At 36.6% G+C, this 72,089-nt stretch overlaps 1 long non-coding RNA gene across 1 annotated transcript; it reads left to right on the top strand.

Annotated features, from left to right (window-relative positions):
* The first annotated feature begins 29,907 nt into the window (after window positions 1-29,907).
* On the top strand, window positions 29,908-53,641 carry LOC120632352. The gene is made up of 3 exons (XR_005659081.1): window positions 29,908-30,077; window positions 46,796-46,926; window positions 53,488-53,641. It is a non-coding gene; the product is annotated as an uncharacterized LOC120632352 (long non-coding RNA).
* Window positions 53,642-72,089: the final 18,448 nt, after the last annotated feature.

The raw sequence follows: 72,089 nt of genomic DNA, 5'->3' as shown, positions 1-72,089 counted from the left end.
AAGACATGTTAATCTTCAAGTCGTTTTACATTAATTTGTTTATTTATTAGAAAAAATATTATAGTATGTGTTTGCAGCCAAATTGAATTAAGGGAGTGTGCCAATTCTAACGGAGCTAAAATAATTCTTGTTCAAGTACAGATTGATACTGTATACCTACATATAGGGCATCTAAATATTACCTTGAATAATTTTGACTCTAGTTTTAGATTAGGTTAGGGTAATTTATTACTTGTCTACGATATAATTCGGAAGTGTAGATTCGTACTGCTTCGACTATCAAGAGTGACTAGATTATTACTTTTGTAGTATTTGAAGAGACTAAATAGTCTAAATAGTGAAGTCTAAGTGTATAGACTAAATAGTCTATACACTTTTCGAGAGAAGAGGAAGGTCAGTGAAGGACAGCTTAAAAAAAATTACAGGAACTATTTGCTATGGACTCTTTCACTGACTGACTTGTTTGTTAAGTTTGTTTTATCCTTTATCAGTATAATAATCATAAGGTTATTTAAGTTATTATTATAGGTCTTTTTTATTATTTGAATTTGTTTTAATTATACGCATTTAAACTGCGCGCTATTTATTAATTTTAGCTGAATCTAAACATAGCAATAAATAAAGAATAAAACGATTCTTGCATGCGTGTTTGTGCATAAACGCTCATTACTTACCATTCTTTCCATAAACTGCGAGAAGGGGTTAAGGCCGTAGTCCACCATGCTGGTCCAGTGTGGATTGGTGGACTATACACACCTTTGAAAATATTATAATGAACTCTCATGACATGAAGGTAGTGACATTTTCATTGCTTAAATACTTACAATAAACAAACTGTGAAACATTAATGTTCGTAACCCAAACATTCGCCAGTTGTGGGAATCGAACCCACATCCTTTAATATTGGATAGAAGCAGGCGTTACTTTGCGGAAATCCATGATATATTATGAAAATAAAGCTTAATTTGCTATACTCCGCAAAAAGCAGGAGAATCTCGATGGTGTAATTTATAATTTCTTTAATCCTTATACTCCATACCAAACAGATCTTCGGCAATAGGGTACATTGCCGAAGATCTGTTTGGTATTAAGTATAAGGGTTTAAGTAAATACGCACGTTTCGCTCCTAAACCGGAGCAGATGTTGACTTTACAATGATTCCTTGTAAAGTCAACATCTCCTGAGGATTGTAGAAATTTTAAATTACAGCATACAGATACTACTGCTTTTCGCGGAGTATAGCAAATTAAGCTTTATTTTCATGACACATTCTTGGACTCAGAAAGCAGGGTCGCTGCCCGCTGCGCCAATTGGTCATCAAACGTAACGTATGTGAAAGTTTAAAGTTTCAGGTGCCCAAGTCGTAAAGGGTCTGGCGGGATCAAAGCGGGCTCGCCCACCTTGGGTTCAGGTAATGAAATCCCAATGGTAGGCATATCGACAGTATAATAGCAAAAGTTTCACGGTTAAATACCTCTGGCTCATAGTAGTTTGGGAATTGAATGCGCCATAACTCTTCGGTTAGCTCTGTAGTAATTACTTTTGTTGTATCAGAGCTGGCGATTCTGACATTGCTCTAGTATCATTGTTAACTGTACTCATTTTAGTTTTTGATGTGAAACATCTATAGGCGAGGGTGAAACTGATTGTTGGCGTGGAGATACAGGCCGTGGCGAATATTTTTGTAGCGACGATAGCCCAGCGAGCAGGACTTGGACTCCACTTTCGGGGGGTCGAGTTCGAATCCCAGCACGCACCTCTTACTTGTCTAAGCTGTGTGCTTTAATCAATCAAAATATCATTGGCAACTGTGAAGGAAAACTTCATCATCAAGGTTTTAAAAACGGTGGACAAAGGCGCGGTTGCATGAAAATTAATGAATTAATTATAAATTTCCAAAGAATTTTCATACATGTTACTTACATGTGATATCATAACCCCACAGAACAACTTGCACATTGGAATTTATTTATTTGTTAGGAAGCCAACGTGCATACAACCTATCTCAATATATGAACACATTTAACAATTACTTTATAATGTTGTATACTCCACGACCACTGTCGTTAACTCAGCATGTACACTTTGGCGTAACAAGATTTATCTTTCGCCTTATTCTGCGTTTGTAGAAAAAACTATTCTAACAATAGAAAAAGTTATTTAATACATTGAAAGATTTATTATAACGCATTATCTAGTTATCTCATTATCGGAAAACCAAGTTTCATCATTAAAATTTGAGATTTTTGTTTGTACAATTAAATCAATTAAATTATCGGAATGAGCCCGCAGACTTTGACAATTCAAAGTGTACAGTGTCAAACCTTTTATTGAAAAACAAAATTGTTGACTATAGTAGCTAAATACAGGGTGTCGGTTTTTCGTGACGGTGTGCGCGCGCATCGTAAAAATTTACTCTCGTAATTTTTCCATATCGCGCAAAATGAAGTATATCTTCAAAAAAAAACTATAATAGGCACTTAGGCACAACACACAAAGAAAAAATAAAATAACTAAGAAAAATGACTAACTATCATGCAGAAATTTTAAAAGTTTTTTGACTTCTAAAATCTTAAATACTGTAAATAATTAAAATCCGAAACTCTTTATCGGCGGCCAGCGCCTTACGTTACAAAGCGTTTTAATTTGTCGGAACAATTTCTTTTTGTCGTGAAATTTTGTAGTAACACTGCGCTCGCAACAATAGGATGAATAATGACTTTAAAACAAAGTTGGAATTTTCGAGAAACTTCCGCGTCTCACTACTGTGGGCGCTTTAATCTCGTGATTTGTGAGATAAAATTCATAATTCAATAACAGAGCGGCTGTTTAGCGTTTCGCCGGCTAACATTAATTACTGTGAGACTGAGAACATTTGATTAATTTTTGTTGCCTTCCGTTTCTAGCGCTCGCAATCAACTCTTCAAAGCCGTTTTCAAGTCACCGACATTTATTTAGGATGCTAAAGCTCAGAGTATTTAGCTTAAGGAGTAATAAAGCTTTTGACGTGACAACGTCTTATAATTCGATGGAAAACTGCACGTCATGTTTTTTCGTCCGGCTGCACGCAAACATGACGTATGCGGCGTTCCATTCAAGGCTTGAAGTGCAAGCGAGAGCGCGGAACGAGCGACAAAGAGGCACAGTCGGCCTCCGCGTTCGACATCTGTCTCTCTCCTACTTGAGTGAGCGATGCGTCCGCGTGGACAGCTACTATACAATAATACATTTACATGTTTTCGGCAAGGATGAAGTGCAGTGAAAAGTGAATGTGGTGTCAATTGTTTATAGCAACGATAATATCTATCAAACAAATAAAATTAAAATTTTCTTTTGAAAAATGCAACCATTCCATCAGTATTTTCTTACGACGTTGTCACGTTCAACTATCCTCAGTAAGCCGACTTTACAGAGAACCAATTTTTGCGATAAAGCTCATCCGGGGAAGTATACCTTCATGTTTATTTCTGCCATGACGCAGCTTTGTTGCAATGCTGTGTTCCGGTTTTAAGAGCATACACTGCCTGCCTGTGTAACTCCAGGCATACGAGGCTCAACACCTGCGCCTCGGTTTGATGGTGTAGGATCTGCTGATAGCGTCCCTTAGTCACTGGCTCGGCAATGCTCACGACCAACTGTCACACGTCTACTCTCGCCTGCGGCTCGGGTAACACTGACGTAGTAACATTGCTCAGGAACACACGAGACAGTGTAATCACATACACTACATCTGGACACAGGGCAGCACGTCGCAGGGCGTGTTCCTGGCATGCCCTGTGAAATGTTGTTCTATTTATAGGCGGTGAATTTCTACTTACCATCGGGTGGGCTATCTGCTCTTCCTCGAATAAACCTCCCACAAAAAAGCTCTTTAACCACTATTAAAATAGGTAAGCTGAAATGCCTGTGGGTGGGGCACAAAACTCGGAGGAACGATGCACGTTGGGGTCAAGGTGTTCGAGTGATGACCCCACTACTGACCACACCACAAGCTTGGTGGACCCAAAAGGTGGACAGATACCTAAAGGAGTCAGTGACTAAAGTTTTAGGAATGGTATATAACGTATATTAAACCCCTCTTTAAACGAACTTGTACGTACGGGGAAAGAAACTAGCGCGAGCCCCATCTACTTCCAGCCACGTTGCAAAGTGCGAGACCGAAAACAAGTGGTCAATCAACCCAGGTACTGGTCTAACAAGAAAACTGTTAATAATACCTACTTGGTTAGATTTCGCTCTGTGATGTTTCTGTTCTTAAATATATTCGAACTAAAAAAAAGCTTTACAGTCTTAATAGGTTGGTAAGTTTATAAACCTTTGGTCGTGGTTTGGTGGTATCTGGTGTTTTGAATATTGGATAACAATTATTCATTCTGAGGATGCTCCGGTTTCGGAGCGAAACGTGCGTAGAGGGTACATTGCCGAAGATCTGTTTGGTGTGGAGTATAAGGATTGAAGAAATTTTAAATTACACCATACAGATTCTGCTGCTTTTCGCGGACTATAGGAAATTGAGCTTAGTTTTCATATTACATCTGGTGTTTTGATCTCTTTTGAGAGTTCAGTTATCAAAATAGCGAAAGCGAACCCTTATCGTGCGACTCTGTCCGTGTTAGTAAAAGATAACGCTTTTTCAGTTTTGTAGCAAATAAAAAAAAACATAGCATTAAGGGTATTGCTCTGTGAAATTTTAAAAATAAGTTGTTAATATATAGAAATGATATAATATAGTACTGATACAATTTATCCCAAACTTAAAATATGGTTACAAGATAAGAACATTTACACTGTTAATATTTTTTTGACCTATTACTTTTGATATTAATGATTCAATTCTTGTTTCCTGATATATTCTTTAAATGATGCTTAGATTTTGCAAAAATATATAACAGCATAAAAAACGTGTATTTAGGAAATAAAGATATTCTATTATATTCTATACTATGCAACAGGTCACATGGCAATCGGGATCGGCTATTCTAATCTTAGTGCTGCATGTTTATCACGTTTAATCTTTATTGCTTATTGCTTTTGTTTTTAGCAAAATTATACTAATTATTGTGCATGCAAAATCTACTTGTCGTGGAAGTATTCTAAAATAGGTTTATAATTAAATAAATATACTCCGACAATAGACACATCGCCATCTAGCCCCAAAGTAAGCGTTCCTTGTGTTCCTTGTATGGTACTAAGATGACTGACGAATATTTTAATGAATATTATACATAAATACTTGTTAAAGATAATTTTTTGTCTGAATATTCGGAACTTTAATATGCCTATTCCTTTCTGTTTTGTTTGGGGTTTGACAATATTGTATATATGTTGGAGTATTTCCTTTATCGGGTGGCGACATGATAATCCAATGGTCTTGAGTAATCAATAAAACCACAAATAATAACTCAGAGCGTTTATTACGCAGGAGCGTTCCGACAACTACGGCGACTCGCTCGCTTCTGAGCTGAGGAGGGTACAACACACTGTTTTATGTTCCAACCGGTGATGGTGGGGGATGCGTCACGCGCTGTTTTTGTTGTTGTAATTACTCAGCACTGCACGTGCGTTTGTTGACTCATGGTGTTCGACGACAGGTGTTGTTATTGTTGTTGCAATTACACAGCACTGCACGTGTGATCGTCAATTCATAAATTGCGCCGACATATATTTATGTATTATTGATATTAATTCTATAGGTATATATTAATTATCAGTATCTATATATTATATTGTTAGTTTATTATATGTATGTATTATATATAGGAATATATGCAAATATATGTTTATTTATATGCACCACCTACCTCTCATCTTGGGCTGTGTTCAACGCCTTTGGTTGCCTGAGATCGCCAAAAGACTTTTTGTTAAATTTTTATTTATAATTTTACTATATGTTTAAGTGGAGTACAATAAAAGTGCATTCATTCATTCATTCATTCATTCATACTTATAATATACATATAAACCCCAGCCACTGAAAAACATTCATGTTCATCACACGAACATGTTCCAGTTGTGGGATCGAACCCAGAAAGCAGGGTCGCTGCCCACTGCGGCAATCAGCCGTCTAATTATTTTTTTAAAGCCATACGATTCTAACTTATATGTTTATTTCAATGTACGGAACTCTTGTTATGCGAGTCTGATTCGGACTTGTCGGTTTATAAATAGTTCACACATACAAAGTTGAGTGCATAGCTAAGTAAATAAATCAGTACGTAGGTAGGTACTGGCTCTCAGTTTATGATCACCAACAATAACTACAAGAGCGGAGCTTGCATTAGAAATGCGAAAGGCCGTCACTAAAAGGGGTCGAGTCAAAGACGCGGAAATATTACCCCTCCTACCATTGATATACAGTTCTTGCAATTTGTTTATAAGAATATTATATGTATGTTCGTTGCTGTGACACATTTCTGACATCAATTTGGTAATTATTATATTATATTAGTATAAGTTATATTGCTATTATTTTCGCGGGGAACTAAATTCAAACGTTTCATACGTTTGAATTGATATTTAATAATATTAAAAGGTTAATTTGAAAAACGATTATTCTTTACTCCATAATTGATTAGCTTATATGGCTTATTGGTTGTTGGATTAAAAGGGAATGACTTTAATGCAAGACACAAACATCATACAGTGAAATATTTAAGCACAGTCTACCGAGTGTTGCTTACAATATCAGTATATACGCTATTATCTTAATTTTTAGCCTATATACCACAATCACAAGCAGGTTGGGCTTCTATGGAAGCCTTACGTGCTTGTGCCTATTCATGAGGCCTTAGACGACTAGACGCTAATTTAATAACGGTTGGTGGGACCATGCTCGTAAATATAACTGGGAACGTAACTTCCAAAGCATCGGGATGGACAGCGCTGATTTCGTATACAACCTAAAAACAATACTTATACGCTGACCAACGCTTAGGAGCCTAACCTGTTTGTACCTGTGGGATATAGGCTAAAAATTAAGATAATAGCGAAAATACGTGTGCGTATAATATAATGATTATTCATATTTTTTTAAATTTTAATTTATATGCTACGACAACGCACACATCGCCATCTAGCCCCAAAGTAAGCGTAGCTCGTTTTAAACACTGGTATACTTGTGTTAACTGATGAATATTTTTATGAATAATATACATAAATACTTATAATATACATATAAACACCCAGACCCTGAAAAACGTTCATGCTCATTACACAAACATTTTCCAGTTGTGGGAATCGAACACACGGCCTTGGACTCAGAAAGCAGGGTCGCTGCAAACTGCGCCAATTGTCCTTCCGATTCAATGTTAGTACAAGTCTCCGAAAGCTTCGAATATAACGTAATCTAACTGCAAGACCAACGAAGCGGTTTAACTGTGTGTGTATCTTTAAATATTGGATCAACAACGTTCCTGCATACTTCAGCGAGCTGGAAGCGCCCGCACAATGCCCAGACGTACGAGCGTCTTGACGCCAGATTAAGATAACACCTCGCACTGGAGCGAATGTCTCTTCGGCGAAAGGCTGCATTTCAAAGGGGGCATCAGTCTTGACTTTTGAAACGCGGCGGCGCATGAAATTCTTTCTGATGCCCGCCCTGCGCTTCTGTGTAAATTGAAACACGTTCAGTCGCGCTATTCTCTGATTTTTAAGCGTTGTACTCGTCGTTGAGTTCGCCGTTGTAACATCGAAGTGGAAAACCAGCACCTAACACAACCATCAACCTCATGTGCCATTACTTGCAATGCTGTGCTGCTAAGCGGCAGAAATAGGCATGGCGGTAGTACTTCCCCGAACGTCATCTAAAGCGGGTAAACTATAACATTTGACGACCTCTCTGGCGCAATGGTGAGCGCTGAGAATTTAAGTAGGAGGCCCCGGGTTCAATTCCTAGCAGGGGAAATTTAGGAATTTATATTTTCTGAATTTTCTCTGGTCTGGTCTGGAGGCTTTGGCCGTGGCTAGTTACCATCTATCGATGGCGATTTTGTGTTCCGGTGCGACGTCGCGTACAAACCGTTTTGGGATATGACTACCATGCTCCCTAACAGGTTAGCCTGCTAACATCTTAGATTGCATCATCACTAACCACCAGGTGTGATTGCAGCCCTAACTTTAAAAAAAAATTTAAGTTCGGTCAGGCTGGATTGAATCAGTGGTTACTAAGACGTAAGGGATTCCTCATAGATTCTTGATGATATATTAAGTTAACATCTCACAGCGAAGCGAATGCCTTATCGGCAACTACCTGCTGTATTTTAATGGGGACATCAGTCTTGACTTTTGAAACGCGGCGGCTTATGAAATTCTTTCTGATACCCGTACTACACTACTGTGTAAATTGATACACGTTTTGTCGTGCAATTCTCTAAGATGCAAGCGTTCTCGTCGTTGAGTTCGCCGTTGTATCATATCGGTTATAAATAATCATTTGAAATTAATTAATATTACTATACGTAAAATAGGTTAACCTTCTTCAAAGACGAGAGGAATAGAGTTTAGACTCAACAAGATGTTTCAATTCATGTTGGCAGGTCAGTATGCAAATACAGTATACAGACACAGTAAGGTTCAGCCATCATCATCATATCGACCGGATCCCTACGGGTCTCCTCCCACAATAAGAAGAGTTTATGCCGTAGACCACCACGCGGGCCTAGTGCGGATTGGTGGAATAGGTCCAGACATTCTAGTTTTGTTGTAATTGTTGCTCACAATGTTCAGGTTGCTGTCGAAATAAACCAACGTAAAAAATCTTTAATATTTCAGTGTATTTTTCCTGTAACGTTTATATCCTGACGTTTATACCTTCGAGGCAAGAGAGGAGTAATATAGGGCTTTTAAATACATCGTTGCGTCAGCGTTGTACACATTTAAAGAATAGTACCGCAGCAATATTTGTGCGATTCACGTTGCTCGCAGCGAACCAGTATCAAGTCGGAAGCGACTTTGTTAAATTGTGAAGCATTCCTCATACGAGCGAGCTCTATAAGAGGTTCCGTATACAACGTCATATTTCCCGCCGCTTAAAGAGAATATACTTTAAGTAATGATCTTGTCGTGAGGAGAGGTTCTCTTTACTTATTTACTGCGCTATGGCTGCAGTGTAGCTGAAGAGTTATTATTTGACTAAGTTATCCCGATGACGGATCGCGAAGCTTAAGTCGGATTGGGGGGGGGTTCGCAACTAGAAAACTGAAACTAGCTATTTCATGCCCGTTTTCACTAACGACAGACAAGGTAATTTTGGACCTACCAATGCATAAGTTTAAAGAATGTGTTAAAACACATTTATTACAGCGAGGCTATTATTCAATTGATGAATTTCTTAATGACAAGGTTGCTTGGAAGCATCCGGCTCCGCTTTCATCTCTCACAAGATAGTTAAATTAGATATTGGAATAGAGCAACTGCTGAGTTTCTTGCCGGCTTCTTCTCGGTAAAATCTGCTTTCCGAACCGGTCGTAGAGTCACTACAAACAGACATACTTGACGTTTCAAAAGTGCTTATATTAGGCTTACTTGAAATAAATGAATTTTGAATTTTTGGAATTTCTTAAATAACGCTGAATCTAAGGAGATTCCTAGGCATACATAAACCGTTCACCGATAGTTCGATAGCCATCACCTAAGAGTTGGTGTAACGTTTTTTTTCAATAGACATAGCCTGAATCATTAGGCATTCAAATTAGGTAAAGCCTAGTGTTAATGCAAACGGGCATTAGTTAGCAGCATTTCATTGTTCGCTGGCAAATACTGAGTGCAGACTTTGATTGATGATATGTCACATAGCAAGTTTGATCACCATATGATTACGATAGAGAGAATGGATGTGTCAATTTATTTCGCTTCATTGATAATAGATGTTTCTCTTGTTTACGGGACAGCGGAAGCGGTGATAGGCCACTGGAGTTAGGCCTTCGCTAAGACAAATAGGAGCACCAATTGAGAATGTGTCAAAATCGGGGTTTTTTTTCTTTCGAGAGCTTGCGATGCGAAGTTGAAGCTCTTTAAAAGTTCTTAAAAAGTCCACGACAGCATGGCTATCTTTTAAGGTTGACTTATACTCGTACGAAGTCGCGAGGCCCGTTAGTATTATATAAAGCTTAACAGCAAGTATTACCTAAAGAAGACATCGGGTGACTACAATAACATTGTCATCTCTATGTATTAAATAAATAATACTACGGCAATACACATATCACCATCTAGCCCCAACGTAAGCGGCTTGTGTTATGGGTACTAAGATAGCTGATGAATATTTTTATGAACATAATACCCATAAATACTTATAATATATAGATAAACACCCAGACACTGAAAAACATTCTGGAAAATCTTTGTGTGATGGGAGCGCGAGGCGCGCGCACCACTCTACGTCGCGTCCCACCTAGCGACATTTTTTTGCCGTTGAGAAGGCACGATGCAATTAACCACACGATAAAAATGCTTGGGTGTAAATCATTGCTCTAACCAGGTTGCTTCTTTAATCAGTTTTTAAAGGACAATGTGAGATGGTGATAACAAAAAAAAACCGGCTAAGTTTGTTGTGGGCTTCTTCTTAGACCAAGGCGCGTTTGGAACCCTCGTAGCTTTAGTTTTAAGTTGACGAATTTATTAATCGCCATCAACTCACTCCTATGTCATATTTTACATGTAATGTACGCATCAAAAGTGCCATCTATGTGCCTATTTGAATAAAGAAATATTTGACTTTGACTTTGACACTCACCGGTTAAAATGCCGAATGCCTAATTGGTTAGTTTTAAGATATTTTTGTATAAATAGGGTAAGAAGGTTGGGAACATAGCTCGGAGAACCAATGGACGTTGGGGTCCAAGGTTTTAGAAAGGCACCGGTAAACGCAGCGATGTCGCTCCCCAACCAGGTGGACATACGACATTAAACGAGTCACGCCCAGGCCAAGGATAATGGATTTTGGAACGACCTAAAAAAACCTATGTCCAGCAGGGGACGTCAATTGGTTTAAGTGATGGTGATGATGAAAAGAATAATGTGAGTTGAGCATGAAAAGTCATCCGATTTTCTAAAGAGAGCAAGCAATGTAGCTTCAAAACGCTTCCTTTTACTGTCATGGAGAACAGTTGTAAGGAAGTAGAAAGAGCATTCTTTCTCGTAAAAAACACTAGACTAGACTTTTGAAATGTATCAGAGCGTAAAATTCTTTGTAACATCCACTTCCGCTTACGAGCGAGTGAATATTAAAGACGTTTCTGGAATTGTGTGTTATTTCCATGAAGGACATGCTCGAACTTCGTTTAGAAATCATCTTACGTTTCGGTACTGACCAGCGTTCTTTCTTCTTTGATCTGACAAAACAACTTTCGATAACTTTGTAAGGATGCAATCTAACAAGTGTAATGAATGAATGAGTGAATTAATGAATTACTATAAATGGTTACACTTTTTACTATTAAATGGAGAATCTAAAAATACTAATAAATGGAGAATCACTAAAAATGGAAGATTTCACAGTTTTTCTGGGCATGACCTTAGATTGTAAGCTTCAGTGGGGTACCCATATAGATACAGTAGCAGGTAAACTAAGCTCGGCTGCCTACGCCGTCAGGAAAATTAGACAGATTACTGACGTAGAAACAGCAAGACTTGTTTACTTTGCGTACTTTCATAGTGTGTTGTCTTACGGGATCTTATTATGGGGCAAAGCTGCTGATATTGAAACTATATTCATATTGCAGAAAAAAGCTGTAAGGTCAATTATATATTAACTTAAATCACGTGAATCCCTCCGTGAAAAATTTAAAGAAATAAGTATCCTTACGGTAGCCTCACAATATATTTGTAAGACAACATATTAGTCTTTATAAACAAAAAGTGGATATAAACAGTCGACTTACAAGAAATGGTCATAAATTAGTGTTTCAGATGATATGATCTGCGAAAGGTACAGAAGTCATTTGTGGGATTGAGTGTACGCTTTTATAATATGATGCCTAAGGTGATTTTGGACCTGCCAATGCAAAGTTTAAGGAATTTGGTAAAACACATTTTACAGCGAGGTTACTATAAAATTGATGAATTTCTTAATGACAAGGTTGCTTGGAAGCATCCGGCTCCGCTTTCATCTCTCACAAGATAGAAAACGAATGTTAAAATGTAAAATGTAAATTTTTGATGTTGGAAAAGAGCAACTGCTGTGTTTCTTGCCGGCTTCTTCTCGGTAGAATCTGCCTTCCGAACCGGTGGTAGAGTCACTACACACAGACAGACTTGACGTTTCAAAAGTGCTTATATTAGGCCTACTTGAAATAAATGAATTTTGAATTTTGAATTTTTTGAATTTTACTTTTTTTTTTTTGACAATAGGACACACAACGCCATCAAAGCCCCAAAGTAATCGTAGCTTGTGTTATGGGTAGGTACTAATAGAAATCTGATGAATATTTGTATGAATAAAAACACATCAATACTTATAATATACAGATTAACACCCAGACGCTGAAAACATTCATGTTCATCACACAAACATTTTCCAGCTGTGGGAATCGAACCCACGGCTTCGGACTCAGAAATCACTGCCCACTTCGCCAAGCGGTTAAAAAAATAAAAATGAAAATAAGAACACATAGAGCCATTTAGATAAAGGGTACCTACCAACCTTATTTGCCTGCTAACGTAAATCTGTTTCTTGTGTAATAAACATCAATTAATATTAAGAAATATTTATAATATAAGTTTATATATAATATGTTCCTAATGATAAAATATGAAAATTCCTAAGTTAATGTGTGCCGATCTAATATGGTATATCAACTCTCAAATCGTTGGCGGAAATAAAAGTGCAATAATAAACGGGCGTAAACTTCTCCTACTCCCCGGTGGACAAGTAAGTTTAAATATAATCCGGGGATATAATATCTATCTCCTGCCTACGCTAGCTGTCCACATCGCATAGATTAAAGGAAGTGTCGATGTTCTACGATATCCCAGCTTATATTTTCCAACGTGCAGTTCCTTTAAGTGCACGCTCATTTACAAATTAAAAGTGAACTTTCGCAGGGACACCGGCGCAGTTTGCAGCTCAAACAATATAGTTGCTTGCCAGCGCAGCATCGCGTTTGCATTCAGCGTCTGCTTTTAGTTTGGGAACTGGCTCCTTCGCTGGAACTAGGCGGGGACTGTTTGTTCTGCTAACACTAATATTAAACTAGAGACGTATTAGGTAGCTGCATTATTTACATGTACGACTCAGGAATTTGCATTACCTATCCTCAAGCAATTAAATTAAATATTTTACCAAAGCCTTTTCACTGTACTGCTTTTTATATGGTGGGAGTATTCGTGTCGCCAAGCGATTTAGCGTTCCAGTACGATGCTGCGTAGAAGCTGACTAGGAATATGGGTTAAATTAAATTGCCATACTCCCTAACAGGTTAGTCCATTACCATCTTAGACTTCAACATCACTTACTACCAAGTCTACTGGAAAATGTTTGTGTGATGAACATGATTGTTTTTCAGTGTCTGGGTATTTATTGTATATTATAAGTATTTATATGTATTATATTCATAAAAATATTCAATAGCTATCTTAGTACCCATAACACAAGCTACGCTTCCTTTGGGGCTAGATGATGATGTGTGTATTGTCGTAGTATAAAAAAAAAAAAGTCAGAGTGCAATAAAAATTCAGAATTCAAAATTCATTTATTTCACGTTGGCGTACTTTTGAAACGTCACGTATGCATGTTTATAGTGACTCTACCACCGGTTCGGAAAGCAGATTCTACCGAGAAGAGCCGGTAAAAAACTCAGTAGTTGCTCTTCAAGTCAAGGGCACTGGGCAATAGAGTAAAGCAAAAAATAAACCAAAGCAACGCCCTAATAAAACGCCGTTATATTCGTTTTTATTTTATTGGTCGACATATTGCCCTTGTCCGATCTTACCTTAGTAATAATTAGTTAGTAATTAGTAATTAGTTAGTTAGTAAGTAATTAGTTAGTTGTAATGATGCAATTTAAGTGGTTAGTGGCAATCGGTTAGGGTATGTCAGTTAAATTAAACAGATACCCCAATTATTACCTACGCGACACAATCGAGCACAACGGCAGAGTGTCTTTGGCGGTAGTGATAACTACTATTAGTAATAATACAGTAATATTTTTTACATTACTGGAATTAAAAAATATATATCCTAAATTACTTGTCACCCCAGAGACGTCTCACTTATAGCACCATAGCGCTTACCTCCTCCTCTGACTATGAGGATACAAATGCTACGAATGGAAAGAGCATTTATGATTCAAATTTTTTGTAAATGGAATCAAACTGAAACATCTGTTTTAGTTTTATTTTATTTACTAAAATTAGCCCCTGTATTTTAACTATTATTTGTTAAAACTAACTATGTTCAAAATAGCTTTATTAAATTAATCAAGTTGGTATCTATAAAAGTTTTGAGCCCTTATATATATATAAATAGCAAAGATCTTTTATTTTACAAAAAGGCTTAGTAGGCGGCCATCGTCGTTATATCGATTATGCCAACAATTATTACCGTGTAAAACTACAACCGTCAATTGAGTTTATTAAAATATTTAGTCACCGACTATGTCTATTTTTAATATAAGACCTCTGTTATTTCGAGTTAAAAACTACTTTAGTATATTGGATAGAAGCAGGAAATCCATAACATATTATGAAAATTAAGCTTAATTTGCTATGGAGTATAGCGAACTTGACTTGACTTTACAATGAACAATTGTTCATTGTAAAGTCAACGTCTCCTGAGGATGCTCCGGTTTCGGAGCGAAACTTGCGTAGAGGGTACATTGCCGAGGATCTGTTTGGTGTGGAGTATACGGATTGAAGTAATTATAAATTGCACCATACAGATTCTCCTGCTGTTCGAGGAGTATAGCAAATTAAGCTTAATTTTAATAATTACTTTAGTAAATGTATTGGTGGTAATTTGCCAGCATTATAGACCGAAAGCTAAAAGCAAGTCTCTAGGGAATAACGAAAAATTCACAAAATCAACGTAAGTTATTCAGAACGTGCGAAAAGTCACCACGGTATAATTAATGTAACCGCTACACTTCCTAAACAATAGAGGGGAAACTTCTCCCGTTTTTATTACACAAGATTACAACGCCGCTTAATTTATTCGCGAAATTTGTCCCATCGTGAAAAATCCCCCGTCACAATCGCTAACAAAAGAATGACAAATGGCTTCGAGACACAAACTTACTGAACGCACAAACCGTAGACGCTTTCAAGGGCGTGAAATATTATGCCAGAATTTCCTTAACGATTAGAACTCCAAAAAATACTTCATGAATAATTCATTCATAAAGTTTTACTCTCTTAATTTTATAAGGGAATTATCATAATTATTACTTATGAAAAAAATATTTTCAGTAGTATCGTTCTTTTGTCACCTATAGTCACCTGTTCAGTTTAGTTAGAAGTAGAAGTACTTGTAAGTACTTTTGATAAAATAAGCATCAAAAATAATATTTAATATTAGGTAGTAGAGGAATGAAAAACTCTGAATTTCCTGTGTTGGTTGGTTATATAAAAAAAAGTGTATTAATTTATATTACTTTTTTAGATAGGTCCATCTATTAAATTAAATTATTTTAATATTTAGATGCATCTATTAAAAAAACAAAGGCAAATAAGAGAGGAAAGCCAAAGATTCAAACTTAAAATAATATGTTAACAAAAATCAGTCGGTGACACAAAACACGAGATTGTAGCCGATCGAAATCGGAAACGTATGAGACGGAATGAAAACCGAAATAATAATCAACAGGCTTTAGAGGTACATTATGTAGTCAGAGACTCATCTCTGAAACTGAAAATCTTATAGTTTTTGAGTAAACCACTGCCCAAGTTGATACTAAAGGAAGACAGATACAGCCCTAACATCACATGCTAAATTAAAACCATGTGACTCCTGCCACTTTATAAGGTACGCGTAGCGTAGCGTCGGTACTGTGCGCGTGTCAGTCTTATCTTCAACAGGGTTGTCATAAATTAACACTTCGAATGTTTTAAATTAGTTTGTGTGGAAAAATAAATGTGTTTTTTTTGATTTAATATTTTTACAGGGCGATTCCTTATGAAGTATAATTATGCATCCTTCAACATTATTTCGTAATTCGGTAACACGTTGTATACAATGTATTACTGTATATAGCATAGCGTATGCATGTGTACAGGCCGCTATACAACATCTCTCTATATCTGGCGCAATATGTCATGAGCATGTCGAGGTCACTGGTGACGTGAATTCATGTTTTTCTTCAACTAAAAATCGCTTAACGTGGCTGAAAAGTTTTCACTTCAATAACCTTAGGTGAACCGATTTTTGCAAACTAGTGTTTCAACTGGGGTCCCCCAGAAGAACTCTTTCAAAAACATATTAAGGTTTCTTAAAACGTTTTTGAATTACTATTTTCTAAAAGGCTTCAAAGTTGGGCGCAACCGGGTTTAAGTTTAGTAGCTTTATCTTGTTATTTTTTCTTAAGTCTTAAATAGAACGCGAGCTCGAAATATTGTCTCAGCCAAGTTAAAGCTTTGAGATAATTCAATTTTGTGATTAAAGTACCACTCAGACTTTACTCAGCTAATTCACGGAGACCAAGTGAAAATACCAGTCCACTGTTTATAGGAATGGAAACAAAATTGTAGATCTAACTTTGTGGATAAGCCAGTGTCAATTACGTATTGAGAAGGGTCCACGCTTGGGTTGCGACAAATTGAATGGCCTAACAACTGGTGTACCCACGTTTCAGAAAACCTTTTCTGCCGTGTTATAATTAATATTTTAATAGGCAAAGTTTGGTAAAGCGAAGCGAAGTTTACCTACGTCTTGGTCACGGGGCATTCCCACTGCGCTGTAGTGTCTATGGTAAAGCGTAAGCATAAGTTCTACAACAAATATATAAATAAATAAATATACTACGACAATACATACACCGCCATCTAGTCCCAAAGTAAACGTAGCTTGTGTTATGGGTACTAAGAAAACTGATGAATATTTTTATGAATAATATACATTAATACTTATAATATCCATATAAACACCCAGAAACTGAAAAACATTCATGTTCTTACACAAACATTTTCCAGTTGTGGGAATCGAACCCACGGCCTTGGACTTAGAAAGCACCTACCGTTACCTGTAGCTTTTTTTTTCGATTGAGGAGCAAAAAAATCCCTTTGAAGATAGGATAGATATAAAAACTTTGTAACGACACGAATCTTGCCGTGGAGGTGACGTCACTCTGGGTTAAGAACGCGAACTTCGATTGGATGTTCCACCGATGTAAAACGGACAGGTTTCTACTCTTACAATGTTAGCAACAAGCAGATACTTACCGGTCCTACCAAGGCGATCGAGACCGAGATCTGCATGGTCGTATTTCAATTGTATGGGAGACAAGGCAGGATGTAGCAATGCTGCCTAGAGAATCTGATGATTTGGATCCACACTCATCAGATTCTCCAGGCAGCATTGCACAACAACTTCACAGGGGGGAATGAACTTGAATTATGTTGTCTACCACGATAGCGGGAATAATAGATCAAATTCTAGACATTTTTGAATTAGCAGCGTGGTTTTGCTATGTTCGCGTCGGTAGAAACTTTGCAACTTATTTCGGCTGGGGCCAATGAGCATTCGTGCACAACCGTAGGCTCGGGAAGCGAGCTCTGCCATTGGCTAGACCAGATTGGAATGAGAACGATATCATACGATTAGAGTGAAATTAATTTGATTGATAAAAGTTGAATATATACGCGGAGCGTACAAACTCTTTGCAAAATGTGTTGCAAAGAACCAAACGCTACATTGTGTTACAATGCATGGTTTTAATCTAGTTTTAGACTGTGCGAGCCAAATGTGAGGTTTGGCACTGCTATTATGCGAATATTTAATAAAGATGGCCGAATAAAAAATAATAACAGTCTACATTTAAAGTTATAATTATCATTAACAGGATGTTCGAGAACAAACTTCCTGGCTCAGTGGGAGCTGTCGTATAAGTCTCACCAGGTCCGATCGCTGGATTTTTAACTTGTGAATATTTTTGTTCTGGTGGGAGGCTTCGTCCGTGACAAGTTACCAAACTATAAAAAGGCAAAAGGCGTTAACTGTTTTAATACTATGCCGGAAATGAGATAAATAAAACCAGTTAGCCCGCTACCACCTGAGGTACACTGTATCATCACCACCAGCTGAGATTAACTTTTTTATGTGTCTGATGTCAACATAGGTTCGAGGAAGTATAGTATATGTTTAGTCAGTGGCGTGCACAGGGTATGCATGCAGTAGGAAAATTGCATGAAACGCCAAAAATTCCCCTCTAATACGACTTATGTAAAGGTATGCAGTGCTCTTGTGCATGTATGAAGTGCACGCCACTGCGTGTAGTTCCCGTGTATTTTTCAATGAATTTGTCTTGTGTTACGCCGAATACTGTGGTAAATACCTACCCACGTCTTTCTTCACTTGGTCGCCGCGTGTCGTACGAGGCGACTAAGAGAAATGTATAAATATATTCTCCTCCCTGGTGCAACGGTGATCGCTGTGAATTTAAGTAGGAGGGCCCGGGTTCGATTCCCAGCAGATGCAATTTGGGAATTTTCTCTGGTCTGGTCTGCTTTGGCCGATTTGGTTGTTACCACCCTACCGACGAAGACGTGTCACTAAGCGATTTAGTGTTCGAGTGCGATGTCACGTACAAACCGATTAGGGGTATTACTACCATACTCTCCAACAGGTTAGCCCGCTACTATCTAAGACTGCATCATCACTTACAACCAGGTGAGATTGCAGGGCTATCTATCTTGTAATGAGGCCCGCTTCAGCGGATGCACTTCGACCCTCCAGGATCTTTTGTGCTCAAGAAGACAGGGCTAACTTTTAGTGGAATAAAACAATATAAATAATGGAAGCTTTTACAACCGTACACTACGATCACCGACCAGTCTCCTCAGCGTGATGATCATGAGAAAATTCTCTCGTTGGGAAAGGCCTTTGGTCCAACAGTGTCATAGCCTGTTGATAATTGGATCTCTTACTGGAACATTCTTGGATGACTTACCAATGTATGTAAAATATCTAGAACTCGAGCGTGGATACCGCAAATTAATTTACTAAATTGTACGCCACGCGATACGCTAAGGCGGTAATCAACAAACATCCATAGTGACGCCCCCACATGATGTTATCGATGACCTCAAACGTTTATGAGGAATTCGTGCCGGAGTTAATCTTCCCCACTTCCGTTATCGATAAACCGAAATTTCACGTTGAATATTTTGCTCGAAGCCGCGCTTTTTAACTCCGAACATTAAATACTTTAAAACTTTTATATATATTAATAACTAGCTGACCAACTAGCGCAACTTCGTCTGCATCAAATCGGTTATTATCTGTTTTAATATCTTAAAAAACTAAGGACATTTATTATCGGGATAAAAAGTACCCTATCTATATATCTTGACCCAGAATATCAGCTACCTAGCTAGCTGGTCAAAAACCCTTCCTTCTATTTGCATACCTTTGACCAGGGTATACAAATAGAAGGAAGATGGCATGAAATGGAGAAAGTCATCTCCTTTACGAGACATACAAATCCGTTCAATAGTTTTCACGTGATGCCCGGACAGACAGACAAACAAAAATTTAATAAAAATCTGTTTTGGACTCAGTATCGATTATAAAGCATCCACCGGTCAATATGTTCAAAATATATTAAATGTACAGAAATCTTCCAGTTACAGTTTAATTATAAGTATAGATTAATAATTGACGGACTATGATATAGTGTATGTGTGTTCTTTTGTATGTTAATATATATATATATATATGTATATGTATATTATAATTACATGTATTTAACTTAATTGTATCACTTGTTGCACTATCCCGTTTTCCCTAACCTAATTCTCTACCATAAAGGGTTGTATGGAGGAGATCGCTTAAAGAGATAAGACCGCCTTTGCGCATCTTATATGTATATTTTTAATCCTTTTTTTATTTCTTGTTTTCGCTTTTAATTTGTGCAATAAAGAATTTTTCTATCTATCTATCTATATATCTTTTTATAACTCTTACAACGCCTTTCCTTACGTTTCTTATTATTATTAAACTCTTTATTTGTATACCACAACATTTAAAATATAACAAAAACAGAAACAGCGAAAGAAGTAGTAATACAAAAGGCGGCCTTATCGCTTAATAGCGATCTCTGCCAGGCAACCTTAGAATTAGGAAAAAAAAGAAGAGGAGAATAGGCTGCTGGTGGTACAAATATTAAAATACATACATGCAAATAACTACATGCTAATACATAAACTAGTGTGCACAAATAGATAAAAAGTAAATAATATAATAAATAAATAAATATAAAAATAAACTAATATATATAATAACAACACTTACATAATTAAATTCTTATATCTCGTACTGGCGATTTTCATCATTTTATATTATCTGTATACCTTTTGCATACCCTCTATTCACGACTCTGGGCCTCTTAAGTCTGCAACGCCACCGGCAACCCGGTCACTGAAACACAGTTATGTAGTAAACATGTTGGCATAATTAGACTATTCTCATTTAACCGTTAGAGAACTCAACACACCTTTGAAAGTTTCCTTTGTTAAAGTGCACTATATATTATCTCAAATTGAATCAATGTTTGAGAAGACACCGGCCCCTAAGATACGGGAAGAATCCTAGTTTAGGGGTCAGGATTCAGGAGATTTATTGTACTGAGATTTTCTAATAAATATTTTCTATTTCTATAAGTAAGCATAATAGTACTTGCACTTACGAGTTCTATTGCAAAAAGCTTAACAACCTACCTAAAACTATATTGACACTGTGGCGATTGGCGCAGTGGTCGCTGCCCATTGCGCCAATCGCCATGCTTTCTGAGTCCAAGGCTGTTCGATTCCTACAACTGGAAAATTTTTCCCAAATTTCTGTGTGTCTTATATTCATGTGTATTATATTCATAAAAATGTTCATCAGCTATGTTAGTACCAATAACAAAAGCTACGCTTACGTGTGTATTGTTGTAGTATATGTTTATATTATTCATAGAAAAAAAGAACTTTTATCCTATCCTTTTATTTGACGGCCGGTTGGCGCAGTGGGCAGCGACCCTGCTTTCTCAGCCAAGGCCGTGGGTTCGATTCCCACAACTGGACAATGTTTGTGTGATGAACATGAATGTTTTTCAGTGTCTGGATGTTTATCGATATATTATAAGTATTTATGTATATTATTAATGTAATTATTCATCAGTAATCGGCAAATAATTCGGCATCAACTCCTTCTCATTGTTGGAGGAGATTTGCCCTGTAGTGGGCCGGTAATCATTGGCGTGCACTGGGTTTCTCACCAGGGTATGCATACAGCAGGAAAATTGCATAAAACTGCTAAACTTCTCCTCTTATACGAGTTATATATCAATTTTAGGGAAGGCAGTGCTTTTGTGCATGTATGAAGTACACGCCACTGCTGGTAATGGGTTGATATGATGATAATGAGGTTTTCAATCAACTCAAGTTATAATAGCCGAATAAGTTAAGTGCTCACTAGTTAGGATATAAGCTTTTCCGAATCCGGGGCATTAGTGTTAAGGAGTTCTCCGGGTACTTCACCGTCAGCTCATTTAATGTGACGAGCATAAATTACTTACCATAATCGAAACGCAACCAGCGTAATACTTATCATTGCGTAATTCCAGTGTCCATCCGTGGTCTTCATTGCACGTTTCACTTGACCAAATGGTGCTTTTTGAAGAGTTCCCTCAATTTGTACAGGATCCCTTCAACCGATACTCATACAAAAAAAAATCTATATCGGTTTATAAATGCCAGAGTTTAGAGCTAAAATACATTAAAAAAAATCAACCGAATTGAGAACCCTCCTCCTTTCGGTCGTGTAAAAAATGCATTGTTTACATTGTCACGTAATACACGTATAATAATAATCACGTGTACACATACTTTGGGTTGTAGCTTAGAACAAAACTTGTTATTACTTATATTTAGATCTACTTTTAGTTATTACCTATTTTGTGTACCTAATAACAATAAACAATAAACAATATTGAAGTCTGAAATAAAAAAATACGACATTACGCGTGTACATTCGAAGATGATGATGTTGGTAATCCCAATTTTACCACCCCTGAACAGTGGGACTTTTGACCTGTAGGGATTTATTAATAAACCGGAAATTCGCGATGAATATTTTGCTGAAAGCCGCGAGTTTCGGTCGAAAATCGTTTTGACTTGGAATATTCCAATGATTTATTATTGGGTTGAAAATTTACACGTGCTACGGTCGGAATTATGTACATACGACTGGAGTATCTACGTGATCGCAATGATTACTTTTTTTTTTTCACTACAAATGAGGCTTTGACTGCAATCTCACCTGGTTATAAGTGACGATGCAGTCTAATACGATAGCGGGCTAACATGTTTGGGAGTATAGCAGTTATATTAAAAACATACCCCTAATCAGTTTAAACGCGACATCCTACCCGTTCGCTTAGCGGCACGTCTAAATGGGTGGTAACTAGCCACGGCTGAAGCTTCCCACCAGAGAAAGTAAATCTATCTCGTCAATATCAATCAATTTCCGGCCTAGTATGCGAAGGGCTTAAGGGCGTAGTCCACTGCACTTTCGAAGTTCGGATTGGTAGAGTTCAAACGCCCTTTAGAACATTGTAAAGGTCGCGATTTTACCTTCACAGATAACGCATGTGATATTTATTGTTTAAAATGCACATAACTTCAAAAGATAGAAGTGAGTTCCGGAGTCTGAACTCCTCCCACCGTAAGGGAAGCCGAAGCTCTGATCACTAGGCTATTTACCACAAGGCTAGATCTATCTCAAGTATGTCAATTGCTGAATATCAATATTTTGTAAGGATTTTGATATTCTGCGATCTTGTGTCTGTTTTTATCTTTTAACCTAATATATTTCTATATTTTTCTATTTTCATATAGTTCTTTTAATAGTAACAAGTTAGTAATAAAATAAGAAGCGAATAATAAGAAAATTTGTGTGTGAGCACACGTAAGAAGTAGAACTTCTTTATGATAGTATTTTTTTAAATTTTATTACTACAATTAGTTGATGTTTACAAGATTAACAGTCTTATTAATTAATAATTGCTAGTTTTAGTAAAATTATTTACATTCACTGATATTGACAATCAAAAACTGAGGTTAACCTGCAATAACTTTAAAAAACACAATAATCACAACCACGTGCTGAATGTTTTAGAAAATAATATGGCGCGTAACCGAAAAATGTGACTTAGAAATGAAGGTAGCGCGTTAGAGAAACAAAAATACATTGCCATAAAATTTGGGAATACGTCGATAAAGAAGTTTCACTTAAAAAAGGACTCACAAGGCAATATTCTCGCACTCATCCCTCAAAGTAATTAAATAAGTATACATAGCAAATGCCCTTCGAATGAATACATAAAATGTATAGGTTTATTTAGATACGATACTCTATAGCCCGATCCCTTTCACAAGATCTGAACCTATAAAGGTAGCGTCCCTTTCATAAACGTGCTTCGTCTTAGAAACATCATTGCTTTCCACTTAGTTTAATTCCAAGGGAGCATTCAAATAATCGAACGCGTCAGTGCGAGTGGATTGAGCACGGAGAGAATACACTCTTACGAGTCTCATCTGATTGAGGCCAATTAATATAGCGGTGAGAGCCCAGTAGTTAAGAATGCGGCTTTACTTTTAGGGGGCCGAGTTCGAATCCCAGCTAACACCTCTTACTTTTCTAATTTTTGTGCGTTTTAAGTATTCGAAAATATCACGTGCTTCTACGGTAAAGACAACATCGTGAGGATATGTGAGTGCCTTAGAGTTCTCCATAATGTTCTTAAAGGCGTGTGAAGTCCACCAATCCGCACTGGGTCAGCGTGGTGGACTACGGCCTGAACCCTTCTCACTGTGGGAGGAGATCCGTATAGTGGGCCGGTAATGGGTTATCATTTCTTACCACCTGGTGAGACAGGCTAACTTATAGTGAAAAAAAAACCCCCATTGTGGCGATGTAGAAAGTCAGGTCATTAAATCTCTTTCGGCTATAAAAGAGGACGACCGATTGGCGCAGTGGGCAGCGACCTTGCTTTCTGAGTCCCAAGGCAAAGAGTTCGATTCCCACAACTTTTTGAGTGATGAAAATGAATGATTTCAGTGTCTCGGTAATAAGTTTATAAGTAATAAGTTTATTTCAATTAACAGTTACACAGCAAACTAAAAATAGTACAAAATAAGGCAAACATAAGGTAATGTGTATCATGAAACCCAAATTCGATAATACTGCTATAGTGCAAGACTGAGTCGCAGTTATTATCGCCCGTCTCTCGGTGTTTATATGTTTATTATAAGTATTTGTAAGGTTTCCGCACCCAACTGCGCAGAATGTGGTATGGTGGAGGACGTATTCCATATCATGATGGAATGTGTTCGGAATGTATCATAAAATTTAATGGATTTAGGTATATAATGTTGCGGTTAGTTAAGTCTCATTTTGTGGCTTTTACAGAGTGGAATAGTTGCAGTGGCGGCCTTTTAAATAAAGATTTAAAAAATAAAACGTGTGTTGTAATTATGAACACGCGTTAGAAGTTATACTTCTTTGGCGTAGCAAGATAAAATTCTTATCAAAAATTTTATCTTTCGCCTTATTCTACGTTTGTAGAAAAAACGACACTGACAATAGACTAAAGGTATTGTTTGAATTATTGAAAGTCAATTGTCAAACCTTTTTTAGAAAAACTAAGATGTTTATATAGGCTAGGCTAGGCTATAGCTAAATTGAATGCCCGAGAGTTCTCCGTAATGTGTGAAGTCTATTAATGCGCACTTGGCCAGCGTGGTAGACTACGGCCTAAGCCCTTCTTATTCTGAGAAGAGAACCGAGCCCTGTAGCGATGATGATAATGATGTTTACAATGATGAAAAAATATTTTATTTTTCTTAAATATAACTAACTAGCGTACCCAGCCCGCTTCGCCGGACTAGATTAAAAACTTACATCATTAAATTTTTAATTTAAGTCTCATAATATATTAAATCATTTATTTCTCTCCGTATTCATTCTCTTCTATTCTATTCTCGAGCGGGTGAAGATCATTATCTACACCCATGCACACCCAACAATGGAATATCATAATAGTAAATAAAAGCTGTATTTGACAGTTTGACAGTTCAAAAATAGGAGTCACCAAACTTTACAGGATTACTCGCCAGGTCAATCCGGAGATTCCCTGAAAGTTTCATTGAAATCGGTCCAGCCGTTTCGGAGCCTATACGGAACATACCCACACACTTTTTCTTTAATATATATAATAGATTAGCATTCTTGTAGACGCTGTACTTGTGGACGTACAAAGTCTACAGCGCAAAGAATCACCACTTGAATTTTTTTATTGAGAAAACATAAATACCATTTTAAATCCTAATTATTTGCTTGTATATTCTGTGACTTATTGAATTATTGATGTCTCTTGGAATCCTTTAATCCTATTAACGGAAAATTGCTATCGAGGATTATAGCGGAAACAAGAAGACTGGCTGCTTTTAGCATTTTATATTTTATAATGCTTTTATATTTTACTCTGTTCTTTGTTAAGATTGGTTGTTAAGGCGATTATTTCTTTCAGTTCCAGATCTCTGAGATCCTAAGATCCTGCACTTAAATCCGTGACATGTCTGGGTTCAATATAAGTATGCAATGTTGCAATTTGCAATTATTTTTATTTTGCAAAATTTGATGCATACTAGCAACTGTCGAGTTCATTAGAAATTAAATTTTATTGACGGCCGATTGGCGAACTTCGCAGCGACCCTGCTCCCATGCCGTGGGTTCGATTCCCACTACTGGAAAAAGTTTTTGTGATGAGCATGAATGATTTTCAGTATCTGGGTGTTTATGTGTATATTGCTATTTATTTATGTATATTATTCATAAAAATATTCATCAGTCATCTTAGTACCCATAACACAAGCTACGCTTACTAGGGCTAGGTGGCGATGTGTGTATTTTTAAACTCTTTATTTGTATACCACAACATTTAAAATATAACAAAAACAGAAACATCGAAAGAAGTAGTAATACAAAAGGCGGCCTTATCGCTTAATAGCGATCTCTGCCAGGCAACCTTAGAATTAGGAAAAAAAAAGAAGAGGAGAATAGACTGCTGGTGGTACAAATATTAAAATACATACATGCAAATAACTACATGCCAATACATAAACTAGTGTGCACAAATAGATAAAAAGTAAATAATATAATAAATAAATATAAAAATAAACTAATATATATAATAACAACACTTACATAATTAAATACTTTAACATACAATAAATGAGTAAGTACATATATACATACTATTAAAAGTCGTTAACAATATAATGGGCCTTAACTGCTCTTTTAAATATCGCCAGTGATTTGGATCGTCGTATGCTAAATGGAAGCGCATTCCACAATTCCACAGCTCGTACGCTAAACGAACGCTTATAAAATTTTGTCCTATGATAAGGCATACACAGCGTCAGCGCACGGCACGATCTTACACCAGATTGCTCACTAACAAAAGTGAACTTCTCTTTTAAATACGAGGGAGTATTTAGATGAAATAACACACAGTACAGAAGAGAAAGTACATGCATATCCCGGCGACGACGAATAGGAAGCCACTTGAGTTTTTGTCGAAATTCGGAAACATGGTCATATTTGCGAAGGCCAAATATGAACCGAATAGCAAGATTTTGAAGACGCTCAAGTTTATTAAGCTGATCCTCGGTCAGATTAAGAAAGCTTGCATCCGCATAATCGAGAATAGATAGAAAAAGAGAATGTGCTAGCATAACTTTGGTCGGAATTGGAAGAAATGATTGCAGCCTTCGCAACGAGCTCATCGCCACAAACACTTTCTGACTCAGCTCTTTGACATGCACTGTCCATGACAATTCCCGGTCGAGGTATACACCAAGATCTTTCACAGAGTCACAAAAAGGAATAGCGATGCCATTATAAATAACAGAAGGAATGCTCAGTCAATCAACCCTCGCGATCATTCCTGAGCTACCAATAACGATAGCTTTTGATTTTGCAGTTTTGTGTATCGTCGTAGTATATTTATTTGATTTATATTTTTAAAGCATTTTACCTACACTTGAAGAAAATATCAGTAAACCATGTACAACGTGTAACAGAATTACAAAAAAACATTGAACGATGCTTAGGTATATTTTATAAGTAACAATCTGTAAGCATATTAAATCAAAAGAAGCATATTTATTTTTATTAAGTGTTTACTTATGACAACCCTATCGAATATAAAAGACCGACACGCGCATAGTATCTACGCTACGTGACGCGTACCTGATAAAGTGACAGGAGACACGTGATTTTAATTTTGCATTTGATGTTAGGCCTGTATCTGATTTCTTTCAGTAAAAACTATGGCAGTGGTTTACTCAAAAACTATTAACTTTTCGGTTCAACATATAAGTCTCAGAGGATAAATATAATGTACCTCTATGGTCTGTGAAGTATTATTTCGGTTTTCATTTAAACGTTGTATAGTATTTTTTATTTTATAAAATTTTAATAAATAATTGTGGATAACGTACTTAAAATTTTTCTTACATTTCACTTTAACTTTTTTTCTCTAGAGACAACTATACTATCGTTTATTGTTATCGCTGTAAAGAAAACATACGTAATAATAGTAGTACTATCAACCTCATTTATCAGCAGTCAGTAACCTAATATAAGATAAACGCTTGCAGTCGTTAAGTCGTTTTCGACACACATTCGTCGTGTCGCATCACGCGAACAAGTCCATGAATAAGAGCCCCGAACGGGTTTGAAACTAGTCGAGCAATCTACGACAAAAATTCACATGAGTTCAGCGTTCAATTACAGATTTTATATTCTACCAAAATCTAGTATTTCATTATAGTTTAAAACCTACTCTGAGTTACGTAGTTCCACGAAAATAGAAACCAACCGAAAAAACTAACAAACTAAACAACCAATAGAAAACTGGTTTTGTCGTCGTTTCCGAAATTTTAGTTTTTTCTGGTACTTCACTTAACCAACTCATTAATTTTAAAGTCTAGTAAAGCCAAAAATATCATGCTGATCGCATATTGCAACATTAGTTAGCCACACGAACTGCTCGGCACGCGAATCCATAAGTGAGAGATGATTTCAGCTTTGGCCTTCCAAGCTACACTAAAGCGGATTGGCTTGCTTAAAAGATTATTATCACTTGTTAGTAACCAGAACCAATGCGAAGGCCTGGCGTGTTCTATGAGACACGGATATGTGCAACCATTAGCGTAAATATCAGTGAATGTTAAGTATAAAGCAGAAGATGGCATAAAATGGAAAAAATAGGGTATGCAGTGCTTTTGTGCATATATGCATGGTGCTTTGTGAAACTGATGATCGCAGAATACTACAATACCTGTAAAAAAGACACAGGAATTGCACGGAGTTGAACGAGAAAGGGGAGTATTTTATTACGCCCATTGAAAGGTGCTGTCAGTTGAAATGTGTCAAAGCAATTTTTAACTATTGCGATGCCATGCTACATTTATTATTAAGGAACTGAATATCTCGATAGAGCCATATTGTGACGGCAGATCAGTTGCAGTTGTCACCACCTTTTAGTTTTCCACAGGTGACGTACGAGACATCTAAGGGAATGTAACGGAGAACGGCCAGCAGCGTCTTCTGTGCCTCTACTAACATCTACCGCGATCACCGTATCACCTACCGGGAGAGGACTTCAGTCTAGCAGTAGACTGTTATAGGCTATTGATGAAATATCTCAAAACTACCTCAACATAGGTAGGAAGGTAGGAAGTAGGCGTTACTTTGCGGAATTCCATATTATATTATGAAAATGAAATAATCCTTAATTTTCCCTTTTTTATTTGGGAACACTAACGCAAACTCTGAGGCATGCTCAATTTCCGATGTATTCATTCACCGTTAAAGCAAGTGATATTTAAAAATATTGTAAAAACGCACATAACTCCGAAAAGTTGGATGCCGGGTATCGAATTCAGTCATCCCGAAGGACAGTCCGACACCATCAAGCCTGGGCTATCAAAACGATTTTATATGGGCCAAGCGGTTAACTTATTCGTAAACTTTAGCATTCCGCACGTCGCGTAATTTGATTTTTTCAGTATCTCAAAACTATGCAACGAAATAACATATTGTGTTAATGTACAAAAGATTGTGTTGATTTTAATTGACCCTTGTTTGTACAATTGAGAATTGTTTCATTTTTCGACATAAATTGCATTATTGTGGCTTATTAACAAAAGTCAGGAATGTGTTACAACGTTTTTTTCTTCTTCAAGAACAATATTTTCGTCCACACAACCTTTTCGTTGAACTAAGTTTAACTATCAGTCGATAAAAATGCACATTACGTAAGCATAAAAATTTAACCCCAGCAGATGCTCGAAAGTGTAATGTGGATGACCTTGGCGCGTCCGATAAAGTCAACACTAATAGTTAGGGAATATAGCGATATGTGCGGAACTTTCAGAGGTGTGCGACCAACTTAACTTTTAATTAGCGTCTAAATAAAACAAACGAATCAAGATATTAAACGTAAAACGGTTTTGACAAGTTTTAAACGAGAACTTTCGCACGGTCAATGCGCTAATTTGGATCGCAGTAATTAATATGTACCTCCAGTGACTGAGTTTACCTGGGAAGGGTGGGCCGGGGTGGGACGGCCCACTCAAGGTAGGGTAGGTAGAGGCATCGTGCATCACTGATCGTAGAGCCAGTCGACCGCCGACCGCGGGCGTGAAAGCACGTGTGTCACTCATGCATGCATGACCAAACTTAAAACACGCGCGTAAACATCAAAGTGGTAAACTAGTGATGGGAATGCAGTACTGTTTTAACAAACTCAAATTAATTACAGTTGATAATATACTTATGTTGTATGATACCAAGGCTGTAAACGCAATTGGGATAGGTTAGTATTATAATTCTGTTGGCACAACACTAACTGTGGTTTAATGTATTAATGCGGCATGACGTAGTATGCAGGTTAGCACTTGTGAGCTTGTTGATTGCATTGTATGAAGAGGGGGTGACACAGTGATTTTTAAATCGTGATATTAAATAGATAGCTAGAAATTGTTCATCACTATTAATTCTGATTAAATCGGGTAAGAGTTTCTGTTTTCCTGTACTTAAATATTATCCCGGGATAAAAAGTTAACTTTATCTACTCAAATCCATGCAGCTGTATTGTCAGTGTGTACACTTCAATATTCAATAAAATCATGTGATTGAGGATCAATTTTCATTATTAAACTTTAGAATTTATAATATTAGCGCGACTATGCTTGTCTGATTTTCTGTTCTCCTGTCATTCTGGTATCATCTAAGAATTTCCCAGGATAAAATGTAAATAGTTATACGATTTATTTTATCCGATATAAAGGTTAAATCCGAATTCCATACAAAACCGCATAAATGGTTTTTTTTGGCAAGAAAACATCAACACATCCAAAAATCCGTGCAAATTAATATTTGGTGTTATTAGGTAAGTTGTGTGATTATAGTAATATCCACGCGAATTATGGAATTCCGTTGATGTAGCACGAATATATTTATCCATTGGGGTGTAAAAATAATGTAAATAACCATAGTCATCATGGCTTTGATAGGTTAGACAGCAATCTCCATTAAAATTCATTTACTTTATCAAATTATTTATGAAACATTAATGTTACTAAACTAATTTAAAAAAATGTAATATTTGTGAGAGAACATTAATATATATATATGTCTACGTTATAACTAAGTGATATACAACGATTTTACATTTTTATCAGTGTTGGCATTGACAACATGTAATTAATTCCAATATAATAACTGAAATCTTATCCCAATAACATTAACTGTAAAGTATTATTAAATATTCATAAATGTATTATTACATTTTATAAATGCAGTGCAGAAACACCATTCGTATTCATACTAATATAAACGCGAGTATGTCTGTTTGTTTAGTTGTTTGTTACACATGCTCAACTATTGCACCCATCTTGATAAAATGTATGCACATTTATACCTTGCTTCCTTGTAGATATACACATAAGATACTTTTTTATTATCTCGGGAAAAATAACAGTTCTCGTGTTTTTTTTTTTAAACTCAAAAAACGATGACGTATTCGCAGGTTACAGCTATTAGGAGTACAAGAATACTTTTTAGTAATCATTCTAACCTTTTCTCGTTTATCTGCCTATCCCAGAGTGCTTTGACTATTTTTCTTTATGACTAGGTGAGTCTAAGATGTTGTGATAATGATCCCATAAAATAAATATGAGCTGTATTTCTTGCCGGTTTCTTTTACTTGAAATCTATCTTCCACAAGATATCTTTTACGCTTTAAATAAGGTATTTGAAATAAATTAATCATGAATTTTTGAATTTTGAATTTTATTAACACGTATGTCGTCATCATTATCCTCGTTTAACTAATGTCCCACAGTCCCACTGGCTGGTGACAGGGTTCCTCTGTTATAGGAGACTATTTTGAGTATTATGCCTTGGTAGCAACTCGTTCGTGGATGTTCAACCATAGATCAAAAGGTGATTGGTGGATTTCCGAGTGGGGTCAAATATTTATATGTTTTGAATTTTTCTATAAAAAAATCTCAGTTGCCAAACAGAGTAAAAATAATGGCGATATCTACTCCTGTGCCCAAAATCACAAAATTGTTACAGCCCACTAACCCGCATTGTAGGAGCCTTGTGGGTCTATGCTTCAATAACCTCTTTGAGTAGTCTGGTAATAACTGGGATTGAGGGTTTGCTTCCAAGGCATCGGGGTAGCGAGTCCGAAATTATAGCTGCCACACCCGTAACTGAGCCCGCTACCATCTTCGACTGCATCATCGCTTACCGCCAGATGAGATTGCAGCCAAAATGTAACTTGCAGTGGAATAAAACAAAGTTTAAACATTTTATCTCCTGCCCCGAACATCTAACCCAAGACTTCGTCCGGAGTCTAATATACTAACCACATGAGCTAAGATTCAGATTTAATTGTACATGTAGACGCACTTTATGATGAACTACGACTTAACAAAAGCGTTCTTAGAAAAGCGTAGCTCCTCTACGAATATATCCGAAATTATTATCTACGCACGTGCTACACGCTCATGTGGATTTCTTCGTTCTTTTTCCAAAGAGTTACCCCTTCACTTGCCCCTGGTGAGGTAAATGGTGATGCAGTAGTATATTTATTATTTACGAGCTGTTGCCCGCGACTTCGTCTGCGTCTGATTTGTTTTTATCGTATTCAGTATCGCTAACCTTAAATGAGTACATGTGACTGTCAATTAATTATAGACAAATAATTTGCAATAAAATAAAATTGCGACTATAATTAAATATCTAAGCTATCCTATCTCTTAAGTTGGACCAGACTGCTCACGGTGTGCCAATTTAATTTAAAATTGGTTAAGTAGTTTTGGAGTCCATCGCGGACAAACATCGTGACAGGAGATTTATATATATTAAGATTTTTTATGCATATAAATAAACATATAAATTTGCATTTTTTTGTTTTTTATATTACGACAATAGACAGATCGCCATTTAGCCCTACAGTAAGCGTAGCTTGTGTTATGGGTACTAAGATAGCTGATGAATATTTTTATAAATATAATACACATAAATACTTATAATATACATATAAACACCCAGACACTGAAAAACAATCGTGTTCATCACACAAACATTTTTCCAGTTGTAGGAATCGAACCCACGGCCTAGGACTCAGAAAGCAGGGTCACTGCCCACTGCGTCCAAATTTTGGTATATACATATAATATATACCTATAGAATTAATATTAAAATAATAATACATAAATATATACAATATTGTCAAACCACAAACATAACAGTAGGGTACGGGCATGTTAAAGTTCCGAAACTTCAGACAAAAAATGATCTTTAACAAGTCTTTTAAAAATGGTAATAGACGCTATGCTTTGACCATGCATACAAAGTGTAGAACCAAATGAAACCATCTTGAGCGAGTATCTTTTATCTTATCACCTTTTGTACAAAAAATAATGACCAAAATCGGCCCAAATCCAAATCGGTGAACAAACATTAAAGCTCCCCCTTTTTAAATTCAGTAAATAAACCAGTACATTATGCTGTTGTTTGTTTAATGTTAAAATTCTAACTTTATAATAAGTAAGCATCTATCAAAGAATTAATTAAGGTTCTTCCACATAATAAAGGTCTTGTATCAAAGTAATTTCTCAGATCGGATCACTTTCCCAAAAGCCAATGAAACTCTACTCAACTCTCAAGTAAACCTTTGTATTATTAACGTGCTTAATTTAGGGCTGTGCCCAAATCGTTTACTTATTTATGTAGTATATAAAAAAAAAACTTAAAAAGGACCGAACGTGCACAAGGAAAACTTATCTCTTAAGATATTTCTTCAAGAAGCCGTAGAATGTGAAAAATAAAATAAGATTAATTTAAGAGTAGTTACATACAGAAAGACCTGATACGAATAGAATACAGCCATAAAATACGTAAATTGTACGTTCTACCTTATTGTGCTGTTGTATTTGTATCTCTGTAAATTTTCTCTGTGGTGTACTCATAAGTAAGTGTATTCATTCATTCACCTTCATCAGTAAGGAAGGTACATTAGTATTCATTAGTAAGGAAGAATTCCTCTTTTGACAGCAATACTCTACAATTGATATAAAAAAGCATATCTTATCGTAATATTCTTGAGTGTTGCCAACCCTAACAAAATGAAATACCTTATGCGGGTTTTGTGAATACTGAATAATTCCTACCATTCAAACTATTGTAAATATTTCGGAAATTTGACAAAGGACCGCGTTTCTTGCCTAATAGATTGTTACATTATTATATAATACAATTATTGTGTAAAAATAATCAAGCGAATAAGGGAATCAAGGTGAGTTTGCTGTTACGCCATTTAATAGATTCTATGCATACTGCAAACTGCCGAGTTTTTTTCAGTGGAATCTGCGGTTCTACCACCGTACAATCACAAACAGACTTGCTTGATAGACTTGACGTTTCAAAAGGTAAAGGCTATAAAAGCAGGCTATTAATACGTTTAGGGTTGTTTTCTAAATGCAGGGCTTCGGTGGGTTTTAATAAAACACGGTATGCTGTTGTAGTTCCCGATGGTTTAATTGCGACTGAGTAAAATAAACATGAGAACATTCAACATGCCGCCCACCAGCCGTCACTACCTGGGTGTTTGGCCGTGATGCGGCCCAGCATCCATTTGGCAGGTGGTATGTTATCACTTTTAATACCAGTAATGGGGACGTACTGGTAGCTTCTGTTCCAGATCTGCTTCGTTAAACATTCGCCGTCGATAGTGACTTGGTCAGAGTTGGCATTTTGTAGGAATATGATACACTATAAGCCTACTCAATTCTTTCTTACTACTGGAGGCATTCGTCCTAGTCCTCGTAGTCGTAGTCGTCTGAAAAGAAGGCTGCAGAGGATAGACCCACCACGCTGTTCCAATATGGGTTGGCGGGCTTTTATGATTACTATCCCATGTTATTACTGATAATAGGCAGGTACGATGGCTTAACGTGCTCTCTGACACAGTGATAGCCATCAAGAATTTCGGAGTTAGGAAATTGGATCTTGGTCTGTTAATGAGAATGAATAAGAGAAGTCTGATATAAAATTTACAGGACTGTCGTGACTCTTTGTGCAATTTAAACTATTAGTCTCGGCTTCTATCACTAACATGCTGCTAACATATATTTACAATTGTATTAGCGAAACAACCTTTATTGGAGCAGCGTTGTGGGTTTTGGTCCTATTCCCTCTACCATGAGAGAGGTGGCCCGTGAACAGAAGAAGGATATTAATAGGCTGAGTAAATGATAAATAGATTGATCGAGTAATAAAAGTTGTTACAAAATATTCTGTTACAGTAGTTATAGCAACTAAAGAAGACAATATTTTTCCGATAACCGCACACGTAGGTGATTGGACCGGTGTTTCATTCAGGAGTTAAAACAATCTGTCATTGTCAATCAATAAACTGATTATTAAAAAAAATCATGTACACCTTTTTTTGAGAGTGGAAAGAGGTTAAACGATCCCAAAGCAGATATCGCTAACATTTTTGTCTTAGTATGCAAAAGTCGGTAGACCATTTTATTTTCTCTGAAATATCAAGTAAATGTTTTTATAATTCCCGGTCGACGTTGCCATTTATTGGCTTCTTCAAGGAAAATTTTTGTATGCAAAAGGAGAGTTTTATTCTTCGAACGTATTCAAGAACAATATGAATAATGGGTACTTATTTCCAACTTATTTTTCATACCTTTTGTTCGAATGAGAATTCTACCAAGTGTACCTAGAGTACCTTATCCCGATGATTTGTATTTCTTTGACGTTTGACATCCTTTGTTTATGTTAGTACTCGCGACTTGAGCCGCGTATAATTCCTGATAGGTGGAATACAAAATTCGACACCAAGAAACTTTCAGGGCTGTTACATAATAAATAAATATACCACGATAAATCACACATCGCCAATTAGCTTCAAAGTAAGCTAAGCTTGTTTTATGGGTACTAAGATGACTGATGAATATTTTTATGAATAATATACATATACACCCAGCCACTGAAAAAAACATTCACGTTCATTACACAGAGATTTTTCAGTGGTGAGATTCGAACCCACAGCCTTACACTCAGAAAGCAGGGTCGCTGCCCACTGCGCCAATTAGCCGTCAATAGAAGATAAAAGCGGGAAACTTAGCCTCTTCAAAATGTTTTTTGAGGTGTTATAAACGAATAACTTATAGGTTAACAGGTTAGCCCGCTACTATTTTAGACTGCGTCACTTACCACCAGGTGAATTTGCAGTCTATTAAGCTCTAAGCTTCTAATACTTTTCATTTCTTAGCTTAGGCGTTTTAACTTTATTGGCATTATAAAAAGAAGTTTCTACCCGGCACCTGAAAAAGTTAAAATGTAATGTAAATGCAATATATTTTCAAAGTTGGTTCCGTGTTGGTTCACGTAGATTTTATGTAACATGATATTACCTTTTTTTAGGGACTCCACGATTTTCATTTACAAAAGTAGAACACAATATTTTTGGTATAAACTCACTTTCTTACATAAACCCTGACGTTAACTACGGGATGCTATAAGTTTTACGTGTCTGTGTGTGTATGTGTCTGTATCTTTCTGTGGCTTCGTGTTTCCCTGACGGATGGACCGATTTTGTTCAAAAAGTGAACTGGTCAGGAGTGCTATAAGTTGGCGAATTATTTATTTTTTACAACTCCATCAATATTTGTATCAAAGTAAAGGTCTTGATTAATAAAATAATGATTATATTCGACTTATAATTAAATAATGATTAATTTTACTTAATTTCGTATCACGTAATTCACACAGACACAGACTCCGACGATCAAAACAGGTAGACACTGTTTTCTGAGTCCGATTATATTAGTTAGTGAAGGATTATTTTGTAAGAAATGTGAGACTTCAGTATTAATAACAAACAATATATTGAACACTGTGTGGAACATGTATTAAGAAATTTGTATAAATCATTCTCTATGCATAAGAGAATGTCAAAGCTTTGGGATAGGTAACTTTTAATTATTTTAATAACCAAACTTACTATATGAATAATATTTCATTGTTTTAAAAACACATTCACGAAACAAAGTCATATTTGTTGGACTAAGCAGAACTACCTGATGGTAAGAGCAAAATTATTGCCTAAAACAGAGCAAGCCTCCACGCATGCAAAGATCACGTGCTACAATTTGCAGCCCGATGTCCGTCAATCTGAGGCATAGGTGTAAAGCTTCTTGAGCCACCATGCCCTTCATACCGGAACATTGCGACTGTTTGACTGACAAAAATGTATAATTCTACGCATATATACAACTGACTCTTTTATTAGGAAATAGGACGTATTATTTTGTGAAGGTGCTCATTGTCACCCTACATTCTAGTTACGTGTCCTATGATTTTCGTCGTAATGAGTTTTAGATGACTGTATTTAATTTTTTTTTATCGTAAACAAGTATTTGTAGTCTATTTGGGAATACAAATTATATACTATTTGTTTTATCTATGATTGCGTGGGTCATTTGTTTTGCCTTTTTATCCGACTGCGGAGAGTGAGTAGAAGAGTGAGGTATCAATGAGTGAATGTTTACATGTTTGATTATCAACCTTATCCTATTTATGTCCCACTGCTGGGTATAAGCATCAAATATCTCAGGAGTAAGAGGTTTTAGGTTTTCAAAAAAATTAAAAGAAACAATGAAACGTTATTCTTTACTGCTGTACGCTAGACACTTGGTAGTAATATTTTCTAACGAAATTGGAAGTTCGTCTTTTAGTTATTTGTAAAAATTTTAAAATTAAAATGTCAGAGGTCTTGAATAAAAATATAGGATTTAATTTATATACTATAATAATTTTATAATTAATAAACTACGACAACGCACACGTCGCCATCTAGCCCCAAAGTAAGCGTAGCTTGTGTTATGGGTACTGAGATGACTGATGAATATTTTTATGAATAATATACATAAATACTTATAATATACATATATACACCCAGACATTGATAAACATTCATTCATTCAGAAAGAAAGAAATTTAAGATGCAATCGATGATTCTTTGAATGTATCACAAAAGTATGTCTCTTGCGAATGTAAAATAATGTGTTTATAGTACATTATTATTAGTTGTTTATTAACTGACTCGTTTAGTGGTTAAAATATAATAACAACTATGGATTATAAGACCCTGGGTTCAAATTTTGACAGCCGATTCCCACAACTGGCAAATGTTTGTGTGATGAAGATGAATGTTTTTCAGTGCCTGTCTGTATTATTAAAAATATTCAACAGTCATCTTAGTACCCATAACACAAGCCAAGCTTACTTTGGGGCTAGATGGCAATGTGTGTATCTGCATTGTCGTAGTAAAAAAAATATAAATCCCGGGTCGTGACAAAACTTTATAGGTATTGAGTATTGCTGTTAAAAAAAAATCAGTACCAGCCTGAATTAAGAAATTGTCGGTTGACAATGGTGCTTCGGAGAGCAGGGTATAATCACTAACTCGTGATATTAGTTAAAGCCCACCAATCCGCATTTGAGCAGAGTGGTGGTTCTACACTCTAAAAAAAGAAAGCCAACTAAGAGAGATTTTTCTAGTTGACGTTATATAAATTATAACAATTATGATAATAAACATAACAACAAAAGCTGATTAGTTATAGCAGCAAGTTCATTATAGATTGAGCTAACAATGTAGGTATGTTCATTGATTCTAACAAATAAATACGTTGTTTCTATTATTATTTACTTCTTTGTATGATTAGATCATTTTTAATTATTTAGCTTAAATAAGTACGTAAATTGAATCAGTTAAGAATATGCCTTAGTTAAGTAACAATAATAGGAGCAATACAGTTGCCCAGTCCATTGAATTATGATAAACAATCATTATCATCTTATTTGATGTATCTATGTTCTTGTTAGGCTCGTATGGAATCAAGATGCTTGATCACAACAATCACTATCTTGTTAGGAATAACCAATTTTTTTTTAGAGTGTACGCTCTAAAACCATCTCTCCTATGAGAGAGAAGAGGTTTGTGCCCAGAAGTCGGACGTTAATATGCTACGGTGATGATGATGATGATTTAGAGAAAATTACATATGATCTATAAATAAGTTTTCTAAGTCCAAGGCCGTGGGTTCGATTCCCACAACTGGAGAATGTTTATTTGATGAACTCGAACGTTTTCCAGTGTCTGGGTGTTTATCTGTATATTATAATTATTTGTTTGTGTTATATTCGTAAGAAAATAATTTCAGCTATATTAGCACCCATAACACAAGCTACCCTTACTTTGGGGCTAGATGGCGATGTGTGTATTGTTGTAGTATTTATTTATTTAATCGATTAGTCTACGGTTTCATTTATTATAGTTTTAACCCGCCTGTGAAGTGGTTTTAGCGTGATGCACAAACAAACCGACTAACATTTACAATAAAAGTAGGTACTATAATAATTTATACTATACAATTTCATTAATGAATGCGGCATATCATAAAATGTTATTAACCTAATTAAAACTTTGAACCGCCGTAACATTTTTGCCTTTTGATTGGCTTATCAAAGGTAAAAATATCTGTTATACGTATTTAAAATTATCATGATACGTCACTTTGACGGTTAGGTCGTTTTGTGTAATATCATATGTTTTAATATAATTACGTTGCGCCCATTGATATACGAAATTCCGAGAAACATTTTTTAACGCACAATAAAATACCGATATTCTTACTTTGATTTGTTTTCTTATGATGAAATACTGCCTCTTTTTTGTTTAAAGATTCAAAAAATTTGTAATTGTTTCTTTATTATAAAAAAAATATTTCAGTATTTTATATCTTAATAATGAATAATTAATATATTAATTATTCTTGTACTTATGCAATTTTATACATGCAAACACACTTTTAAATAATTTTTCTATTTCGTCGACAGATTGTAGGTGTGATTCTCATTGATATATTGAGATAAACTCAATATACTCATCACAATTATTTTTAATCTATCTATTAATGTAACGCTAGACACTGACCTCCTCCCGTTTTATTATTATCGTCATCATATCAACCCTTTAAATAAATAAATAAATATACTACGACAAGACACATCGCTATCTAGCCCCAAAGTAAGCGTAGCTTGTGTTATTAAGATAGCTGATAAATATTTTTATGAATATAATACACATAAATACTTATAATATACATATAAACACCCCGACACTGAAAAACATTTATGTTCATCACACAAACATTTTTCCAGTTGTGGGAATCGAATCCACGGCCTTAGACGCGGAAAGCAGGGTCACTGCCCACTGCGCCACTCGGTTTACCGGCCCACTACAGTGCTCGGGTCTCCTCCAGAGAGTAAGACGGGTTTAAGGCTATAGTCCACTACGCCGGCCCAGTGCAAGTTGGTGGACTCCACACACCTTTAAGAACATTACTTAGAAATCCCAGGCATGCCGGTTTCCTCACGATGTTTTCCTTCACCGTCGAAGCAAGTGATATTTGAATTACTTAAAACGAGCTGCGTGCTGGGCCTTCGAACTCGCCCCCCCTCAAAAGTGAAGTCGAGCTCCTACCCACTGGGCTATCATAAATTCACCCCCGTCGTCCTCTCGCATATGAAGAGGAAATTATATCCTCCAATTACGCTGCTGCGATCCGTGTTAGTGGGTTTTGACGCTTATTATCAAACTTTAGTAATAATACTAGCGACTGCTGGCTTAACGTGCTCTTGCCTTCAAGACAACGTGACATTCCAAACCCTGGGCCAGTAGTTATCTTGACCTGGGAATTAATCTTAGGATCCTTAGTCCAACGCGCTCACTGCTAAACAATCGAGGTAGTCGCCAAGTTTGTGCCATAGGCTCTATATATCAATGGTTTTGCCTTAATTATTATACTCACGGTTCAAAAACGAAATCTCGTGTGAAAGTAATTTTATTCGTGAGGTTGAAAATATACGCGCGAGGTAAAAATTAAATATTCCACGTTTACCTGATATTTGATATTTTAAGTATAATAATCTTCTTATTTATACTTGACGACCTCTGTGGTCTCTGTGTGAAGCGGTGATATCCTTGTTAGAACTACGGCTTCACTCTTGGGGGGCCGAATTCGAATCCCAGCTTGCACCTTAAACTTTTCGTGTTTTTGAAGTACCTAATTAAAATATCACTTGCTCCAACGGTGAATGGAAACATCGTGAGGAAACCTGCATGCGTGAGAGTTCTACATAATGTTCTCAAAGGTGTGTGGTGTCCAACAATCCGCACTGGGCCAGCGTGGTGGACTGTGACCTTAACCCATTCTCATTGTGGGATGTTGTCTGCAGTAATTACTTCATCTATCTTTTATTACATCAATAACTATCATACCTAATTTTGACTCAACAATAATTGTAAAGTTTATTGTAAAGTCAACATCTCTTGAGGATGCTCCGGTGACGGAGCGAAACGTGCGTAGAGGGTACATTACCGAAGATCTGTTTGGTGTGGAGTATAAGGATTGAAGAAATTATAAATTACACCATACAGATTCTCCTGCTTTTCGCGGACTATAGCAAATTAAGCTTAATTTTCATGATACATCATGGATTTCCGCAAAGTAACGCCTGCTTCTATCCAAGAAACTATCATTGACGGCCGTTGGCGCAGTGGGCAGCGACCCTGCTTTCTGAGCCAAGGCCGTGGGTTCGTTTCCCACAACTGGACAATTTTTGTGTGATGAACATGAATGTTTTTCAGTGTCTGGGTGTTTATCCATATATTATAAGTATTTACGTATATTATTGATATCATTATTCATCAGTCATCTTAGTATCCATAACACAAGCTACGCTTACTTTGGGGCTAGATGGCGATGTGTGTATTGACGTAGTATATTTATTTATTATGTACTATTATTTATTGCAATGCTCAGTTGCGGTCTGAAGGGCGTTGTTGCCGGTGTTATTACAAGCATATGAGGCTAAACACCTACGCCTCGTGTTGATGGACCCAGGGTTGATGTTGCAGGACGAGTTACTTGCGTGCCTTTGTACGGTAGCTATGGTAATGCGCTCGACCGTTAAAATACCAAGATCTTCCTCCGACCGGGTGAACGTGCTCGGGGTCCATCCATTCATCTTTGGAAGTTGAATGGTCAATTTTTGTGAACACTTCGTTAGCGCGATGCAGGATCTTTGTGACGTCATCTAGTTTCTTAATGTGGATACCGCTACACACTCCTTAGTATTGCCTTGTAGTCGATGATTTTTCACTTACCATTAGAGTTATCTGCTTCTGCTGTCAACTGTCGCTACAAAAAAACCTTTTCCATCGTCGACAGCCTTCCCTCCCTCCATTCTCCATTTCATTTTCCCCCGTACCCGAGAAACATTCTGATTGGCCAAAGGGAAAGCGCGGGAAAAACAGAAACTTTTCATTGACAAATCAGATACGAGTTAGCATTTCTTCTACTAATGATTCAAATTATTGCTTATATCGCGTCACAGATTACAAATGACAGATTATACTCTACACCCGTAGTGTATATTTTATGCGAGGGTCCAAATTACTCCAAGAATTATAATTTTTTCTAGAAATCCACAGCACCGCCCAGCCCAACCAATATGCACAAAAACTTATACAAAAATCCAGAAGCATATCGCAGAAAAAGGAAATATAAACATTTATAATCTCGTTAAACCATTTCTAGCTGGTGAAAGCTTAGGGTAAAATTAATGACTTTCTTAATGCAAATAGTTATTAATGATAATAACAAGTTTGCCTCTCAGTAAATCTGGTTACGCCCTCACAGGGTTCCATTTTAAATGTAACATTAGATTGTCATTTATTTTTTATAAATTTAAAATGCATATAGAGGAAAAGATGACACATTGCTTTTTTATAATTTTTTTAAAATTATAAAAAAGCAATTTGTCATCTCTTTTTTCAAACGTGTCTCATTGTAATATGGACCTTTGAAAAAGTAGATCGAAACTGCAACGTTACCTACTAGATGACGCTACCGTCGCTATAAGACTGATGTAAAAGCATATACTAATTTCGGCATCGACGGTAGGAGACGTAGCTTAATTGGAGAAAGCGCTCAGGCCGCGATTGCCAGAGAGTCGCAGGTTCAAATCCTGTCAGTTCCGATAATTTTTATATGCATTTTAAATTTATTAAATTGATAATTCCTCCAAGTGTAGGTAAAAACACTAATAAAAATTATAAAATGTCATCCTTTTTACATTATACTTATGTAACCTTCATGATTTGCGAATATTAGAGTATTGAATTGCGAAATTCAATTTATATAAATGCGAAAGTGTGTTTGTTTGTTTATTATGCCCTAACTAAGCAAACAATATACCAGCAGCGTGCACTGGGTTTCTTACCAGGGTATGCATACAGCTGGAAAATTGCATAAAACGGCTAAAATTCTCTTGCTATAGTCAAAGTCAAAAGTCAAAGTCAAAGTCAAACATTTCTTTATTCAAATAGGCACATAGATGGCACTTTTGATGCGTTATTTTGGCAGTGAGTAGTGATGGCGATAACTACAATCGTAAACTTAAAACTAAAGCTACGAGGGTTCCAATCGCGCCCTGGTCTAAGAAGAAGCCCACAACAAACTTAGCCGGGTGTTCTTTTTGTTATCACCATCTCACATTGTCAGTGTCACCCAAGCTTTTTTATCGTTTACGTAATCCTTTATACTATAATAGGAAATATTTTTTATACTATATAAGAGTTGTATTTACATTTTAGGGTATGCAGTGCTTTTGTGCATTTATGAAGTGCACACCACTGCAATCAACTTGATTTGTATCCCTTTTTATCCCAGAAGCAGGCAAAAATTATATCCCCCGATTATATCCTCTGACGTGAGATATAATTAACGTGTCAACTTGGTAAAGCACGGGAACATGGAATAGGAGAAGTTTACCCCCATTTATTCATCATCATCAAATCGACCGATTGACGTCCACTGCTGGACATAGGTCTTTTGAAAAGCGTTCCAAGCCCCACGATTCTGGGCCGCTTGTATCCAGCGGCTCCCCGCGGCTCCCTTAATGTCGTCTGTCCTCCTGGTTGTGGGTCGACCAACACTGCATTTACCAGTGCGGGGTTGCCACTCCAACACCAACGTCCATCGGTTATTATTACACATATATTATTTGGATATTATTTCCACGGATTTTCGGGGAGATAATTGTCTCCTAGCCCCATGCTAGCCGTGCAAGAAAACAAACGGCTCCCATGGGATTTGTAAAAAACAATAATAAACGCGGCAAAGACGGCCGATTGGCGCAGTTTGCAGAGACCTCGCTTTCTGAGTCCAAGGCCGTGGTTTCGATTCCCGCTGCTGGAAAATGTTTGTGCGATAAGCATGAATGTTTTCAGTGCCTGGGTGTTTATATATATATTCAAAGTATTCATGTATATTATTCATACAAATATTCGCTTATATTGGGGCAAGATGGCGATGTGTGTATTGTCGTAGTATATTTATTTATTTATTTAAAGTAACGCGGGCAACACCTTATGGTTAATAATGAAAATTGAATATTGGATAGAAGCAGGCGTTACTTTGCGGAAATCCATGATATATTAAGCTTAATTTTGATAATAAAATATTGAAGTAAAATCTGATATAAGAAAGTTTTCATTTTACGGTGGACTATGACAAATAAGTATCGACCGCTATATGAAATCCTGTTGTACTCTCTGCAATACTATCACCTAAGATTTTTCTTAAAAGCTGTAGAGGGCTTGTCTACTAAACTATATTAACGTTCGGCACTCCGTACGGGTCGTTGAGCGGCTTTGATGAAGGATTTGCTTCTTGAAAGCTTTTGTTAAATTTTTCCCGGGAAAATTCCTTTTAAAATAAATAGAAAGTGCCTTCCCGTGAACCGGGTGCGATGATATTCAAAAGTTATATTAGAGTTAGATAAGGCAAAGTGACTCATAATATAATAAGCATAGGAAAACACGTGGCTTGGCAAATAAAAATAAGTGATCGAAGGCAGTGGTAGGATATGTACGTTCTTCATTCGATGTCCTTGCTTTTGGATTGGTCAATAAACAGAGATTTCTATACGGATTCACATGATTTTTTTGTAATGTCATGGGATAATTATAACCCAAAAAATATTTTAATTTTAATAATTAAATATTAAAAATTTAATAATTTCATTTCTAAAGTGGACGAATTCTCATACACTTTTTAATTATTGCAATCACTCATGATGGTATGATGCTTTTTTGTTTTCTTTAGTATGAAAATATTGCAATAAGTATGTAGTAAGTTTTAACACTTTGCAGAAATGTATTTAAAATATTAGATTTATTGTAATGTATATTATTTTATCAGACACTAATTCGTTCGTTACTATTTATTCGTTACAAAGTATACAACTTAAATAATATTTTATTACCATTGGTATGCAAAGAATAGGGCACAAAATATACCCACTTAAGTAACATGTTATTGAACCAATTTAATGGTGAAGTCCACTGAACCTAACAAACTGAGCGGAAAGATGATGGTTTTTTTTTTTTTTAAAGATTGTAATATCCGTTCTATATTTAAGATGAATCTCTTGAAACGGGAAGAATTGTTGCTGTTATGCATTTACGCTTCTTTTTGTTGCCAAGAGCTTCTTGTGTTCTCGACGGCTTTAATATTTTGAAGTAAGATTTAATAATATTTGTGTGGTGGAATTCATTGATCGATTTCATGTAAGAAAGAAAGATAGCATACTTTACTGTATACCAAAAAATTAATTGTTATTGTTACATGTTAGTTTTTTGGCCACACCCACTCACCCACTTATTTTCTCGCCCGTACGAAGGTTGGCTGGCAGTAGTAACATCCAAGTAAAATACGTTTAAGCAACTATAATGTCACTTTCTTCATCGGTGGAGGAAAACGTCATGAGAAAACTTGCATGCCTGAGAGTTTCCCATAATGTTCTTAAAGGTGTGTGAAGTCCAGCAATCCGCACAGCATGGTGGTCTTTGTCCTAAACCCTTCTCATTGCGGGAGACCCAAGCCCTGTAGTGGGCCGATAATGGGTAGATTTTTTTTTTTATATACTAACTATTATTATACTAGCGTACCCAGCCCGCTTCGCCGGGCTAGATTTTGCTTTATTTTATTTAAACAATAAATTTACATCATGAAATTTTTAATTTAAGTCTCATAATATATTAAATCATTTATTTCTCTCCGTATTCATTCTCTTCTGTTCTCTTCTCGAGCGGGTGAAGATCATTATCGACACCCATGTACACCCAACAATAGAATATGATCATAGTAAATAAAAGATGTATTAGACAGTTTGACAGTTCAAAAATAGGAGTGCTCCGATCGTCACCAAACTTTACAGGATTACTCGCCAAGTCAATCCGGAGATTCCTTGAAAGTTTCATTGAAATTGATCCAGCCGTTTGGGAGCCTATACGGAACATACCCACACACTTTCTCTTTTTATATATATGTAGATAGATAGCCAGCGCTTGTTGACAATCATGGCCCATTACAAAGCAATGATGAGGTCTAGGTTGGAGCACGCTTGCCTAGAAAAAGTCTTTTCACTCTTGCCTTGAAGGTACTCAAATTATACGTGACAGGAATAATTATATGATGATGGAGATGAATATACGTTTAATTTCATACAAAGGTAAACTTCTCCTCTAATCGGATGCCGTGCTTTGGCAGTTGGACAAGTGAATTTTATACTTGTCAGTGAATAAAATCGGTGATATAAATTTCTGAATATTTTTGATTAGATTTTAACGAAATTGAGACATTTTTTGATTTTTTCAGAATTAAGACCATCATTACCGTTTTGTTTTCATGTTGTATCGTAAAAAACTGTGTTTTTGACCTCCGATAAAATGTCTTCTCAGCTTCAGGAATTCCCGCGCATTCTTTGCTCATTTTCGTCGAAATTCCAGTCCCGAGTAAAATCCTGGCAATTTTCACAATTCTAAATAAACGGGCCGCACTAACAAGGGACTGTACTTTGTTTCAGGTGGCCGTAGCGTCTACTAAAGGGCCCTGAATAATTCATCGGCATATTTAGCAGAAGTCCCGGCGACCGTAGCGCGGCTCCTATTACCGGCATCGCCACACGTTGTATTGGACTTAAGCTGAGAGTAAAAGGTGGCTCTTGGGAAACCTTTCTAAACATACGGGCTGTGGGATTAACTCTTTTTTTTTAATTTCATATATAATCTTACTACTGAACTTATGACTATACTAATTACCGTGTTACAATAATTTTATAAAGTGGGTAAATAATTAAACATTTGATTAATAAACAATGTTCATGACATGGAATTTGTGGGTATTTTGATATAAATACGACTGCATTATCGACATGCGGCAGTCCTACATGGACTCGAACGATGTAAAGATTCCTCCCGGTGTCATAGTCGCTTATCAACTTTAAATATCATGACCGAGTAGAATGGTGCCAAGAATGCTGGCTTCATTTCCGCCTGGCTGCGTAAAAATGAGCCAGTCCTTCTAATACCAGATAAGGCAATCAGCAACGGTGTAATGTCTTGTAGGATTTTTTGGCACTTAGACTCCATCCACGGAAAAAGAGAATAAATTTTAACTCTCTATTAGAGAGGCATACTTACGCCTCTTGCTGTTTCAGCCATTTCAGCTGCGCCTGGTGGTCTTGATGCTATCTATCCCTAAGGAACCAGCGTCAATCCATCAGGTCTCTTACCATCATTCCGGCTTATTCGTGATGGCTAAATAAGAGCTATAATTATTTATTATATCTTTATATATATATTTCTTGTGTGTTTGTATGTCACTGAACTCCTCCTAGACGGCTGGACCGATTTTGATGAAATTCGTTGTGTGAGTTCAAGGGGATTCGAGGATGGTTGAGATTCACAATTTGGTCCACTGTAAAATGTTTAAAAAAAAAAAATCCGTTGAACGAAGTTCGCCGGGACAGCTAGTTTTATATATATATATATATATATATGTAACTGAACTCCTCCTAGACGGCTGGACCGATTGAATGAATTTTTCGGTATACGTTTGGGTTGGTTGGTGAATCCTGGATGGTTTAGATTTACAAATTAGCCCGACAGATGGCGCTGGGGTCCGCTAATTTATTATATAGTTTCAGCTTACAATTTTATCATCATCAATATCGGGCCTATAAAGAGATGGTTTGTTTATAATCACCACGATGGGGAGACTGGTTGGTGGTTGCAGTAAATGGTAGTACCACCGAAGACGCAGCTGCCCGTTATATTCCCTTAGTCACCTCGTACGACACCCGCGGGAAGAGAGGGGTTGGCAGTTTAAAGGAGTTTATAAAAATCATCTGTGTCAATCAAAAGTTTAGAGTGTCTCATCGAAGAAAGGACCTTTGTATCTCCCTGTTTGACGACTTCCCTGTCGCGGTGGGCGTTGTGAATTTAATTAAGAGACCCCGGGTACGATTCCCCCTGCCGGGAATTTTGGAACTTATAATTTCTGGTCCGATCTGGTGGAAGGCTTTGGCCGTGGCTAGTTACCATCCTACCGAAAAAGACGTGCCGATAAGCGATTTAGTGTTCCGGTGCGATATCGCGTAGAAACCGATTATGGGTATGACTACTATACTCCCTAACAGGTTAGCCAGCTACCATCTTAGACTGCATCATTACTTACTACCAGGTGAGATTGTAGTCAAGGCCTAACTTGTAGTGGAATAAATAAAAAATCTTTAGCATATATACTAGTAGTTTTTGAGTACGCGGCATAGCCAGAGTAATATGAACTTAAAGTAATTGTTTTAAAGTTTAAATTGGTCCACAACTCTATAGCTCGTACTTTTATAGCATGTAGCATAACAAATCGGTTGTAGAGTAGAGTTGCGATACCGAGCGCCACCTACTGTATCCAATCGTATCCGCACAAGATTTATTCAATCGGTCCAGCCGATTACGATAAATTACAAACAGAAGTATAGAGGAATTATATTAAAAAGAAAAGTTGCCATAAGATGTATTCTGTTACTCTTGTATTCAGATAAAAAAAAATACCTTTAATTAATTAAATGCCCCATTTGGATGACTTTACCTAAAAGTCCCCTTACCTAAGACTCTGGACCTCGTGATTTGCAGTCAGAAATGGTAACCACTAGAGCACCGCGACTGTTGTCAGAACAATGAGGTACTAGGAGAAGATGAACGCTAAGTGACATCCAATACCAATTTAGCAAACTAATTGACGTTCATCATTCGCAGAAAATTAATAAGATTAATAATGTGATACGAGAAAATGAACAAAGAAATACTTACTTTTACCGTTCCTAATGAATGTATTATGTTCGATACAATTATTATAAATCAAATCGTCCATTTTGATGAATTGTGTTCCTTGGTAAATAATGATGTCAAACAAAATATCGCTCTCTCTGGCACAGCAGCTTCGAGGTCTTATAAGTGGAATCGGCCATCGTATCGCCGATTTAGCGTTCCATTACAATTCCGCGTATACACCGATAAAGGTAAACGTCTATAACTTCCGCTATTTATAGCCGTGCGGTGACGGCAGATCCAAATATATTTGTCACCACTTTTCTTCGTACCGCGGGTGCCGTAGGAGGCGAGTAAGGTGTGAATGAATGAATGAATGAATGAATATACTTTTATTGCACACCACAAAAAGTACATAAAAAAAGAAAAGTATAAAAAAACAACGGATACAATTTGGCGGCCTTATCGCTTCATAGCGAACCAATGGCGAAAAAAATAATACAGAAAATAGTTTGGTGATGCACATATACATAAAATAAATATATCAATACTTATATAGTATATATAATATAGCTGACCCCAGCACCATCTGTCGGGCGGATTTGTGAATCTAAACCATCCAGGGTGCCACCCAAACGTATACCGAAAAATTCATGCAAATCGGTCCAGCCGTCTAGAAGGAGTTCAGTAACATACACACGCACACAAGAAATATATATATTAAGATATATAAAACAATCTTTGTAACTAAAGACAAATAAAAAATATTAAATATGAAACAAAATAAATAATTATCCCCAAACGAAGGGAGCAGAGAACTATCACGGGTCATCTGATGATTGAGCCAAACAATGATCTTTCACAAGTTTTTTAAATATTTGGATAAGGTAATATAACGGAGAACGGGCGTCAGAGTCCTCTGCGAGACTACTGCGATCTACTGCGATCATCAACCCGTCTGCCCAGCGTGGTGATTATGGGAAAACTCTCTCGTTCGAAGAGTCTATTGATTGGTTGATCTTCCGCTATATATTAACAGTCGATTTACTTCAAAATAAATAATAAATAAATATACTACGAATGTTACTATAAAATTGATGAATTTTTGTATCACAAGTTAGCTGGTGAGAAGCAGCCAGTTGATGTTGGAAAAGAATAACTATTGAGTTTCTTGCCGGCTCTTCTCGGTAGTATCTGCTATCCAAACCGGTGGTAAAATCAAAACATACAGACAAACTTGTCGTTTTAAAAGTGCATATAAAGTAGGCCTACTTGAAATAAATGAATTTTGATTTTCGCTGTTCCATGTAAAGCATGCACAGAGTTCATCATATCCTATTGTTTCCGGTGTACAAATATTTGACAATAATTGTAGTTGGAACTAATTTACAATTAAATAGAATAATAAATTAATTACAATTGAAACTAAATACATTATAAAACATCGTCATTAATTGCAGATCGTTAATTAAAATTAAAATCATTATTTCAAATCAAAACATGTCAATTAGTTTTATCACGTTATATCAATAAAAAAAACATTCATAATTAACGTATTTTACGAACCACCCAGATAAACTGCTTCCTTTTTAAGGGATAAAATTCTAATTGTTTAATTACATCCGGTTTTTCAAGTGCTATGGCCAAGCAGTAAAAAGTGTCTGCTTTTTAGTAGGCTTTATGATTTTCCTGGCTGTTGTTTTTATTATTATATTTATTAACTAGCTGACCCGCGCAACTTCGTCTGCACCAAATCGTTTTAATATCTTAAAAAAACTTAGAAACTAATTGCAGCGCTACCTACCAGGTCCAGTTTTATTTCCTAACTGTGTTATTCGCGGCCCGTCGTCGCCGTACGTGTTATTCTATATTCGTCGCAACTTCTAAGCGATAGGTTCAATTTGAATAATTTAAAAATGAATTTGCAGGTATATAATCAAACTTAATATTTATATTATTTTATTTCTTTCGCATTCATAATATTATCAGGATGGTAAGCATGCATTCGATCGTTGTCTTATATGCCTTGCGACTTGCTGTTATCTGTGAAGAGTCCTTTATCCCCGACAATATTTATCAGATTTCTATTAAAATTAGACAATACATGCTTGATAGTATACGCTTTCAAATACAACAAGAATTATTAAAATTGGTTCAATTTTAACTGATTTATGAAGTAAAATTGACAAAAAATTTCATCCCGTTTCCCGGAGGAAACTTATTGTTTATCTGGATAAAAAGTATCCTATATTTTGACGCGGAGTACGAGCTTCTACTATGCCAAATTTTAATCGAATCCGTTCAGTAGTTTTCACGTGATGCCCGGACAGACAGACAGACAGATAGACAGACAGACAAAAATTAAATAAAAATCTGTTTTGGACTCAGTATCGATTATAAAGCATCCCCCGGTTTAAATTTTCAAAATATATTAAATGTACAGAAATCTTCCAGTTGCATTTTTTATTATAAGTATAGATTATTATAGGGCCTTCTAAGGAGTCCTAAGCATGGGACATTTAAACCCAATTTTTATTTTAAACCCTTCGCATGCTAAGATGAGACCCGTGCCCTTCCAGTGAGCTGGTAATTAATTAATAATAATGATACGATGAAAAAATCCTCTGTATTAGGAGAGCTTAATTAAACACACCACGCTGGTTTCCAATTTAAATCCAAAATAACCGGGCTTCCTGGGCTTTTTAAAAGCCTAAGAAAAAGCCTAAGAAGCTCGGACGAAAACAAATTCTTAGCCCTGAAATTGAACGCAGGATGTCGTGAACATTATAACATTGTAGAATTATTTGAATTGTTATATTTATGTTTTTGTTTTATTTTTCTTTTTTCCTTTTTTTGATCTCGTTTCAATCTGCATAATTTAATTAGTGTATTTGGTGTTAACAGTACTATTTGAATTCAAATAAATAAATAAAATAAATAATAAATAACCATCAGAGCAACGAGTCGTTAACGAGTACAGATTTGGCAAGCAATTAAAACTAATTAGTAGATACACAAATGAAACAATCTAAAACAGCTGCGTTTAAGTTATAAATGCTGGGAATTGTTAAATCAGATAGTTATCAAAATTAAACCCATGCCACGAAAGATAATTACAGTTAAAAAACTTTAATGCCAACTCAAATATTGTAGTTCGATAAATTAAAATGGAATTCATAAAGTTCAAACCATTTAACAAGTTTAATTAAGGAAGTTTTTGAAGATCGAAATAAAACAGTGCTTAACGAACGGTATAATAACTTTGACCTTCTTTGCAGGAGGTTTTAACCGAATTGAATGAAAGGGGAAAAAAATTACAGTCAAAAGAACAATGAATTTATTACTGATAGATCTGTTTTTGCATTCTCCAGGTATCGGCCAGGACAGCCGATTGGCGCAGGGGACAGTGATCCTGCTTTCTGAGCCCAAGATACAGTTTATGATTTTTGCCTAGTTGGAGCCCGTACGATGCTCGGCTCTGCTCAATATAATCTTATATTTTTCTCACTAGTGTCGTAAACTAAACACAGTTTGAATATCGCAGAAACATATTGCATATCAATGGATTAAAAAGCTGCAGATGTACGATAAGAAAGTCGTATTGTATTGCCTTATCAGCCCGTCTAACCTCTTTGAGCAGCGTGATGGGCCAATGCACTTAAAACCGTCTACTATTAAAGAAAGAAGATTAGAGAAGGCTTGTTCTCAGCAGTGGGGTTTGAAATGCTTAACATGGTTATTTCCAAAATTATCTCCAGCAGAGTGTCAGGTAATGGAGACTAACCATTTTGGAAAAGGAATATTTGATTTAAATAGTAGCATATATTACTAAAGGGATATGTATGTATATTCATTTAATATAAAATTTTAATAACAATAACACTAGAGAGGTAATAATAATAGACAGCCCATATATACATATTTCAATAGGCTTACTAAAATCAGTGTAGAGATATTGAAACGTTATATAAGTGCCAGATAGACTAGGTGACCAAAGTCGAGAAAAAGTGTCTCATTAGCTACTTCATACACGCTACTACTAGTAGGTTTCCAGGGGTAATACTAATGGAATGCTATGTCGCTTAGAACTACGGCTTTGCCGGTAAACAGCCGTGGCCGATACCTCCTAGTAAGCAACAAAGTTTTAAGCTCTCACTATGGCTAATACTTAAACGATATGCATCAACTAGACGCGAAGTATTGCGGCTTTCCATCAAATAATTTTCAATATGGAGTTAAGAAGGTGGCGATTTTCAACCCCGTCCCCGCGTGATAACAATCGATAAGTAGGGGAATTTGACTAGCTAGGAGAGGAGTATAGCGTCTTTAATTCCTATTTCCTGTAAAAGAGGATACCTTGGCCCAGTTGAATGTTTAATTCCTTGAGACGATTAAGTAATTAACATTTTTTTTACTAAAGTTTTAATAACACATGCCCTTCTGCCCTTAGATGAGTCAGTGATATCTTTGTGCCAGTGATAATGTAATGTGAATTATAAATGTGACGATGTGGCGAGTTAATGGTGAGACGATGAAGCCAGTGTTAATAAAGGCAGTGTTTCTTGTGATGACTGCTGTGTTTGTGTCCGGGACCGGAGAGTGGAGCGAGGATGCAGAGGATCTAGGTAAGTGTGAAACTACCTTTTATGCCTTTCTCTAGCGTAATAAGTGCTTCTTTATTGCCTGATACAAATAAAAAAACATGTTTTATGTTTAGCACACTGCGTATTTCTAATTAAACTGATTCTTGAAACGTTCTGAAACTATAACATTTTATTTAACAAATTAAGTGTGAAAATACCTTTTTTGCCTGTCTTTGGCGTAATAAGTGCTTCTTTATTGCCTAAAACCAGTAAAAAAAAGACATGTTTTATGTTTAGCCCACTGCGTTTTTCTAATTAAACTGGTTCTTGAAACGTTCTGAAACTGTAACATTTTATTTAATAAGCTACCCAACCAGTCCCAACTTCGCAGGGATATAAATTTGAAAAAGGGAGAATAACTAAATATTCAATCGGTCTACTTACAAAAAAAGTTAATAAGACTTTGCTATTCAATAAAATAATTAAAAACCATCTGTGAAAAGTTATTTTAACGATGATGAAAACGGTTTCGTGTTTTAGGAATAGGTGGCGGATATAGAACCAGACGCGAAAAGCGACTTTGTTGTATTTTATGTTGAGATATATTGATATCTTAATATCTACACATAAACGTCACTAAGCGCGTTTACAGTTGGATTCGTTAAATAAAAATCTCTGAGCGAAACTAAATTGACTGATCAAAAAGAAATGATGTTATTTTCACAATGTTTACCTTATAAAAACATGTGCAATAACATTCTTGGGCATTTCAATTTATAACCGAATTACCACTCATAGCTAAAGAATACTTAATTTTTCCTCCAACTTCTTACTAAACTAAACTAAACCTTTATTGGGATAGGATTGGGGGTGTTTTCGGTTGCCATTTTATGTAATTACACTTGCCCCACAAGTATTCTATGTGACATATTTATTTATTTATTTATTTATTTATTAATTTATACTCTTTATTTGCACACAAATAAAAATACAGAAGAAGAATAAAAGAAAACACAGACAGAAGAAGTATACAAAAGGCAATAAATATAATAATAATATAATTTAATACACTATGTTCAAATAAATCAGGCCCTTTTACATTCCATCCCGGTTGTGCAAGTTCATACGAGTATGTGCAAAAAATTCAAAACTCAACATTCATTTATTTCAAGTAGGCCTACTTTATAAGCACCCTTGAAACCACAAATGTGTGTGTTCAGAAGGCAGATTCCATCGAGATAAAGCCTGAAAGAAACTCAGCAGTTACTCTTTTTTAACATAAACAATTTTTGTTAAATCCCGCAAATATAATATTTACTATAAAAATAATATATGTAATTATGTAAATCTGGCATTTTTATGCTCCACTACTGACTTATATATGCATATTGTACTAAACAGGGTTCTGTGTTAAAAGAACAAGATTATGTATCACTGAAAAGATATAAAAACTTAGGTCCTTGTTGAGGATTCCGAACTACAAGATTCGTAATAAAAAAATCGCTTGAAGTTTCGCCGAGTTCGTTAGCACAAAGTTGAAGCATCAAGTGCTTCGCCGCGTCGCTACAATAAAATACAATGAAGAAAGAGTACAAAGTTAAACTCGTGCACCTGCGAGTGGCACGCGCCACGCCGTGCTGAATAATATAAGACCCTCTCATGTGTGCTCCACGAATATTGCGTTAGTTATCACAACTCAGCTTTCTATATAAAATAATAATAAAAATCATTTATTTACACGATTATTAAATTGTGACAGAAATCATAGCTTATGTATGGTTGAATCACTGGTACCTAAACTGAGTAAAAACTCGTACTATAGATATCAGTGCTCTCCCCTATATAATTATTTTTGATACAACAACATAAGACTACGACAAGTATATTTTATTTTTGATATAGATTTAACTAACATGCAAAAATATTAAAGAAAAAAAAATAAGCAAATTTAAGCCCCAATTATTCAATATTTGCGTAATATACAATTTAATTTAATAGAGAAAATTTCTCTCTATGAAGCTCAACCAACTTAATTACGTTGTGTTGTCGTGTTGTCGCGCTCTTTAATAGGCAACAACAACAACTGTGGGTTCTACTTCAGGTTACTATACAATTGATGAATTTCTTAATCACAAGGTGCTTGGAAGCAGCCGGCTGCGCCTTCATCGCTAACAAGATATAAAAAAGAATGTTATGTTATAATGTTATAAATGTAAAATGTAAATTGTTGATGTTGGAAAAGAGAAACTGCTGAGTTTCTTGCCGGCTTCTTCTTGATAGAATCTGGCTTCCAAACCTGTGGTAGAGTCACTACAATCAGACAGACTTGACGTTTCAAAAGTGTTTATATTAGGCCTACTTTAAATAAATGAATGTTGAATTTGAATAAAATGTCGTATTAATTTTTGTCTTATAATTGAAGAAAGTCAAAGGGTAATGCTTTCTAGCAGAAGTATTCTTAAATTTTGTATTGTAAGTTTTTGCATGTATATTAGATGACAGCATCACTGTTCCTTGCATGATCCACCTCACTGCTGAGGGTCGTGATTCTTGCCACGGAATATCCTAAATCTGACGATACTGTGACATTTTGATCTGCCCACGGCATGGTCCAGAGCCATGAGGACAGTTGTGCCGAGTATGATACTGATTTGGTCCACCCAACAAATAGGGCTACGTCTTCTTGGTCTTTTTACTTTCATTTTGTCCATTACCAACAGTTTCTCCATGTTTCCTAAAGGCAATATGTCGAAATATTCCAAGGTTCACAATAGGCAAGTGGTCGATAGCTTGGTGGAAATATTTGTAGGATAGACGCGTTGGTTCCAAAAGCCGTCTAACACATCTCAAAGGCATCGGTTTGCGGTCTGAAAATCGGAAAGTCCATGATCTCAGAACCGTATAAAAAGATGGAAAAAATTAGGTACTACATATTAAATTCATTTTATTAATGCATAGTCGACAACGACAAATTTTGGAATACTATAAAGATCTACTGTATAGTATTCCAAAATTTGTCGTCACTATGTTCCTATTTTCAGAAGTAATATGGGTTCAACAAGACAAACACAAACATATAGACTGACGTTTAAATTCACTAATAAATAAACGTAAAGATCATTAACACAATTCAAGTGTTATAAAGGCACGAAGTTACAAGCCTTTAACACAATAAAGTAAGAGTTAAAAGTCAAAATGGCACCTGCAAGTGGTGTGCCGCGATGAATAATAAACGAGCTTCTCAAAATGTCCTCTAGGATATTGTGGTTACGTAACATTAAATTTGCTTTAAAGAAGAATTTAAACAGACCGCCGGTTATATTTTGAATGCAGTTTATGATAGTATTTTGAGCTTTAACGGTAAATGCTGGAATGAAATTATTCGTCTAATTAATTTTCAGCGCACCTTTCCTGTGTGACTATTTTAGAGTTCCTAGAGTTTTCCTGATGGGATAACTTTATCGTTTGTCTGTCAGGCTGTAAATACCCGTTTTCTGAGGAACGCGTAGTATCAAATTGAAATTTATATCGAATACCATATAAATTTGATATTGCATTAGAGGTGTGTAAGTGAGTATGTATTATCATAAAGTAAGAAAATATATTTTATTTATTACACGATATGATTGTGTTTCCTAGTATATAATAAAGTATGCTACCCTCCATAGTAAATTCATTTTTTTATTTTATTAAAACAACTTTATTGCAGAATTTAGGAAAAACACACAGGAAACACTTACTCAAATATATAATGAATAAATGAATAAATACAATTCTATTGTACACAACAGAAACATATAGAAAAGTATACAATTTGGCGGCCTTATCGCTATATAGCGATCTCTTCCAGGCAGCCAATAGCGTAAAACACAGCTAAAGAAGAGGTCGGTGGTGCATATAAATAAACATATAGATCTATTTATACAATGTAAAAATGTATAATGTATATGCAATGTTAAATTTAATATAATGTGCAAAGAGCGGCTTCATCACTTAAAGTGTTCTCTTCAAGGCTACCTAAATATCTATTCAAATATATCTAGGATATCGCAATTCTATACAAATAATGACATAGATTAGTAGGAACGAGCTTGAATCCTAGCACCACGCACCTATAACTTATCAAGAACATCGTGAAGAACCCTGCGTGCGCGGGAGTTTTCCATAATGTTCTCAAAGGTGTGTGGAGTCCACCAATCCGCACGTGGCCAGCGTGGTGGACTAAGGCCTCAACCTCTTCTCACTAAAGGTGAAACCCGTGACCAGTAGTGGGCTGGTAGTAATGTGTTCATATAACGCTACGGGGCATGGGGTGGTACAGCGTAGATATTCAGATTTCGAATTGATAGGTACCTTCAGATAATTTCTTATAGACAAATCCAATACCTAACATGTAAGTGCCTGTGATCATCATCCACCCATTAGTCGCCCACTGCAGGGCACGGGTCTCCTCCCACAATACGATGAGGTTGTGCGTTTTGAGTAATAAAAAAATATCACTTGCTTCAACGGTGAAGGAAAACATCGTGAGGAAACCTGCATGAGAGTTCTACATAATGTTCTCAAACGTGTGTAGACTCCGCCAATTAGCACTGGGCCACGGTGCTACGGCCTTAACCCGTTTTCATTTTGGTGGCAGACCCTGTAGTAAGCACACTAAAATATACATAGAATACAAAAATAAGTATATTTATTATTATATTTCATAATTTTTTAAGTTGTACTATTAGCGGCTTTATACTCGTAGCTAAAAAGCAATGTCTGACTGAAAAATGAAAGTAGGGTCATATTTTAACTGAATAGTTTACTAAAAGAATTTTAGGTATGGGGTTTTTCTATGACATTTTCAGTACCAGCTCTGATTACGGAAGCCCAACTCAGAGTATGAAATGTCTACCCCGTGCCTTAGTTAAATCAGCAATGGGACTGATATGATGATCAAATAATTTAACGGTGCAAAACTATTTATTATTTTTGTGATTTCAGTTCGGCCCTTTTAAGTTTTGTTGTTCAGGGGCCAAAAAGTCAAAAGTAAAAAATTCTCTATTTAACTTCTTGACTTTTGGGCCATTAAGCTTAGGGGCACGGGACCTAACTCTAAAGTTACCCCTAGAGCTAGGCCCCGCTACTGTTTTTATGAGGCAACTAAGCTGCAGAGGATATTAAAATTGACAACGTTATTATGATAACATTGACATTACCTATATTATTTTAGTTACCTTTCAATTCTAGCTCAACAAGATTTTGTACACGTATATAATGATGTAGAAGACCTCATGTCCAGCGAATAAATTTCATGTCATTTCATTGCAACGGTTGTGTGCACCGAAATATTGAAATAATGCATTAACAAACGTTAAATATATAGATTGTGATTAGCAATGAGTTGTTAAAATATTGAGTTATAGCTGTTGCCCGCGTTTCAAACCCACTTTCGGATAATTAGTAAGGATTATGTTGATGAAAATGGTTCAGTGAATCAAAAGTATTTTGCACACGACACTAATCACAAAGTTTATTTATTAAAAAGGACCATTCAAGTCATTACCTCGGTATGCAATGTTTAAAGTGACTGCGTTATACAGTAAATGCAAAATAATATTTTGATAGATAAAGTTTTCCGAACTTTAAAGTGGGTTGTCATTAAACCGAAGTCTGGCAAAAGTTACGTGTAGCATCGAACAACAAGTAAGCAGAACAATTTGCATTTTTATTTGGGAAGCTACTATCGGTTTCAAACAGCAAAACTTTGTATTCTCGTTTTAAAACAGAACAATCTTTGATCGGCCCGCCTCGGTGCTTTTTAGGCGGACTGTACACGATAAGTAAATCGTTAAAGCATTCAAAGGTCACCCGTTTTTTTTTAATCTTTGTATGCTAGGGCATGCAGAGTGTTCTACATCGAGAGAGTTCGAGGGTAAATGAGTAAAAATAACGAGACAAGCATAAAGGCAAGTAAGGTACACACACAAAAAAAATATTTATAAAAAATACAATATTTCGCATTTCTCTTTAGGTAAATTAAACATAATAGTCTAAGATAGAATTAAAACAGTATTAACAGGTGGAAAATCTGTTTGTATTAACAGGTGCCAATCGATGTGCCAGTATAAATAAGGTTAATGTAGGTTATAATATAGGTTAATTCTAAGAATTATATTAACCTATATTAACCTTAACCTTATTTATACTGGCACATCGATTGGCATCATTATCATCATCGACCTACTACAGGACGCAGGTCTCCACCTCGTGTAAGATTGGTTTAGGCCGTAGTCCACGTTGGCCAAGTGCGGATTGGTACATCAATTTATAGACTAACAAAAAGATAACGGCAAAACGGTGTGAAAAATAACATATTATTATTGATTTCTGTGTGAATATGGGTTTGTGTGTCTGAAAGTAGTGTCAGTCTTATTTTATTAACATAAATAATTAATTTAATGACAAGGTTGCTTGGAAGCATCCGGCTCCGCTTTCATCTTTCACAAGATAGAAAAATGAATGTTAAAATGTAAAATGTAAATTTTTGATGTTGGAAAAGAGCAACTGCTGAGTTTCTTGCCGGCTTCTTCTCGGTAGAATCTGCCTTTCGAACCGGTGGTAGAGTCACTACACACGGACAGACTTGACGTTTCAAAAGTGCTTGTATTAGGCCTACTTGAAATAAATGAATTTTGAATTATTTTTTTTTAAATACGAGACTTACAATGCTACAGCTTCCAGCATCAGCATATGAATTTGTAAGTAAACACTCTTTACTTATATATTCAATTTAATCATGTAGGGTACATCAATGGGAAGTAATGTCCTTTAGAGCTAGCTACCTAGGGAATAATTATTTGAAAGTCAGGAGGAAACTCAATCAGATCACAGAAATCCTCAGGTTACATTGGAAGGGAATATGCCAGGCTTTTACTGCGGATATTCGTGCTTGATATAAGCAAACTGTTCATGCTACGGTAGAAATAATTATATCTTTTTTTCTCATATTAACCACAACCTGAATTAATTGTTATTAGTCGAAACCGATTGTACAAAATTTTACAGCTTTAAAGCAGGAGATTAGGGTCTTTCACACTTTCGGATTTCCTGCAGCATTTAAAAAAAATTCCAATTAGAAATGGATATTTTGATTGAACTAGCTTTCAAATGCGTGTTTTAAACCTTTTATCTCATATCATTAATATTCAGGCCGATTCTAGCTACTTGTTCCGACAAACCTAACTTAAGCATAGCCTGGATTAGCTTCAAACTATTTGTAAGAAATACTGTAATAATTATAACAGATTTATTATAAGTCATCACATCAACCGATAGACGTCCACTGCTGGACATAGGTCTTTTGTAGGGAGTTCCAAGTTCCACGATTCTGAGCCGCTTGGATCCAACGGCTACCTGCGACGCGCTTAATGTCGTCTGTCCACCTCGTTGGGGGTCGACCAACGCTGCGCTTACCAGTACGGGGCTGCCATTCCAGCACCTTGGGACCCCAACGTCCATCCTTTCTCCGAACTATGTGCCCGGCCCATTGCCACTTAAGCTTCGCGACTCGTTGTGCTATGTCGGTAACTTTGGTTCTTCTACGAATCTCCACATTTCTGATTCGATCGCGTAGAGATACTCCGAGCATAGCTCTCTCCATCGCCCGCTGAGTGACTCTAAGCCTTCTTATGAGGCCCATAGTTAACGACCATGTTTCAGAGCCATAGGTCATCACTGGCAACACGCACTGTTCGAAGACTTTCGTCTTCAGGCACTGAGGGATTTCTGACGAAAAGATGGCACGGAGTTTCCCGAACGCTGCCCATCCGAGTTGGATTTGGCGGTTCACCTCCTTCTCGAAATTGGACCTACCTAACTGGATCGTGTGTCCTAGGTATACGTATTCGTCAACAATTTCGAGTGCAGTGTTCTCAACGATTACTGGTTGAAGCGGAACATGAGCATTAGACATAATCTTCGTCTTGCTCATGTTCATTCGTAGGCCAACCTGTTGAGAAGCTCTGCTGAGGCCATCGAGCATCGTATTTAGGTCTCTCAGAGTCTCTGCCATTATGACTACATCGTCGGCAAACCGAAGTTGAGTGATGTACTCGCCGTTAATGTTGATGCCAAGTCCGTTCCATTCCAGAAGCTTAAAGACGTCCTCCAACGCAGCGGTAAATAGTTTCGGGGAGATAACATCTCCCTGTCGCACGCCTCGCTGCAATTGGATTGGTCTCGTAGTCTGATCCTGTATACGAACTGACATAGTGGCGTTTTTGTACAAACACTGCAACACTTGGATATACCGGTAGTCAATTCGGCATCTCTGCAGTGACCTAAACACAGCCCAAGTTTCCACCGAATCAAAGGCTTTTTCATAGTCCACAAACGCTAAGCAAAGTGGCCGGTTATACTCTTCAGTCTTCTGTATAACCTGCCGCAGCGTATGAATGTGGTCTATGGTACTAAAGCCCTTACGGAAACCGGCTTGTTCGGGAGGCTGGAAGTCATCAAACCTACGAGCGAGACGATTCGTAATGACTCTCGAAAACAGCTTGTAGATATGACTCAGCAGCGAGATGGGTCTGTAATTCTTCAACAAGGTATTATCACCTTTTTTGCAGACCAGAACCACCACACTCCTGTGCCATGCCTCTGGCGTTGTGCCTTGGTGAATAACGGAATCAAACAATCGCTGAAGGACTCTCAGTATCGGTTTTCCACCTGCCTTCAGGAGTTCTGCCGTTATTCCGTCATCACCCGGCGCCTTGCCATTTTTAAGCTGCTTGAGAGCCACACTAATCTCGTATAGGCTGACGTCTGGGATATCTTCGGTATAGTGTCGAGTTAATTTGGCTCTAGGATCCTTAGCCAAATCTTCAACAGGCGTCTGTACTGTGGTGTACAACTGTCCATAAAAGTTCTCAACCTCACCCAAGATCTCAGGTTTGGAAGAGACAAGACTACCATTATTGGTCTTCAGTCGCATCAACTGGCTCTGACCGATAGACAGATCTCTAGCGAACACTTTAGAGCCTCTGTTTTGCTCGATGGCATTTTTAATACGCTCTGTATTGAAGTGCCGCATATCACGAGTCTGTGATTTAGAGATCTGCCTATTAATCCGCCGGTAAGCGGACGCGTCTGCTATAGACTGTAGTCTCATCTCTTGCCTCTCCGTCATAAGCTTGAGTGTATTGGTTGAGAACCTATTGGCCTTGTTTCTACGGTGGGCCTTGTAGAATTTGGACCCGACTGTTTGGACAGTTTCCACCAGCCTGTTGTTCAAATCGTCCACAGTGTCGCAATCTGCTAGGCAACCGAACCGGTTCTGTAGTTCTAGTTGAAAGCTCTCGGGGTTTTGAATATGGGCACGAGTAGGCCGGAGTGTAGACTTCACCAGTCTGACTCTTTCAAGTTGAACGTTTATACTCAATGTGCCTCTTACCATACGGTGATCACTTCCGGTTTTAACCCTGTTGATCACAGAGACATCATTGAATACATGCCGTTTGGTCGACATGATGAAGTCGATCTCGTTTCTCGTGGAACCATCGGGGCTTATCCAGGTCCATTTCCTGTGTGGCCGCTTCTTGAAGAAGGAGTTCATCATATAAAGGCCCTCCTTCTCCATGAAGTCAGCCAACATTTGACCCCTGTGGTTCCGTTGCCCATACCCAAATTGCCCCACCCTCAACTCTGAACCAGTTCGCTCGCCAAGCTTCGCGTTGAAATCCCCCATCACAATATTGTAGTAGGTGTTCGAGGCATGTATGGCTTTTGAAATGTCCTCATACAAAACCTCTACATCCTCGTCTGGGTGTGCCGAAGTCGGCGCGTATACCTGTATGACCTTCAACGAATACCGTTTGGTAATTCTGAGTATAAGGTATGCTACCCTGCTCGACACACTTTCGACTTTTACAACATTGTTGACGAGAGACTTGTGGACGATAAACCCGACACCACCCTGTCACCCTCCCGGTAGTAAAACAAGTTGCCGGATTCCAAGATTATCGAGTCCTCCCCCTCTCGCCGGACTTCAGACAATCCTATAATATCCCAGCGCAACTTGCTCACCACTTCTTCCAGCTCAATCACCTTTCCATCGGTCCTCAACGTGCGTGCGTTGTATGTTGCCAGGTCAAGTCGTCGGGGTTGGCAGCGGAATCTCTGCCGGAGATTCTTAACACCCCTTGCCCCGCCGTTACCATAACCGCTGCCAGAGCCAGGAATAGCGGGGCCGCCGGGAACTAGGGGCTGTGGTTTTTTTCTCCTTCCCATTAAAGATATGCCCGATAATGACCACGCTGGGCAGGCGGGTTGGTCATCGCAGGGCTAGACTGATCGCCCCGGCGTCGCTGCTGCCCGACACCGGTCTGTGCCATTTGTTCAGCCTAGCCAATTCGAAGTGGTTATACCGCCACTTGTCGGTTATTATAAGTACAGGTACTATACTTATATTGTCATATACGAATGTCGAATACCATCACAGTTTAAAAGAATAGGTTGCAGTTTCGGTTATATTAAACTTTATAAGGATTGTTGTCTATTGTTGGGACGCTGTCGCAGTTTTCCTTTAACATAAGATACGGTTTGACAACTCGGTGGGCCTGTAAACACCGAAACGTGTGTAGCCTGCTTTAGAGATAGGAATTGTGGAGTTTTCTTTCACGGATTGGCGCCATGCCAAATCCTTTGTCTTGTCAAGCCTTTGCAGTGTCATCGATGTAGATATTTGTATTTCTGGATGAATTTACCTTTGCAGATTTTACTGCTTTATTAGTAGCGAATTTGTTACTCTTTTCAAATTGTCGTTTCATTTCGTTGTTCTGGTACTATAAATGATAAAAGACGGGGCAGTAGTCCAGTAGTAGTCCAGCGTTTTGTGACAGAGGTCGTCCGGGAGTTACTACCGCTGTGACCACACGGATCATAAAATGTGACACTGGGTTTGGAACACGATCTTCACGATTCTAATTTTGATGATAAACTGGTCTAGACAAAAGGCAGCTACTTACCAGTTGTACCGAGGCGATCTAGATCTGGTTTCTGTTCGCTAGTCCGCCGTTGCTTTGAAATTAGGAGACGCAATGCCGTCTGGATGCAACGTTTTTCTTAGCTGATGTTGGGTTTCACTCGTCTCACACACTCCACCAAAATCCACCGTGTCGAATTAACTTGGTTGTTGGATATTGGTTATATTAGAACATTAATGCTTATTTTTGCTCGGATTAACGGCGTTCGTGTCGGTAGTTCGTTGCCAACTCACTATCGGCCCGGGCCAATGGAGATACGTGTACAACCAGTACACTCGTAAAGCGAGCTCTGCCATTGGCTAGACCAGATTTAGAGTAATGGTAGGAAATAATGGAATGAAGTAAGTTTGAGTGAGCGGTAAGAACGGATTGTACACATTTAGCACCTATGCCTATGGTTGATGGACCAAGAGCGGCCAATTTTTTTTTTTATTAATATTATTGCTTTGCACTCAGTTAACATCTGACATGGTGTCAGAGACCTTCTTTATGTGACTTTTGCTCTGAATAAGTGCCAGCTCAAGATTGTCGTCATATGCTTTTTTTTAACGGCACATTGCAGGATGTGTTCTGTGCATGCCCTGCTATTTATAGGTGATGGTTTTTCACTTACCATAAGGTGGGCATTCCGGTTTGTCCGTCTATTATACAACGTGTAACAGAATGACGAAATAATATTGAAGTATGCATAAGTATAGTTCATAAGGAATCACCCGGTTAAAATATTAAATCAAAAGAAAAATATTTATTTTTCCATACAAACTAATTCAAAAAATTCTAAGTGTTTACTTATGACAACCCTATTGAAGATAAGAGATCGACACGCTCATAGCAACAACGCTACGCCACGCGTACCTAATAAAGTGACAGGAGTCACATGATTTTAATTTATCATGTAATGTTAGGGTGTAGGATCTCATGATCAACAAGGCAATACTTATATTATTACTACTGAGCCGAACTCGGCGTATGTAATTTTAGATTTTAAATCTCAGAGATACTATAAAATAATAATTTTAATGACATGCAATTTTGATCTACATGAAACGTTTTGTTCAAAATAGTTTGTTAAATAATCCATTTTTTTTTAGTATATGTAATAGATAAAATTACTACGGTGGGTTACTCTTAAGAGATAAACATATAAGATCGCGGACTTTTTTAACAGTACTTTTAAGATATACAATTCCGTTATACAAAAGAGGTTAAGCCAGCAATGTAAGTGAATAAAAATAAGTTTAAATTATAAATCTCCAAATTTCTTGGCTTTTCTCTTCTATAATGAGCATGTATATTACATATAAATCACTCTATCTATTGCTGAAAAAATATGAAAATCTGGTGCGTATTAAAAAAAATCTAAGAGTACCAGAGGTGTCAGCGACTTTTGTTTTATACTAGGTCAAGATAGAGATCATATCAATATTCAGCAAGGGTCGGCCAACCAGTGGTACACTGTGCAATCTAGGTATACGTAACACTTACGGTTTATCAAAATAAGATAGTTGTTCTTTGTGAAAAGTAAGATGTTTCAACTCCTATCAGCCGAAAAATTCCCCTGACAAGACAGGGTAATTGCTTGGCGCACCGCCAACTAGGCTTTGAGATACCAAGAATGCAGTGGTTATGGAAATCGCCCGTCACAGCTTGCACTTGCTGCGGTTGTCTTTTATCTGGCTTGGAAATTTTAAACACTGTCATACTTTAGCTACCGTACAGTAGGCAGTACTCTCACCGACGACTTATCGATCAAAGAATTGCAGAGCAATGAAGTTGGGCGGTCACATAACTTGGAGAATTTATTGACAGCAGGCTAAAAGGATACAGCTACGTGGATATCACACAAGTTGCTGGGAGCCTCAGGATACAATCCGTTGGATTTGGAAATCTACACGAAGTAATGGACTTTACTGTCTAGGCTGGAAGAATGCTGACGTACAGACGCATGGCAGTTCATTGAACCCACACTCATAAGTTGCTGCAAAGATTAATAGTACGGCCTTACATTTTTGCTGTTATTACTCTTAACAAATTTTTGTTACTACTCAGTAATAAGAATTTGTTGAAACTCAAATAGGGCCAAGGATTATAGATTATAAAATACTGCTTTTACTCTGAAACTATTAACGTTCTAATGTTGGGAAAATCTGTCCTCTATTATAGGAAAGAGAATTTCAAAGTAAGTAGGTTGGTGGGATATAACGACTATTACCACAACTTACTGTACACAAGTTTTTGTCAAACTCCTGGGCGCATCGGTGAGCGCTGTGAATTTAAGCAGGAGGTCCCGGTTCGAATCCTTTTTGGGTTCAATTTAGGAATTTATAATTTCTTAATTTTCTTTGATCTGGTCTGGTTGAAGGCCGATTAGGGGTATGACTACCATAATCCCTAACAGGTTGGCCCGCTTTTAAAATTTAGACTGCGGTCTAAGATGGTGGTAAGTGATGATGCACCACCAGGTGAGATTGCAGTCAAGGTCTAACTTATTGTGGAATAAAAAAAAAGTATAGTAATCATAATAATTAGGACCGATGTTTTCACGTGCTCTTCGAGGCATGAAGTTTGACCTCACCAATTTCGTACCTCCGTGCTGGTACTGCGACTTCTTTAACAGTAAAACCTTATACCTAACAAGTTGTAGCCCTACCCATTTAAACCAGGATCACATGACAGTAAATTTGTCATGCTGACCAATAAAGTATTTCTTATTTTAACCAAGAGTCGATCCCAAAACGTTCCTTTAAATGTCAAAGCACTCCGCTACGTTGGGATTGTCGATAATGTTAGCTGTCGGTATTGCCTTACTGTGAGGTTGTTAAACTGTGACACTATGCATATAAGTGCACTTAGTGTCACCTACTTTTGAAAGTTTATTCCTCTAGTTTTTGGCGACTCTCATATGTAAAGAGGATAGTCCTGTATGAGGTGCTAATTTAATTTAAACTAAAATGAAGATATGCATTATGGAGGTAATTCATACTTTTCAAGTGCACCTAATGTTATGAAGTCAAAAATTAAATGGAGTCAAAATGTAAGGTCAGGGCAAAATAAACCTAAGTGTTCTTGTATTAAAGTCGTTTATTCTTTGGCGAGGATTTTTATTGATCACAAGGTTTCGCTAGGGCTGTAGATGAATAGAGGAACGTTTCATTTCGTTTTTGAAATGCATAAAAACTGTTAATGAAGGAATTCAGCCACATGCTTAGGAATATGCCTCAAATGCGTTTGTTAACACAAAAAGGAGCTCTTTTATTTGGGCACTTGGCACTGTGATCGCACTGGTCTGGAGCTTGGCCGCATTGGTATACTTGAAGAAGGCAGATACGCGAGATTCTATGAGTGATTTAATAAATGAAAGAATACACATATATTTCATGTAAAAAAATAAATGCAGAAAAATACGAAAATCAACACAACACAGCGTTTACAACTTCGCGTCCTTATCGGTACGTAGCGATCTCTTCCAAAAACTATATTGAACGTATGAATGAAAAAATTTATGACGTTTCATTTTTTCATTTATTTAACGGTAGAACCATGTTTTTTTATGTGACTTAACTTATTTTGTGATATGTTTTAGAACAATTTCCCAGTCAGTTAATTACCTATTTGGGAAAGCTAATATTGGCGAAAATTTATTCAACAAACAAGGTGCTGGAGACATTTACCCGAAATGTGCCCAAATTTTGATTAGGACTTAAGTTTTAATTAATAATTAATCTCTGCGCGCACTGGTAGAGTACGTAGAACCCAAATAAATATTTTGAATAAATAGGTATTTATTTTAAATTTCAGTGTGGAGAACTGGGAACTTTGGAAAGTTTACTGACTCGGTTTTATTCGCATATATTTTGCTGTAGCGAAAGATATTGAAAACGGAAACGTTATAGAAAGGATAGAGCAACAAAAAGGGATCCATTGGCTACTTCTCAAGATGTATTCAATGCTAATTAGTTTGTGTTAATAGTTATAGAAATTAATATTGTAGCATTTATTATTATTATTCCGCCATATATTATTTATATTATATTCAATTGTTAACGAGTTTTGTTAACGAATAATGTTTATCTTGTTCATAAATGCAATTAAATTAATTATACACGTAGTTTTTTACAGGGATTTCGTGGTCAGATAACTAGATCATTTCACTTAGATACAGAACCTTCTTGTTTTACGATAAATATATTTCTAGACTTTGGTCTAGAACACGCGCTTTGACAAAATTCAAAATTCATTTATTTCAAGTAGGCCCAATATAAGAACTTTTTAAACGTCAAGTCTGTCTCTGTGTAGTGACTCTACCGCCGGATCGGAAGGCAGATTCTACCGAGAAAAAGCCGGCAAGAAACTCAGCAGTTGCTCTGACTTTAAGACTGACTTTAAGGGGTCACAGTGCTTTTAGATTTCATCTAAAAATAGGGAAAATAGTAGCTGATACGTCTGTGACGAGTTGCTTGAAATGCTATTAAAAGGTTAACAAAATCCGCTCTATTTATAAATGAATCTCTTTGACAAGAACTAAATTACTGTCCAAGCGTCGAACTCCGAACTTTTGAAAGTAGGCTGACTTAATGGGTTGATAAACAAAAACTGGCGTAAGCGAAACGATTTCAACGTCGGCCTCTTGCCCGGTATTTTTAGCGCACCCCCGCCTTACAATACCAAGTAAATTACGGAAAATATTTTAGAAATAGTAACTTTATTACGACGCGGAGTCACTTTAAAAGGCCGTGCGTGCCCTTTTATTTTATATATATACTAGATGTGCCCTGCGGCTTCGCCCGCGTAATTTTGGGAGGCAGCATACTGCTGTATGAGATTTCTAGATTTTTTCACAAAAAAAAATTTATCTTACGTAATTTTCTTTTTTCAATTATAAGTATAGGTACTTTATTATTTGTTATACCTCTAAGAATGTGTATAAAAAGTTTCATGAAGATCGGTTCTGTAGTTTTCGCATGAAAGTGTAACAAACAAACTTACATTCACATTTATAATATTAGTAGGGATTCATCAAAAAAGTTGGCTGTACCAGTCCCAAAACAACTAATTATCTAATTATTTCATTCGTTTCTATTCTATCCATTTAGGTTTATTTATAATTTCACATAGAATTATAAGAACTAGACTTGTACAAGAGGTTGACCAATTTATTTAATGGTGATTCTATAAGCTTATAATAAAAAAATGTCCTATCGCTATTGTCAGTCATGTATCCTCGTTAACGCTGACAGTTTGAGTTGACTAATATGATATACAATGAATATGATGCTTTTCGCGGAGAATAGCTAGTTAGCTATTCTCCGCGAAAATAGCTTTACTCTGTAGCAGGGGAATAAGTACGGTTTAATTTTTTTTATAATTTCTTCAATCTTAATACGCCACCACAAACAGATCTTCGGCAATGTGTTCTCCCGAATAATTGTTCAATGTAAAGTCAACAGCTCCTGAGGATGCTCCGTTGTGAAGCGAAGCGTGCGTATAAATATCTCTATCCCTTCTAATATTATAAATGTGAATGTAAGTTTGTTTGTTACGCTTTCATGCAAAAACTACTAAACCGATCATCACGAAACTTTGTACACATATTCCTAAAGGTATTAGAAGTAATATAGGATGCTTTTTATCCCGAAATAAAGATCAGTTCTCTTGGGAGAGGGGACGAAAGTGTTTGACGATTTTACACCAGGCTTACCTATCCTAAATACATAAAGTGCTGCCACATTTATGAGGCACATGTCTTCCGAAAAATAAAAACAAAAGCGGACGAAGTCGCGGGCAACAGCTAGAAACACTGTCCATTGACAAGTCGCAATTGAAGGCTAGGTTTTTTGCCTCTTTATAGCGGCAACTTTATTGTATGATTCCTATCTATTTTAGTATTGAGAACGACAACGTGACGGCTGACATATTTATTCTAAAGAAATGTCCCAAATTAATAACGAATAAAAAAAAATCGTAGTCTCAGAAAATAGATGAAAACACAGTAAAGGGCGCATATCTTTAGACACGCTAACATACTATACGTGTCGCTGTCATAAAATCCATCCCTTGACGGTTAACAAAACGGGCGACCTCTGACACTACCGCGCTGTTTTTCACATGTTCCCCCTTCGCCCCTCCCACCGCTCTCGCCCATGGTTACGTCGCATCGTCATTTGTAGCAGTCACCCCACAAATCTGTTTAAACTAACAAAACTTGTTCAGCTACAATTTTGAATTAAGTGGTGAGGCCTTGCAAATTTTGAGGTATTTCAACTATTCAAATTCGAGCACGAACTGTATTTATGTCTGACTAGCTGTTGGCCGGTAGTTCGTCCACGTAGAATTTTTTAAAGGTGCTATTTAACGACCTTCCTGGCGCAACGGTGAGCGCAGTGAATTTAAGTGGGTACCAGGTTCGATCTCTTTAGCAAAGAAAATTTAGGAATTTATAATTTCAGAATTATTTCTGGTCTGGTCTGGAGGGACACTTCTGCCGTGGCTAGTTACCATAGTTACCATGAGTTTAATATAACTGCCATACTGCTAACAGGTTAGCCTGTTCCCATCTTCATCATTTATCAGCAGGTGAGATTGCAGTTACGGGCTAACCCACTCCGCAATTATGACATCGTCGAAATGTTGATACAAAACTTTTGATAGTAATAAAATGGTAGTCCAGGATTTAAAACAACATTTTTAAAAACAAAACGATCTGTTCGGCGTGTTTTGTCACCTGTCGTGGTAAATCCTTATTTTGATATGTCGAACTCGCAACTTATGACAGCTACCGGATTTTTTTTAAATGTATGGCTTTTAATCTTTTGTAAATTCTGTTTGGTTTAGGTAAAAAATAGGCATAAGTCAGAAATATTTCGAGCGAAATAAACATTTTTATTTGCAATGAATATTTGCTATAATTCGCGACCGCAAACAGATCGGTACAGTTTGGTCTTCTTAATTTATACGCACGCTTATCTTTAAGTACATATTCAGATGTTTCGCAAAACACAGGCTATTTTTTATCCCACGAAAACAAAATTATTGAAAAAAACCATCATAAAAAACCGAAAAACGAGGACAGCAGCTAGTAGAAGAAAAACTTGAAAAATGACGTTTAGTATTATATACTCAGTAGTATCTATATCTACTCTGTGCAATATATGTACCAGCGAACTCAAATGGTTATGTATTTACACAATATGCGAAACAATTCGGCAAAAAAGTATGTTGAATGTTAAGTTAAATATTATTTTAATTAATTTTCAAAAAAGCCTTGAAAAATCTCAATAATTTTATACGCAAAAATCCACTTCGCTTAATTAATGAAAGTAAGAGAATATGTTCTTTTTTTTTTTCATTTACATACTCGTAATATTTCAATTAACTTATCAAGCGCTCGCAGCGCTGTGATTAAAGCTGAAATCTTCTCGTCATCAGATTCTAAGGGGCATAGC

The sequence above is a fragment of the Pararge aegeria genome, chromosome 19, assembly GCF_905163445.1.
Source record: "Pararge aegeria chromosome 19, ilParAegt1.1, whole genome shotgun sequence".
Classification (NCBI taxonomy): domain Eukaryota; kingdom Metazoa; phylum Arthropoda; class Insecta; order Lepidoptera; family Nymphalidae; genus Pararge; species Pararge aegeria.
The sequence above is the reverse complement of the archived record's forward strand: the minus strand, read 5'-3'. Positions and strand labels throughout refer to the sequence as shown.